Raw genomic sequence first — 63,557 nt, 5'->3', positions numbered from 1 at the left:
GTCAATATTTGCAGTGTTGACCCTTCTTTTTCAAGACCTCTGCAATCCACCCTGGCATGCTTTCAGTTAACTTCTGGGCCACATCCTCACTGATGGCAGCCCATTCTTGCATAATCAATGCTTGGAGTTTGTCAGAATTTGTGGGGTTTTGTTTGTCCACCCGTCTCTTGAGGATTGACCCCAAGTTCTCAGTGGGATTAAGGTCTGGGGAGTTTCCTGGCCATGGACCCAAAATATCGATGTTTTGTTCCCCAAGCCACTTAGTAATCACTTTTGCCTTATGGCAAGGTGCTCCATCATGCTGGAAAAGGCATTGTTTGGCACCAAACTGTTCCTGGATGGTTGGGAGAAGTTGCTCTCAGAGGATGTGTTGGTACCATTCCTTATTCATGGCTGTGTTCTTAGGCAAAATTGTGAGTGAGCCCACTCTTTTGGCTGAGAAGCAACCCCACACATGAATGGTCTCAGGATGCTTTACTGTTGGCATGACACAGGACTGATGGTAGCGCTTACCTTGTCTTCTCCGGACAAGATTTTTTCCGGATGCCCCAAACAATCGGAAAGGGGATTCATCATAGAAAATGACTTTACCCCAGTCCTCAGCAGTCCAATCCCTGTACCTTTTGCAGAATATCAGTCTGTTCCTGATGTTTTTCCTGGAGAGAAGTGGCTTCTTTGCTGCCCTTCTTGACATCAGGCCATCCTCCAAAAGTCTTCGCCTCACTGTGCGTCACACCTGCCTGCTGCCATTCCTGAGCAATCTTGGACTGGTGGTGCCCTGATCCAGCAGCTGACTCATCTTTAGGAGACGGTCCTGGCGCTTGCTGGACATTCTTGGGCGCACTGAAGCCTTCTTCACAACAACTGAACCGCTCTCCTTGAAGTTCTTGATGATCCGTATAAATGGTTGATTTAGATGCAATCCTACTGGCAGCAATATCCCTGCCTGTGAAGCCTTTTTTGTGCAAAGTAATGATGACGGCACATGTTTCCTTGCAGGTAACTGTGGTTGACAGAGGAAGAACAATGATTCCAAGCACCACCCTCCTTTTGAAGCTTCCAGTCTGTTATTTGAACTCAATCAGCATGACAGCGTGATCTCCAGCCTTGTCCTCGTCAACACTCACACCTGTGTTAACGAGAGAATCACTGACATGATGTCAGCTGGTCCTTTTGTGGCAGGGCTGAAATGCAGTGGAAATGTTTTTTGGGGATTCAGTTCATTTGCATGGCAAAGAGGGACTTTGCAATTAATTGCAATTAATCTGATCACTCTTTATAACATGCTGGAGTATATGCAAATTGCTATCATACAAACTGAGGCAGCAGACAATGTGAAAATTAATATGTATCATTCTCAAAACTTTTGGCCACGACTGTACAGTGTGTGCAAATGTAGTAAGATTAGGGAGGTAAGGCAATAAATAGGCCATAGAGGTGAAATAATTACAATTTAGCATTAACACTGGAATTATAGATGTGCAGATGATGATGTGCAAGTAGAGATACTGGGGTGCAAAAGAGCAAAAAATAATAAAATAAATAACAATATGGGACGAGGTAGTTGGGTGTGCTATTTACAGATGGGCTGTGTATTGGTACAGTGATCGGTAAACTGCTCTGACAGCTGATGCTTAAAGTTACAGAGGGAGATATAAATCTCCAGCTTCAGTGATTTTTGCAATTCGTTCTAGTCATTGGCAGCAGAGAACTGGAAGGAAAGGCGGCCAAAGGAAATGTTGGCTTTAGGGATGACCAGTGAAATATACCTGCTGGTGCACATGCTACAGATGGGTGTTGCTATGGTGACCAGTGAGCTGAGATAAGGCGGGGTTATACCTGGCAAAGACTTATAGATGACCTGGAGCCAGTGGGTTTGGTGACGAATATGTAGCGAGGGCCAGCCAATGAGAGCATACAGGTCGCAGTGGTGGGTAGTTTTTGGGGCTTTGGTGATAAAACAGATGGCATTGTGATAGACTACATCCAATTTGCTGAGTAAATTGTTGGAGGCTATTTTGTAAATGACATCGCCGAAGTCAAGAATCGGTAGGATAGTCAGTTTTACGGGGGTATGTTTGGCAGCATGAGTGAAGTGAGTCTGGAAGGAGAGTTTACAGTCTAACCAGACACCTAGGTATTTGTAGTTGTCCACATAATCTAAGTCAAAACCGTCCAGAGTAGTGATGCTAGTTGGGCAGGCGGGTGCGGGCAGCAATCGGTTGAAGAGCATTTATGTAGTTTTACTAGCATTTAAAAGCAGTTGGAGGCCACGGAAGGAGTGTTGTATGGCATTGAAGCTTGTTAGGTTTGTTAGCACAGTGTCCGAAGAAGGGCCAGATGTATACATAATGGTGTCATCTGCGTAGAGTTGGATCAGAGAGTCACCAGCCCGAGAATTAAACCCTGTGGCACCCCCATAGAGATTGCCAGAGGTCCGGACAACAGGCCCTCCGATTTGACACACTGAACTCTGTCTGAGAAGTAGTTGGTGAGGCAGTCATTTGAGAAAACAAGGCCATTGAGTCTGCCAATAAGAATGTGTGATTGACAGAGTCGAAAGCCTTGGCCAGGTCGATGAAGACGGCTGCACAGTACTGTCTTTTATCGATGGTGGTTATGATATCATTTAGGACCTTGAGTGTGGCTGAGGTGCACCGATGACCAGCTCCGAAACCAGATTGCATAGTGGAGAAGGTACGGTGGGATTCAACATATCGATGATATGTTTGTTAACTTGGCTTTTGAAGATTTTAGAAAGGCAGGGCAGGATGGATATAGGTCTATAACAGTTTGGGTCTAGAGTGTCTCCCCCTTTTGAAGAAAGGGATGACCGCGGCAGCTTTCCAATCTTTGGGGACCTCAGATGATACGAAAGAGAGGTTGAAGAGGCTAGTAATAGGGGATGCAACAATTTTGGTGGATAATTTCAGAAAGAGAGGGTCCAGATTGTCTAGCCCTGCTGATTTGTAGGGATCCAGATTTTGCAGCTCTTTCAGCTGTCTGGATTTGGGTGAAGGAGAAGCGGGGGAACTTGGGCAAGTTTCTGTGGGGGGTGCAGAGCTGTTGGCCGGGGTAGGGGTAGCCAGGTGGAAAGCATGGCCAGCCGTGGAAAAATGCTTGTAGAAATGATCGATTATCGTAGATTTATCGGTGGTGACAGTGTTTCCTAGCCTCAGTGCAATGGGCAGCTGGGAGGAGGTGCTCTTATTCTCCATGGACTTTACAGTGTCCCAAAACTTTGTGGAATTAGTGCTACAGGATGCACATTTCTGTTTGAAAAAGCTAGCCTCAGTCCTAACTGACTGTGTATATTGGTTCCTAACTTCACTGAAAAGTTGCATATTGCAGGGGTTATTCGATGATAATGCAGTACGCCATAGGATGTTTTTGTGCTGGTCAAGGGCAGTCAAGTCTGGAGTGAACTAAGGGCTTTATCTGTTCTTAGTTCAAATTTTTTTTGAATGGGGCATTCTTATTTAAGATGGTGAGGAAAGCACTTTTAAAGAGCAACCAGGCATCCTCTACTGACAGGATGCGGTCAATATCCTTCCAGGATACCCATGCCAGGTCGATTAGAAAGGCCTGCTCGCTGAAGTGTTTTAGGGAGAGTTTGACAGTGATGAGGGGTGGTCGTTTGACCACGGACCCATTACGGACGCAGGCAATGAGGCAGTGATCGCTGAGATCCTGGTTGAAGACAGCAGAGGTGTATTTAGAGGGCAAGTTTGTCAGGATGATATCTATGAGGGTGCCCATGGTTACGGTAGGTTCCTTGATAATTTGTGTGAGATTAAGGGGATCTAGTTTAGATTGTAGGACGGCCGGGGTGTTAAGCATGTCCCAGTTTAGGTCACCTAACAGTACGAACTCTGAAGATAGATGGGGGGCAATCAATTCACATATGGTGTCCAGGCAACAGCTGGGGGATGAGGGGGGTCTATAACAAGCGGAAACGGTGAGAGACTTGTTTCTGGAAAGGTGGATTTTTAGAAGTAGAAGCTCGAACTGCTTGGGCATGGACCTGGATAGTATGATAAACACTGCAGGCTATCTCTGCAGTGGATTGCAACTCCGCCCCCTTTGGCAGTTCTATCTTGTCGGAAAATGTAGTTGGGGATGGAAATTTATGCATTTTTGGTGACTTTCCTAAACCAGGATTCAGACATGGCTAGGACATCAGGGTTGGCGGAGTGTGCTAAAGCAGTAAATAAAACAAACTTAGGGAGGAGGCTTCTGATGTTAACATGCATGAAACCAAGGCTTTTATGGTTACAGAAGTCTACAAATGAGAGCGCCTGGGGAATAGGTGTGGTACTGGAGACTACAGGGGTTAACCTCTACATCACCAGAGGAACAGAGGAGGAGTAGGATAAGGGTGCGGCTAAAGGCTATAAGAACTGGTCGTCTAGTGCGTTGGGAACAGAGAATAAAAGGAGCAGATTTCTGGACGTGGTAGAATAGATTCAGGGCATAATGTACAGACAAGGGTATGGTAGGATGTGAGTACAGTGGAGGTAAACCTAGGCATTGAGTGACGATGAGAACGGTGTCTCTGGTGGCACCAGTTAAGCCAGGTGAGGTCTCCGCATGTGTGGGGGGGTGGGACAAAAGAGCTATCAAAGGCAAGTTGGGCGGGGCTGGGGGCTCTATAGTGAAATAAAACAATAATAACTAACCTAAACAGCAGTAGACAAGGCATATTGACATTAGTGAGAGGCATGTGTAGCCGAGTGATCATAGGGTCCAATGAGCAGCAATTAAATGAGTCAGGGAGCCGTTCGGTAGTCGCTACTACGCTAGGCAAGCTTGAGACACAACAATTCAGAAAGCTAGCGGGCCGGGGAAAGCAGATGGGTCTTTGGCATCGTTGCAACGGAAAAGCCTGTTGAAACCTCCTCGGACGATTATGTCGGCAGACCAGTCGTGATGGATCACAGGGGCTCCATGTCGGCAATAAAGGGTCCAGGCCAATTGGCAAAAGAGGAATTGTAGCCCAAGAATTAGCTGGTAGACCTCTTCGGCTAGCCGGGAGATGGGCCTAGCTCGAGGCTAACTTGCGTTTGCTTCGGGACAGAGGTGTTAGCCAGCAGTAGCCAATCAGGTGATGGACGACTGTGTGCCGTTGTGAACAGAGTGGCGGTGGGGTTATGGTATGGGCAAGCATAAGCTACGGGCAACGAACACAATTGCATTTCATCAACGGTAATTTCAATGCACAGATATACTGTGATGAGATCCTGAGGCCCATTGTCATTGATCTGTCGCCATCAGCTCATGTTTCAGCATGATCATGCACAGCTGTTGTCGCAAGGATCTGTACACAATTCCTGGAAGCTGGCAGTGGTGGAAAAGGTACTCAATTGTCTTACTTGAGTAAAAGTAAAGATGCTTTAATAGAAAATGACTCAAGTAAAAGTCACCCAGTAAAATACTACTTGAGTAAAAATCTAAAAGTATTTGGTTTTCAATATACTTAAGTATCAAAAGTAAATGGAATTGCTAAAATGTACTTAAGTATCAAAAGTAAAAGTATAATCCATTTCAAATTCCTTATATTAAGCAAACCAGACGGCATAATTGTATTTATTTTTTATTAATTAGCGGATAGCCAGGGGCAGACTTCAACACTAAAGACATAATTTACAAACATTTGTTTAGTGAGTCCGCCTGATCAGAGGCAGTAGGGATGACCAAGGATGTTCTCTTGATGTGTGTGAATTGGACCATTTTCCTGTCAAAATGTAACAAGTACTTTTGGGTGTCAGGGAAAATATATGGAGTAAAAAGTACATTATTTTCTTTAGGAATGTAGTGAAGTAAAACAAATTTTTTAAACATAAATAAAATTGTAAATACAGATACACCAAAAAAAACTACTTAAGTAGTACTTTAAAGTATTTTTTACTTAGGTACTTTACATCACTCGAGTCTGGAAATGTCCTAGTTCTTCCATGGCCTGCATACTACACAGACATGTCACCCATTTCCCATGTTTGGAATGCTATGGATCGATGTATACGACAGCGTGTTCTAGTTCCTGCCAATATCCAGCAACTTCGCACAGCCATTGAAGAGTGGGACAACATTACACAGGCCACAATCAACAGCCTGATCAACTCTATGCAAAAGAGACGTGTCACGTTGCATGAGGCAAATGGTGGTCACACCAGATACAAACTGCTTCTCTGATCTACTGGTTCTCTGATCTCTGGTCTACACCCTTTCCTTTAGTTTTTTTAAGGTATCTGCGACCAACAGATGCATATTTGTATTCCGAGTCGTGAAATACATAGATTAGGGCCCAAATAATTCCTTATATGATCTAAAAAAAAAAGAAATTGTTGCATGTTGCGTTTACATTTTGGTTCAGTGTAAGTATTTTTGTTGTAGTAGGGACAGTATCATTAGTAGGCTAAAACAATTATACTATTAGCTATTGGGAGAACGTTAAAAGATTTGTTTTAATGATTAGCTCACATAATCTAATTTTAAAGTACGCATTCATGTGTCTGTAATAGAATAAATGTGGCAAAAACAAATGTAGACATTAATAAATGCATTTCTATAGCTTCCACTAAAAATAAATGTACAATGCTAGGGAGAGTGCCAAGATGGAGGTGTTGTGGCTTCATCATTGGTTATAGCTGGCAGCTGCAAAAGATCACAACAATGAGAAGACCAAAACAAAATCAAATAACTTTGAATAATAGCAACATTGAGTAACATCAACAAACATTTTACAAGAGAGAGAAAAGCACCACAGAAGAACACAAAATACAAACAATAACTATATTGCATAATACAAGTCAATTTCTCAAATAACACACTGCAGTGAAATGTTCAACTATTCGATACAATTACAGCAATGTGAGAGGATAGCAACTAATATTGTGGCATTGAAATAATATAAAATGTGTTTGTCTGCAGCTTAGTTTGTTGTAATCATGTCTTTTAGTATGATCATTTAGCAGACTAATTTATCCAAAGCAACTTGCAGTTAACACAATCAGTGTAGTACGTGTCCCACGCAATTCAAACACACAACCCTCGGTATTGCCAGCACCCTGATCCAAGTCCAACCAACTGATCCATCTGAGCTACCAGGTCACCAGGCACAGGACATCTCGGAGGCAGCGTCGCTGTTGCGTCGTGTGCGGATAGGGGACCAGCCATACTCAGACTGGGCATCATCAGCCAGACTGTGGAGTCGACCCCAGCGTGGAGCATGCCTGGAGCCCTGCTTCCCTCCCCAGGTACGAGGCTTCGGGTTCATCTGCACACAAAAGCCATGCTATTATAGAAATCCATGCACCTCTTCTTAACACAGACAGAAGCAGTTGTCAGTTAAAACTGTCCCTTCACCATGTCTCCTGTCTCTCACCTGAACAAAGACGGATGTGTTCATCTGAAGGGTCTCCACTCGCTCTGACAGCTGACCCAGCCAGTCCAGATGGTCAGCAATAGATTGGTTCAGATCACCATTGATCTGCAATGGTGTAGAAACAGATAAATATATGTATATAAATGTATAAATCCCACTCTGAGCTCAATGGGGCTTCCATGGACAGGTACAGTGCATTCGGAAAGTATTCAGACCATTTGACTTTTTCCACATTTTGTTACCTTATTCTCAAATTGATTAAATTGTATTTTTCTTGTCAATCTACACACAATAACCCATAATGACAAAGCAAAAACAGGTTTAGAATTTTTTGCAAGTTTATTACAAATGAAAAAGTGAAATATCACATTTACATTAGTATTCAGACCCTTTACACAGTATTTTGTTGAAGCACTTTTGGCAGCGATTACAGCCTCGAGTCTTCTTGGGTATGACGCTACAAGCTTGGCACACCTGTATTTGGGGAGTTTCTCCCATTCTTCTCTGCATTCTTCTCATAGCAAAGGGTCTGAATTCTAATGTAAATAAGGTATGTTTTTTTTATTTTTTTATTTATCCATTTACAAAAATTTCTAAAAACCTGTTTTCGCTTTGACATTATGGGGTATTTTGTGTAGATTGATGAAAAAAAATATTGAATGCATTTTAGATTAAGGCTGTAACGTAACAAAATGTGGAAAATTCAAGGGGTCTGAATACTTCCTGAATGCACTGTATGTAGTGGATCAGTATTCAGATAAGAAAAGGGGGAAATAGGCCTATAGGCTATAGTAGTTGAGTGAGAGAATAAATAGTGCAAACAAACCCCAGAAAGGTTGTCTTTGAGCTCAGTAGCAGAGAGGCGGACGTGCTCTAGTTTATCAATCTGCTCCTTCAGACGGTCTTCAAGCTCCTGCATCATCATCAGACCCTCGTCTGGCCTGACTGCTCTACCTGACATCCTGAGACAAAGCACAACAAAATAGAATGAAGACAGGTATCAAATTCCATCATAATGAGTGTTGACTCGCTGGACCCTACAAATGTACTACTGCCTCTGCCAAGTGGTCTGGGGCCTCATTTATAAACCGTGCATACACGTACAGTGCCTTCAGAAAGATTCCTAGCCCTTGACTTATTCCACATTTTGTTGTGTTACAGCCGGAATTCAAAATGGATAAAAAATATATATATATACATACACAAACACACACAGACATTTATTGACAATTAAATACACATCTCTCATTTACATAAGTATTCACACCCTTGAGTCAATACTTTGTAAAAGCACATTTGGCAGCAATGACAGCCGTGAATCTTTCTGAGTAATATGTCTCTAAGAGCTTTCCACACCTAGATTATGAAACATTTGCCCATTTTTCAAGTTCTGTCAAATTGGTTGTTGATCATTGCTGGACAACCCTTTTCAGGTCATGCCTTAGATTTTCAAGCCGATTTAAGTCAAAATTGTAACTCGGCCTGGCCACTCAGGAACATTAACTATGCTCAAAATGGGCTCCCGAGTGGCGCAGCAGTCTAAGGCACTGCATCTCAGTGCTAGAGGCGTCAATACAGACACCCTGGTTTGATTCCAGGCTGTATCACAACCAGCCGTGATTGGGAGTCCCATAGGGCGGCGCACAATTGGCCCAGCGTCACCCGGGTCATTGTAAATAAGAATTTGTTCTTAACTGACTTGCCTGAGTAAGTAAAATGTATTGGTAAGTAACTACAGTGTAGATTTGGATTTTCTGTTTATTTTTGTATCCTGAAAAACTCCCCAGTGCTTAATGATTACAAGCATACCTATAACATGATGCAGCCACCACTATGCTTGAAAATATGGAGAGTGGCACTCAGTAATGTGTTGTATTGGATTTGCCCAAACAAAAAGTTTGCCAAATTTTTTTGCAGCATAACTTTAGTGCCCTGTTGAAAACAGGAGCCATTAAACTCTGTAACTGTTTAAAGTCACCATTGGCCTCATGGTGAAATCCCTGAGAGGTTTCCTTCCTCTCCGGCAACTGAGTTAGGAAAGACGCCTGTATCTTTGTAATGACTGGGTGTATTGATACACTGAGTGAGGAAGGATGCCTGTATCTTTGTAATGACTGGGTGTATTGATACACCATCCAAAGTGTAACTAATAACTTCACTATGCTCAAAGTGATATTCAATGTATGCTTTTTACATTTTTGTAGCCTAGTGGTTAGAGCGTTGGACTAGTAACCGAAAGGTTGCAAGTTCAAATCCCCGAGCTGACAAGGTACAAATCTGTCGTTCTGCCCCTGCCCCTCATTGAAAATAAGAATTTGTTCTTAACTGACTTGCCTAGTTAAATAAAGGTCAAATAAATCTGTGTTTGAAATTCATTGCTCGACTGTGGGACCTTACAGATAATTGTATGTGTGGGGTACAGTGATGAGGTAGTCATAAAAAATGATGTTAAACACTATTATTGCACACAGTGTGAGTCCATTCGACATATTATGTGACTTGTTAAGCAAATATCTACTCCTGAACTTATTTAGGCTTGCCATAACAAAGGAGTTGAATAGTTATTGACTCAAGACATTTTAGCTTTTCATTTTTAGTTAATTTGTAAAAACAATTGAAAACAGAATTCCACTTTGACATTATGGGGTATTGACAAAAAATTATCTAAATTTCATCCATTTTAAATTCAGGCTGTAACACAACAAAATGTGAAAAAGGTCAAAGGGTGTGAATACTTTCTGAAGGCACTGTATGTACAAAATATAACACAAAATGTGGGTGCGCCAGGCCATGCAAAAGTTGGCATTTATAAAAATGTAACTTGATGTGAGAATGTGCTTAGCTTCCCATAAACTGCAGAATAAGTTTCTCGCATTTTCTGACTGATGGTTTCATACTGTCCAAGTAGCCTACAGGCCTTCAACATCCCATTTAAATTTTTTGGGGAGGTATATATTTGTTGTTCTTCAAAAAATAAAAAAAAACACACATACACACAAACATCAACGACATCACAACTTCCCAGACCCACCTGCTCACAACCCCATCTCCGGCGCCCGCATCACTCTCCTCCACATGGCCTCAAACTGCACCTTTTTGTTTCTCTTCCTTGTCCACACACTTTCAACATTTAGATAATAAATCAACGTTGTTTACACGTCACTTCAATTAAATTATGTTGAAGCAACGTGAAATATGTGTTGAATTGACGTCTGTGCCCAGTGGCCAACATAAAAACATGATTTAATTGAAATAATTTAATTCAAACGATCCACAAATTATTTAATTCAAACGATTTCTTTCAGAAACTGTCAGATACAGCCAATGTCACTGTAAAAGATTAAAACGTACTGCCAACAACTCCTGAGACATTTGATCAAGTTTGCCATTTCCTTTAGAAACGTCCTTATTCCAATACTTCCAAAGTATAAAGCAAATAAGGGTGTTATTAAACAACCTTTTATTGGTCACATACATACATCACAATAAAAGGTGAATGATGGGTGTTTTCAGGCTGAGTTTTATTGCTTGTTCACACATGCACAGTTTCAGGACGGGTCGGTCTGATTTATAACGGGAAACATGGGTGTGTATGGCGTGTGCCAAGTATATAAATCTCAATATTTTTGTACGTGCGGAGTCTTTTCAGAAATGGCGTATGCAGATATTTAGTGTGAAATGTATGCAGCGGTTATAAATGAGGCCACTGAACCTTTATAGCAAAGGAATTATTGCATTTTGTCCTGTGACAGCAAGGTAGTTGGTTCTAGCCCTGCTCCGGCTTCTCAAGAGTAGGGCACCATATCTGCCAAGATGTCTGGACCTTTATGGCACAGGAATGCTTGCCCGGTGTGTAATCATTACTCCAACATAGGAAAAATGTTCGCAATGGAAATGAGCATTTATTATTGGAAGTTCAAGTTAGTCCCCCCGTTTGGTTCCTTGTGAAGACACTCGACTTGATTCTCCCTAGCCAAACCATTTCCCTAGCTCACAGCCAGCAGATGCCGATATTGAATCGTTTCATTTTACCATCCAAAGGGAATGCATGGAGCCCAGGCCAGAGAGAGGGAGGCGAAGCGAACACATCCTTAACTATTACACGGAACCCAAACCAGCTGCACGAGTGCGCCATTGTGCGCTATCGTGGATACATTTATTTTGTCCCCCTACACCAAATGCGATCACGACGTGTAGGTTAAAATATCAAAACAAACTCTGAACCAATTACATTAATTTGGAGACAGGTTGAAAAGCATTAAACATGTATGGCAATTTAGCTAGTTAGCTTCCACTTGCTAGCTAATTTGTCCTATTTAGCTACCTTGCTGTTGCTAGCTAATTGCCCTGGGATATTAACATTGAGTTGTTATATTACCTGAAATGCACAAGGTCCTCTAAATCCACACATAAAACGGCCAACCGAATCGTTTCTAGTCATCTCTCCTCCTTCCCGGCTTTTTCATCTTTGAACTTATGTGGTGATTGGCACACTTTCATAGTATTACCACAACAACCGGCAAAACATTGTCTTTCAATCACCCTGAGGAGATGGCACGTACCTGCTTCTACAAACCAATGACGAGATGGGAGAGGCAGGACTTGCCTCAGAAATAGAAAGGAGTTCTATTTTTGCCCTTAGCGCTAGACACTCGTTGGCGTGTGCGAGCAGTGTGGGTGCAATAATTGAATAACATAGATTTCTAAATTTATTTTGCAATGCTCGCATCGGTGCAGTCAGCCTATAAAGCAATTGACAAGGTTTTTGTATGGGGGCAATGAGACAGTGTCGAACTGAGTCAAGATGAACACAAACTGCTATTTTGATTTGTGATGCTTATTTAATACACGTTTTGTAATGCGTAGGTTTTTATGAGTGATATGTGTGATGCACCTGACTGAGAAAAAACACTTTATATCGCAGTTGTCCCTGTTGAAATTCGAGACAGTCTATGTATATGTATTAGGCTAGCATAGCATCTAACTCTCCATTGAATACAGGCGATTAACGCAACCCCTCATCGAATATTTAAAAAGTATTAAAATAATGAGACTTATCTACAAATCCAAAGACAAGACGGGAGCTGGACAGCCCACCATTTCAAATCCATTGTTAGGATGGAGACAATACAAGTAAGTATCTAATCATTATATCCATATCTTTGCCCTGGTTGAACGCTGGGCGTTAACATTAGAAATGAGCATTAGCCACTCTAGCGTGGTGGTGGAAAATTGTGTTTCATAAAGAAAGTATGCATATTTTCCCCGCCTTCTCGCCGTTACATCTAGTTAAGGAGGAAATCGACGCCTTTGCAGCTTGAATGTTTAATGTACGAACTCGTCCACGGGGAAAAGTGTGTATATATCCGGCTGCATGCATGCGTGCTCTTTGGACTGTAAAATTAAATGACTCAATATCGCCATCTGCCGGCCGTTTGGGGTACATTCTCCCTGGACGATACAGGGCCGACTGCCACGTCCAAAAGTGTTCGAAATTCGCGAGTGTTAGACACATTCGTGACATTCAACTTTATTCCCCATAAAATGTAAATATATTTACCCCATTTAAAATGCAGTTCATCAGTACACTTTGTACAAGCAACGTAAAGTGACCGAGATAGCTCACTTTGAGAGGTGCGTTGCACGACAAAAGTTTTCAAACGTAACTTACCGTCATCAGTTGACAACTTTCTAGACCACCTTATGTATCTACAACTTGACGTGCACAAAGTTTGAGTTCAAATGTTTACCTTCTACTTGATTTATTCCGTCAAGATGTCCTGATATGTCCTGTTTAGTGCAAGTGCTGAACAATTCTCTGCAGTGTAGAAAGCCCCCTTTGTCTTGACAAAAATTCGTGGAATTCGACACTTATGACGTCATGACATTCACTTGGCTTATTTTTCCGCAGGTAAAAACCACCACGTCGGTTATTTGATACGATAGGCACGATAACCCGTTTGTATTGCTGTTGCAGCCGCACAGGTTTGATACATTTTATTAGTAAAAAATATTCTAATACCTTTATCCAACTGACAGCCTTGAACACAAAACACATTCAAAAAGGACAACGGGTTTGAAAAAGCACAACGGCTTTATTTCTCTCTCAAGCTCTTAACAAGGAAAAGGCGAATATGATCACATATCAGGAAGGATACTGTTGGATCTGTGCCAGAGTGCACTGGTCCTCTGACAAATCAAATATGACTCTTAAAAGTAAAAATAAAATAAAAATAAGCGTCTTGGCGATATCTTGGTTTCGGTACAGTGATAGAAGTCGAGCACGGAAACCAAATGCAGTTTCTCAGGTGTGTATGAGGTTTCAGTGTCCACCTTTTCCCTGTCCAAAAACTGACAGGGTCCTGTCACTGCAAAAAGCCATCACAACGTCCAATAAGCCAATCCACAAGTTAAAGCAGTCCACCCTGTGAGAACATAAGTGACCTTTTAAACATTTATCATTTTATTAGTGATACAATATATAAATCAAACATGTTTGACTCCCACCCTCCCCGACTGACCACAACTCGGAATATAATGAACAGGTATGCATAATGTACAGACATCAGTGACAAAGATGAGTGAACATTTTGTAGTGTCATGGAGCATTATAATAAGCAGTAACATTTCTAAACCTTTATGACATTGGAATAGTAAATGACTTTCAAAATGTGACAAAAAAAAAAATGCAAACAGATCACATTTTTCAAACAAAAAATAAATGCTTTAATATTCCTTCTGAGAGCCCAAAGCAACTGCAACGTTCACAAAAAAAATGTTACACGAAGATAGTACATTAATTCATCAAGCATCTAATCCTCCTCCATTATCATCAAATTGTAACATAGAAATAGATATTTGGACCCTGATTGAGAGTTCTAGTTAGGTTGCTTTTATTACCCGGAGACTTTACATGGTGCTGAACGTTCACTAGGGAGGTATGCCTACTAATTTCTTCACTAACCTCCATCTTTCCATCGAGTTGTGTTAACTAAAAAAAACACAATACAGAGAAGTGTTTATAATAGCTCTAGGAGAAAAAGCAAAAATACTCCAGGAGAGGGATATAAAATCACTTGACATGTATCAGATGTGATTCAGATTTCAACTCATTACAACCAAATGGATAGCGATAGAAAGAATTTGAATCAGCTATTGGGATTGTACAGTAAGTCAATGAAGCCCACCCTCACTCCCCAATACTAAAGAATAACTCCACATTTTTTGCCAGCTTGGTTGATCAAAACCACACACACACACTGCAGCGGCACATGTCCACTGACTTCAGAGCCTTTTGAAATGTTGTGACGGAATCCTGGATCAGGCCCTGCAGTTAACCCATGTTCAGCACATCACATGCACACACTGCATCAAAGCCAGGGAAGCTTCAAATGAGGCAACATGATTTCTCTAAAATAGGAAATACATAAAGGCGAGTCACATAAAATTAAAAAAAAACTGCCTTTTAAAAATAAACGGAAACATTTTCTAACAATCTAAGCAGTTTTGTCACAGTTCACGAGCTGTGTGAAGTACCCTGGGAGGGTGACACACCCCAGGTCACGCCTTTCCACGTCTACACACAATGTCCTCAAACCTGGGATTGAAGGATTTTTATTGAATAAAAGGAGTCCTTGAATAGAGCAAATAGGAGATGACGACTAAAAAAAATAATATTAAAACTCCACAGTTATCAGCGAAAAATGACAAAGAGTTGGGAGGGGGAGAAAAAGGTGCCGCTCTGCAATTCATTTTTTTAAACACTTAAAGATTTGCTTTCTTGTGGTGACATGTCAAGTGTCTGCCTCATCTACAAGGCTACAGACCAAAAAGGTAAGTACAGTTTGGCAAAAAAGGGGTGAATTACGACAGTGAACTATCTGCAGGAGCTGGCCGTTTCCTTTTTCGGACTCTGATGGCGAGCAACACAGAAAACGTGAATTTCTATTCTCTTTTTTGTTACCATTATCCTTCTCTCCAAATGGACATTAACATTAATAAATAAAGAGGACCTTGAAGAGTCTGCTTAGAAGAGTGTCCAAAACTATTGTCTATGTATATATTTATATATATTTATATATCTCTATATGTGGTGTTTAATAATAATAATAATGTCCGGTTCTGAAAGTTGGTGTCAGGTTCTGGGAGTTGATACAGTATGTCTGCCCTTCAGTCTGGCGCCGACCTGGGGTTTTGTGAGAAAAGGCTGAGAGGTGGGCCGAGGGAGGAGGCAGGGGTTTGCGTCTTCCAGAAGCAGGTTTTGTGAAGGTTAAAAGGAGGTTTAAGGTCCGTTGCTATGCCTTGCCCTCTTCCACTTTGATGACTGGTGCATGGTGCTGGTTTGCCCTGCCAGCCGGAAGGGGCTCCTGGAGGTTGCTGGTCATCAGGCCCCCCGGCAGTGCCTTCCCCTCACCCACCAGCTGGCGCCTATCCCACAGGGCTTTACTCGAACACACACAAGAAATTCAAGGTTAACATTTCATATTGTTTTCAAATGGGCAACAAAACACTGTTACAAGTAGGGCAGTGGCGATATCAAATTCATTCAAATGAATGTTCACCAAAGGCCAGTACCACAAGTATTACGTTTTTTATTATTTAGTTTTGACGAGTTTGTTCTCGTGTCTTTTTGGTGTGGTCTACATCACTCCTTCTGTGGTATGTACCTTTCCCAGTTATCACACACACACACACACAGTCCCGTCCCCTGCCACTCAACAAGGATGAAAGACCACTTCTCCCTCTGACAGTTTCAACTCTATTTGCATTTGAGGTTTGGTCCAACAGAATCAGTCATATGGACACCGAAACAGACATTTGACTGGAAAATGTAAAATGTTTATGTCTGAATTCTCAAAATTGAGCGCAGAGCAGACCCTACTAAAACGGGAGTATCAATTAACATTCATTCTGGAAAATGAAATGCTCAGTTTGTCATGCACGGCCTTACAGTACTATATACCGCTAGCAGCATTTTAGCCAGAGTGTTGTGCTAGCAGTCTAGTCTGTGTTTTATACATTTGCAATGTGCATAAAGAGGCATTTATACAAGGAATTGTCAACTCGTTCTCATTCTGAGAAATAAGCACCGTATCCAGGTAGACCACTTGATTTCAACATCTAAACAAAGTGGACAGGCTAGCATGCTGTTCAAACAGGTGGAAACGGACAGAAGGCTGTGTTCATAACAGTTCAACTGTTCTACCTTGATACCTAGCAAATATATCCAAGTTTGCTAGACTTCAAATATAAAGATTAGCTGACTTCTCACGAACACGTGGGTTGATTTTCTATAATGCAATCACCTGCTACAAGAAGTTGGTCATTATTAGTGTTAGTGGAAGTGCACGGTTCTGTTAAAATTTCTAACAAAAATTGCATTTTCATAGACTGTCTTGACAGCCAGATGTGATTATTGCAAAAAGGCAGGTTAAACTATTTTTATAAAATAATGTAATTAGTCGTGGGTCTTATGGTTGTGGACTGTTTATATTTAGCCTAGGTATACTTTTACAAGCCCTGAAATCATTACACTATTTGAAATGAAGTGTATTGACCTTTAGTTGTACAACAAAGCTTAGAGGAAAAAGAAAAAAGATACATATCATGAATCGCCCATAAGTTTGCCTTTTATTTGATATGATTTTTAGGCCATATCAAGGGAAATAGTTAAAACATTGTTTTAAAAACAGTCTAATAGCAAAAATTGGACACCATAAAAAAAAAAAGCTATTATCAAGCATCAGGCATTGTTAGCAACAAGTATTACGCACTGAAACATATATATTTTGATGTCTTCTGACGACTATAAATCCAGAAAACCAAACAACGCATATGCCAGTAAATGCTATTATGTACCAGTAAGCATGTGCCTACATGATTAGGCTTTCTATGTCTATGAGCACCATTCAGTCAAATGCAGTTCCCTAGGTAAGCTCAATGACAAATTAATCTTGTAATGAGATAAATCATACTTCAGGCACCACATTACTGGTTATGACTCAATATAATATGGTCATTAATAACTACAATAGTTCATAGCAGTACATCCAGAGTTCATTCAAAGCCTTCTATAAAGAGAGTTCAGGCTAACTTGGAAAACTACTAGTCACTTGGCAATGAACATGGAGGAGAGTTGAGGTGCTGCCAGTAGCGATTGAAGTCACATGACACCCTTTTAACCAATCAAATTATGTTTAAGTAATAATCCACAGAAACCTACAATCTGACATAAACAGCAAGGACCAAACTCTCCACATATGGCTCTTATTACATACATTTGCACATTGGATTGGAGAAAAACAAAAAACAAATGGATTCAAATCAAATTACCTGTATTTACAGTGGATGGCTCACCTTCATGCCATCCTCCGGCCCCTTGACGGAGGGCTCGGGGGCCAAGGGGGGGGTGGAGTGGGGGGGCTCGCGCCCAGGGTTGGGATAAGGGGGGGAGCGGATGATGACGGTCTTGTTGACCTGCATGACAGGTCTCTGGATGGGGGTGGGGAAGGGGCCGGTGGTGGGGGGACGCATGTGCATAACCATGCTGCCCTGAGGAGGGACCTATAGGGTGGAGGCGGCAGGCAGGGAAATACACACACTGTTAGCATGGCAACATGGCTCAGTATATCTGCATGGTTATCTTTCTTTAGGCAAACCTTGGGGGTAGTGGAGACTTGTGAAATGCCGCAAATATTTTCCACAGAAAGAATACCAAAATTATATTTAATAATATTGCTTTATGCTCATGACTCAAAAGTACACCAAGGTCTTGAGTGGCCGTTTTACCATTGTGTGAGAGCAGTTCAAGGTAGCTGCATGACAACACTGATCAGTCATTTAAAATGGTGCAACAACATCAGTGATTTAAACAAGCAGAATGATTGAGTGTGAGGTTTCTATAACCTTGCCGTGGAGGGGGCACAGCGGGGCCTCAAACCAGCCGGTGGCCGGGTCTCTGTAGCAGCAACTACAGGTCAGGCCAGGGCCACTGCAGGCCCAGCCTCGTTGCTGAACAGCCTGCATGGAGGTCGTCTTCTGTTTCCAATGAAATGGGAGGGGGAGGCTATATGAGTGTGTGTGTATAAGCAGCTGGGATTGTTTGAGTCATGACCGTTTGTGTGTGTGTGTGTGTGTCATGCCTGCTAGTGTCAGAGCAGTGTGCAGTGCCTGTAAAATTGTGTTTGTTCATATGAAAGTGTGTGAAGTGCTCTGGAGGACCTTGATTGATTGTAGAGTGTGAGCAATAACTAGTGCGACCATTGTGTGTGCATGTACCTAATGTGTGTATGACTATGTGTTGGGTCATACCTGCTGGGTGTAATGTCCAGGCACGGGGCCAGACGGCTTCCCACTGGGGCTGGCAGACCCTGGTCTGAGGGGAGAGAGGGACAGAGATAGATTTACCATTACCTTTCAATAACATCCATTTAAAAGTCACTTGAATGCCATTATATGATCACTAAATGTTTCTTAAATTAACTTTTGAACTAACTAGAAGAAAACAAAAAGCATAGGCGGATATTATGTCCGTTTCTGGAAAAATGTTACTGGAATCGAACCATGTAGAATCCTTTGCCATGTTACAATAACATGAACACGTGTTTATAAAGATACAAACTAAAGAGTAGCCGTGTTGCAGTCTAACAGCTTTCCGGGTGACATTTAGCTGTTCCAGCTCACCTGTTGTATCCTCCGGGCATGCCCTGGGAGTGATTGGGCTTGTCAGAGAACTGGAAACCTTTCATTTCCATCTGGGAGGTCTAGAGGATAAACAAACAAACATCCATGTAAGAACTTCTCAATTCCATCTATTAAATGTTGTGGCATTAACGTCATAGTTCACCCAAATGACAAATTCACGCATACGTTTTTCCTTACCTTGTAAGTAGTATATGGACCAGTAGAGATTGGGAAATTCTGCGAAAACATTCAAGTAATTGTGATTTAGGTGAACTTTCCCCTCTATGTCAAAGGGATGGGTTTCACTTAATTCAATGTGCATTTTTTCTGTTTATACATGAAATGTTTCCAAATCCAACCTAAAGCTAACATTGACCAATCAAGGTAGTTGGGCTGTATCATTGTTGGAAGGGACACTTGGTGGGTCTCTGGCTCTCACCTCTCTGCTGCCGGTCATGACTGGGGGCTGGGAGCCAGGGGGGAGCATTCTGCGGGCAGCTCCCACGGAGAGGTTCTGGCCCTGCTGGAGCTGGATGGACTGGGGCAGGATGAGGTGCTGCTGGGCAGAGCCATAACGCAGCTGAGAGCCCGGCAAGGGCATGGTCACCTGGAGAGAGAAAGGGGTGATCAATGCATCAGACTTTGAAACATTGAATTATGAGAGTATGTTTCCATTAAAAGCCAAACTAACGGTTTTCCTTCAAACTAACACAAGTGTGCCACAGAGTGGCTCCCCTTACCTGGATGAGCTGGGAGTCCATGAGCTGGGAAGAGCCCATGCCAGGGCCCTGGTTCATCTGGCCGTCATAGACCATGGCCTGGCTGCCATTCATTGGCTGGTAGTGGGAGCCAGACTGGGGCTTGACCATATCCGACGGCTGCATGCCCGGGAAGGCCGAGTAGGGCCCCTTGAGGGGGCCACCACCTGACAGCACCATGGGGCTGGGCTGGGACAGATTGGGGTGCATGTATACCTGGGACCTGAAGGAGGGAATGGAGTTGAACATCTCCTGGGACTGTGAGACGGGCAGGCCCCCCCGGAGACCAAGCTGGGCCTGGGCCTGCAGAGAGGTGTGAAGGGAGATGGGGATCTGCTGGGCAGCTGCCTGCGTGCACACATGGGAAGGAGTGAATTATAATATTACAGTTGGTGTTCCGCTGCACAGTGTAGTTTTGGTGATTATTGCCAAAAAGAAAACCCCCAATAAATGTGTTCTTTATTAAAAAGAAAAATGGAATGAAATCCTATAAAGACCCTATACTTGTGAGTGAAGTACCTGTTGGTAGCTCTGCTGCTGGGTCATGGTTGGGGGCACCAGACGAGGCTGGCTGGGAAAAACATGGCCGTCCAGATACAGCGGGGGGATATGGTTACCTAGAGAGGGAAATGCAATTATGTTATTTCAAATTTTTTAATAATAACACACAGATGTAGATTTCATACAATGCATAGTCCTTGGCCAAATATACCAATAATGTCTGTTAATGTGTCTGAGTGTCCCTTTACCCTGCATGGACATGGAAGGCGCCACAGAGGCCACGGGCATGGGCACCCCTCCAAAGGAGCTGTAGCTGACCCCACTGGAGGAGCCTACGGTGCAGGGGGGCTGGGCACCGGTGGCAACCCCACCAGGAGAGCCCTGCTCAGGGAGAGACTGGGAGTTCTCCCACGCCTTACGGGCTGACTCCATCTGAGGAAGAGGGCCAAAGGGAGGCAACTGTTTAGTGAAAGTACACCAAAAAAAAAACATTGTGGAGTTTACTAACGTTTATCTGATCTGACATTTAGCCAGGTAGGTTATTGAGAATTAAATCTCTAACAGGACTGATTTGTGGAAAGTGAGAGGTAGTATGGTGGAGGTGGTGTACCTTGAGTGTGAGGTCAGCGCTGGGGAAAGAGATGGGGTTGAGGTTGATGCCAGGCTGCAGGTGGTCTCTACACAGCATGGGGATGGCCTGGGTCAGGGCCGGCTACACACAGACAGAAGTTAACACAACTAGTCAATGACATCTAATTTATATTTATTTAATCAAGCCACTTCATGGTGAAGCAATTTCAAGGATTCCTTTCAATACCCCACCCTATAAATATGAGGTGACAATGGAAATCTGGTAGTACTCAGTGTATTTGTACTCACGTTGCTGGCAAGGGTGACCTGTAGCTTGGTGACGGGGTTGGACACAGGCGCTGGGGTGGACCTGGGCGGTAGGCTGAAGTCAGAGTCCTTGGCGCTAACGCCAAACTCTATGGGCGGCACGGGCAGCACCGTGTCCGCGTGGAGGTTCACGCCATTGACAGGAGTAATGGACCTGCCCTCCAGACCCTCCGAGCCCTTGCGGTGCTTGAGCGAACGCTCGTTGCCGATGGGGCCGGGCTTGTGCTGCTCCTTGCTCTGCTCAGGCCCCGCGTCAGAGTCCTCAGAGTTGGGTTCACTGCCTGTATAAGACACCTGCTTGGTCCACGAGTCTCCTCCAGATGACTGGACTGACAAAGCTAAAGGGTATGAAAATAATGTAAGAACCACTGGAGTCAAAGATTTTCTTTAACACAGTTGAAAACACAATGTTCATCTGGATAGAAAAGCAGAGTATGGGCAACAGACTGAGTTACTCTCAGTTATCAGATGGGGTGGAAGATGAGTTGTGAGCACAGGGGTGTTGCTCCTACTCCTACCGGAGCTATTGGTCTCCCAGATTTCAGTGCCCAGGTTGTTGGCAGAGAGGCCCTCCTCTGGCGGATCCATGGTCATGCCACCCTGCTTCTTGGCAAACCGTGGGGGCATCTTGGAGGTGATCGGTCTGTTCTTCACCGGCACCTGCAGTGTGAGGTAGAGGAAGACATTTCTTCATAGATGAAGTACAACATAGCTGCTCAAGTGGCGGCAGGTAGCCAAGTGGTTAGAGCGTTGGACTAGTAACCGAAAGGTTGCAAGATCGAATCCCTGAGCTGACAAGGTAAAAATCTGTCGTTCTGCCCCTGAACAAGGCAGTTAAACCACTGTTCCTAGGCTGTCATTGAAAATAAGTGACTGAAAGTAACTGACTTGCCTAGTTAAATAAAGGTAAAATAAAAAATAAGTAATGTATTCAAGTCAATACAATACAAGTCAAGTCAATTGTAACTATACAATTGAGATATTTCTGAAAAAACATTTAGTTAAAGTATTGCTGCTTGCAATAATCCATTTGAAAGTTAGATTTGACTCAATACAGGGTCTATTCTCAAGACATCCATTATTTCAGATGCATGTTTGCATCATGCATGCATGTAAATGTTTTGGGATTATTTTAAGGTTCTGTCAATTTACCGGAGCTCCATGTTCCTTCCTCCTCCTGTCGTCTTCCTGTGGAAGACGACGCTGCTGTTTCTTGGACAGGTCCTGGAACCCATCTGGACTGGAACACCCAGCATCCCCCTCAACTGGAAGACATACACGTATGCCATTACAACACACTGTGATAGGAAATATGAAAATAACATTTACAAAAAGACAACTACGGAGCACATTAAATCAGTCTGTGGGTCGCATCTGGTCCATGGGCCACAAGTTTGAGAACCCTGGTTACATTTGAGCCATGCTTTACTATGAGATTGGTGCCTGACACTCACTGTGGTAGCTGTTGAGGTCGTACTGAGACAATGGTTCAGCCAGGTCTCCCTTCACAGACCGAGTCCTCAGCTCCTTGTCCAGCTTCTTCCCTGAGGGTTCGTTGGGCTTGTGGCCCTCCTCAGACTGCTCGACACAGTAGACTAGGCCTGAATCCTCTTTGTTCCTGCAGAAAGGGAGAGACATTCCATGAGTCAGGTGTTCCCATTAAAGGGTGTTGCTTTTAAAAGCTACAGTATCATGATGCCATGAGGATGTTTTGAAAAGATACATACACTGCTCAAAAAAATTAAGGGAACACTAAAACAACACATCCTAGATCTGAATGAATGAAATATTCTTATTAAATATATTTTTCTTTACATAGTTGAATGTGCTGACAACAAAATCACACAAAAATGATCAATGGAAATCAAATGTATCAACCCATGGAGGTCTGGATTTGGAGTGACACTCAAATTTAAAGTGGAAAACCACACTACAGCCTGATCCAACTTTGATGTAATGTCCTTAAAACAAGTCAAAATGAGGCTCAGTAGTGTGTGTGGCCTCCACGTGCCTGTATGACCTCCCTACAACGCCTGGGCATGCTCCTGATGAGGTGGCGGATGGTCTCCTGAGGGACTAAAGTATCCGCCAACTCCGGGTCAGTCTGTGGTGCAACGTGGCGTTGGTGGATGGAGCGAGACATGATGTCCCAAATGTGCTCAATTGGATTCAGGTCTGGGGAACGGGAGGGCCAGTCCATAGCATCAATGCCTTCCTCTTGCAGGAACTGCTGACACACTCCAGCCACATGAGGTCTAGCATTGTCTTGCATTAGGAGGAACCCAGGGCCAACCGCACCAGCATATGGTCTCACAAGGGGTCTGAGGATCTCATCTCGGTACCTAATGGCAGTCAGGCTACCTCTGGCGAGCACATGGAGGGCTGTGCGGCCCCCCAAAGAAATGCCACCCCACACCATGACTGACCCACCGCCAAACCGGTCATGCTGGAGGATGTTGCAGGCAGCAGAAAGTTCTCCACGGCGTCTCCAGACTGTCACGTCTGTCACGTGCTCAGTGTGAACCTGCTTTCATCTGTGAAGAGAACAGGGCACCAGTGGCGAATTTGCCAATATTGGTGTTCTCTGGCAAATGCCAAACGTCCTGCACGGTGTTAGGCTGTAAGCACAACCCCCACCTGTGGACGTCGGGCCCTCATACCACCCTCATGGAGTCTGTTTCTGACCGTTTGAGCAGACACATGCACATTTGTGGCCTGCTGGAGGTCTGGCAGTGTTCCTCCTGCTCCTCCTTGCACAAAGGCGGAGGTAGCGGTCCTGCTGCTGGGTTGTTGCCCTCCTACGGCCTCCTCCACGTCTCCTGATGTACTGGCCTGTCTCCTGGTAGCGCCTCCATGCTCTGGACACTACGCTGACAGACACAGCAAACCTTCTTGCCACAGCTCGCATTGATGTGCCATCCTGGATGAGCTGCACTACCTGAGCCACCTGTGTGGGTTGTAGACTCCGTCTCATGCTACCACTAGAGTGAAAGCACCGTCAGCATTCAAAAGTGACCAAAACATCAGCCAGGAAGCATAGGAACTGAGGTGGTCTGTGGTCACCCCTTGCAGAACCACTCCTTTATTGGGGGTGTCTTGCTAATTGCCTATAATTTCCATCTGTTGTCTATTCCATTTGCACAACAGCATGTGAAATTTATTGTCAATCAGTGTTGCTTCCTAAGTGGACAGTTTGATTTCACAGAAGTGTGATTGACTTGGAGTTACATTGTGTTGTTTAAGTGTTCCCTTTATTTTTTTGAGCAGTGTATATATATATCCACAGTTTTGTTGAACATTCTCGCACCAAGTTAGCGTAAGCCAAAGTTAGCACAGTACTCACCTCCTATGGTTGGAGGCCCCTCCGTTCTGCCAGCCGTCGTTCCTGTTGCAAGAGGGCAGTGCGCTGGGGTTCTCTGAGGAACGTGTCATCTTGTTCCCTTCCAGTAGGGCCGGCTCTCCCTTCCTGTTCTGCCGGTCCACCAGGGGGCGCTGGCTGGAGAAGCTTCTCTTGGCCAGCTCCCTCTTCTCCACAGAGCCAAGCTCCCCGTGGCCAGAGTCTGAGTGCACATCTCCACCGTGGGCTTGCTGCTGCTGCCCTCCACCTCGCTTCTCCCTCCAGTCGTTGAAGTCGCTGTTCTCCGAGCCAGTCTCCCAGTCATCAGCCTGGCCATGCTGACCACCGGACCTCCCTCCCCCTCCGGCGTAGTGGCCACTGGGCCAGCCGTCTTCTCTACCTCCCTCCTTGGAGCGGCCCGGCCAGGGGTTGGCGAATCCGTCCGATCCGTTGATATACTCGTCACTGGTCCACTGGCCGCTGCCGGGCTCCCTCTCTTGGCGTAGTCGGCGGAAGCGCGGGGGCTTGTCCTGGCGCGGCGGCCGCCGTCTTCTCAACTGCTGTTGTCCAGGGTTGTCGTTGTCTATGTAGTACTCTCCCTCCAAGCCACGGTCCTCTGTGCCATTCTCCATGAAGGAACCGGTAGAGCCGGTAAACTTGGGGGTGTATTTGAGGAGATCGCGCTCTGCAGGTGGTGTTCTTCTGGGGAAGGTTTCGGTGCCCGGGCCATAGCCGTTCTCCTGCATGGGCCCACCGCTGCTGCCGAACTGTGTCCCCCGGCCCCTCCAGGTGGAGGTGTCTCTGGAGCCGTTGTTGAACCCCCGGCCGGTGTTGTAGCCCCTGCCAGTGTCGAGTCTGGGAGGCAGAGAGCGGCCGCCGAAGCCCCTGCTGCTGGCCTTGGCTTTGTCGTCTCGGGCGTCGCTAGCCGCCTGGTCTTCAGTGTACACCTTGTTCGACCTCCACGAGTCTCGGTCAGCCTTCCTGGTCTCTCCCTGCTCTGGGTAGCAGACACCCTCTCCGTTTTCAGAGCCCTTCTGGCGCCGCCGCTTGGGCAGCTCCTCGTACTCGGAGGTCTCGCTCAGTGTCTCACTGACGTTGCGCCTCCTTGGCTTCCCCCTCTGCAGGTCTTCCACCTTGACAAAGTCCCTGGGCAGTCCTCTGCCTCTGCCTGGTCTCTGGGCTCCAATTGCGTCCCTGCTGTTATTGTTGTTGTTGTAGCTTCCTCTGAGGTTCTCTCCACCTCGGCCTCCCCGGCCACCTCGGTCTCCTCTGGAGCTGAACTCCCTGAAGCCGCCACGGCTTCGACCTCTACCCGTTCCCCTGGCTCCGGCAAAGGCCTGCTCCTCATCGACGAAGATCCAGTTGTTGCGTCGTGGTGCGGCAGGCTCCCTGTTCTCCTGGTCATCTCTAGAGGACTGGCTCTTCCCACTGTCCCAGCTGCTATCCTTGGGCAAATCCTCACTGTGGGGACTGGATGGCTGCTCTACTTTAGCAGGGGCTGGTGGTTGGTGTTGCTTCTCTTCTGGCTGCTTCTCGATAGCAGGTGAGGCGGAGCGTCTGTTACTTACTAGGGGCTGGTTGTCTTTCTTCAGGTCATATACATTGGTGAGCACTTCTTTCTCCAGACGGTAAGGGACTACCTTCTCCCCGGGCTCCACTTTGGGCTTCTCGTTCTCCTTGTCTTCCACTTTGAGGGCCTTGAGCACAGGCTTCTTAATGGGGCCGGTCCTGCGGGTCAGGGTCCTACCGCTGGTCTCAGATGGCTGGCTTACACTGCTGGCGGAGGTAGTGGTGCCAGGATTAAACCACTGGTTCTGAACACCAACACCACCTTCCTTCTTCTGGTCTCCATCTCGCCTCCAGAAGTCTGAGTCAAAGCCCTTTTCCTTGGCTGTGTCGAAGACATCGTCGCGGTGGTCAGTGCTGTCCTTCAGGTGCCCGTCTTTGGTCTCCTGTTTGGGGTAGCCGCCGTCTGCGTTTTGCTGCTGGGGCCGGCTCAGGGCTGTGGAGAGCAGGCCTTGGTTTTGCGAGTGGTGGTCCCTGTCGGGGCCTCTGCTCTGGTGGTAGGCCGGATGCAAGAGGTCGTGAGAGGGGTTGTCTAGGCACTCGTTTCCCCTCTCTTCATACAAGTCCTGCTGGGAGCAGGTCCTGTCAATCCGGTCGTCTGGCTGGCTCCTGTCTGAGCTCTCGTGCTGTCGCTGGTAGGGTGGGGTGAAACTGCGAGGGGGGTAGCCATCTTGGTTCCAAATGGGGTAGGGCTCGGTGGAGGGGGCCCTCCTCTCGTGATGCATGCTGGGGTTGCAGCCCTCATCAGAGGTGGACCCTGGGCTGTTCAGGTGGTCTGGCTGCATCAGCGGTTTCATCATTCCTACACAAAAACAATAGTTTTTTACAGTAAGAGATACAGGATTGTTTAGGAATCTATATCGGTCTATAAAGTTCGATAATGCTGTCACACAAGAACAAGATTCTTTTAAAGGGATCCCCTTACCATTCCCTCCTGTACAGGGTTTCCCAACCCTCTCCTCAGGACTCAACAAACTTTTCACATTTTTGTTTTAACCCTAAACTGGCACACTCGATTCAATTAGTCAAAGGTTTGACTATTAGTTGACTAATTGAATCAGATGTGACAGTTAAACGAAAATGTGAAATGTCTAGGGGGGGCTAAGGAGAGGGTTGGAAAACCCTGCTTTAGTACAACAAGACTATTTTCTCAGGTCTAACCTGAAGAATGGACAGCGTTAGGGTAGTAGTCCACAGGAGGGCGGCCCTGGGCCATGCGGGGGTCCATGAAGGGGGGCATCATCATCCAGCGGGGGTCAAAGCCCAGCACGTGTGGGGGGTAGTAGGCCCTCTGGGGGTGGCTGGAGCCGGAGGGGGCGGGGTGGCCAGACTGCTGCTGCCAGTGCTGCATCTTATACACTTGCTCCTGAGAGTGGGAGGGACACAGAGCAGAAACTCATTTAGTATAAACACTGGTACAATTATTCACCTCACATAAGTAAAATAAAAAGTGACTAGCTACAGTTAAAGACCTTTTGGAATTGTACTATAAGCAGTGAGTGGGTCTTTTATTCCTGTTTTGTTGTGTATCCTATTGCTACGTATCCACCACTGAACTAAATAGAAAATGACAAGCACACCCTTCATAATACCCTCCCCTTTCCAGTAAAGAAGGACAGTCGCTACGGAAAACACCTGCTCATGTGAACTCTGACGGGCCTTTCTAGTGCCGCTGGGCGCTAATTCTGGCAGGAATTAAGGAGGGGGATTAGGGGCACGAGGGAACGGGCTGTTGCGTCGGCCGGGCGGCTCACCTGCTGCTGCTGCTTTTGGAAGCGGGGCGGGAGGGGAGAGTTGGATTCGGCCCCGGCATCGTCCTCGCTGCGGTAGGAGGCAAAGCCCGAGGTGGCCTTGTCCCTGTAGTCCTGCTGTCTGGGGGAGTGCTCCAAGAGACACTCAGCGTCTGGGACAGGAGAGGGATATAATCCTACTTTTACATAACTACCTCTGTAAACCATTCAGTAAAATGCTCCATTTCAACAATAAGTGAACTCTATCTATCCATCTATATATAACCGAGTAGGTTATTGTTGCAATTGCAAATTTGTATTTTCTCAACTGACCAACCTGGATAAATGTTTATTAAATAGCAGATTGGCGTTACCTTTCGTGCCGTACTGACAGCTCTCTGGGTGGTTGTTGCTCTCTTTTCCAGGGGACAGTGCTGCCTCCTTGCTCTCCCCGTCCTTTGCTTCCTCCTCAGACCTCGACAACTGCCTCTCCATCTTCCCAAACTTCTCATCTAGCCTCTTGAGCTTCTCGGCGCATGCGGCCAGTCTTTCCTCGCGGGCACGTCTCTCCTCCTCCTGCCTGCGTCGGCGAGCTCTCTCCACAGCCTCTGAGAGCTCAGGGGAAACAAACTTGGCCCGGGCTGGGACCTGGCGCTCCTCCTGGTCTTCCAGGGGTTCACCCTGGTGGGCCATGCCCAGTCCAGAGCTCTTCTGCTGTGCCTGTAGACGGCACAGAGGTGTTACCATGGGAAGGACTCTCCATGATTTAGGTTCTGTGCTCAATGGACTCAAGAATAGTCTTCTCTGAGCTACAGGTGTACAGTATATACAGCGCATTTGGAAAATATTCAGACACTTCGACTTTCCACAATTTGCTACGTTAAAGCCTTCTAAATGTATTCAATTGTTCATCTGCACACAATACCCCATTTTTGCAAAGAAAAACAGGTTATAATTTTTTGCAAATGTATTATAAATTGCATTTACAAAAGTATTCAGACCCTTTAATCAATACTTTGTTGAGGCAACTTTGGGCACTCTGGAGCAGGTTTTCATCTCTGTACTTTGGGCCATTCAGCTTTCCCTCAATCATGACCAGTCTCCAAGTCCCTGCAGCTGAAAACATCCCCTACATGCTTCACAGTAAGGATGGTGTCAGGTTTCCTCCAGACGTGACGCTTGGCATTCAGGCCAAAGAGTTCAATCTTGGCTTCATCAGACCAGAATCTTGTTTCTCATGGTCAGAGTATTTAGGTACCTTTTGGCAAACTCCAAGCGGGCTGTCCTGTGCCTTTTTTACTGAGGAGGGGCTACCCTCTGGCCACTACCCTAAAGGCCTGATTGGTGGAGTGCTGAAGGGAGGGTTGTCCTTCTCAAAGGTTCTCCTATCTCCACAGAGGAACTCCAGAGCTCTACCAGAGTTGGTCACCTCCCTGACTAAGGCCGCTCTCCCACGATTGCACAGTTTGGCCGGGAGGCCAGCTCTACAAAGAGTCTTGGTGTTTCCAAACTTCTTCAATTTGAGAATGATGGAGGCCACTGTGTTCTTGGGGACCTTCAATGCGCCAGAAATGTTTTGGGACAATTCCCCAGATCTGTGCCTCGACACAATCCTGTCTCGGAGCTCTACGGACAATTCCTTCAACCTCATGACTTGGTTTTTGCTCTGACGTGCACTGTCAACTGTGGCACCTTATATAAACAGGTGTGTGCCTTTCAAAATAATGTACAATCAATTGAATTGACCAGAGGTGGACTCCAAGTTGTAGAAACATCTCAAGGATGATCAATGGAAACAGTATGCAACGGATCTCTATTTCGAGTCTCATAGCATAGGGTCAATACGGTATTTGTTTTTTACTTTAAATACATTTACAAAAAATGTCATTAGCATCAATCATCAATTTTTAAATAAGGCTGTAACGTAACAAAGTGAATCTCTCGTCCATTGTCTCAACTTTATATTGCCTCCCTTTCCCTGGTCTCCTCTATTTTATGAGCAGTGATAGGTGAAATGACTGAACGGGTTCCTGCCATATTGCTTTCAACTCAAAAAGTCAGAGATTAGTGGTATTGAAGAGGCTAGGGGGACAAGGCAAGGTAGCAGTCTGAGGCATAGTGAACCCCGGTATGATCTTACCTGTGCTTCTCCAGAGGGGAACCTGCCATTGGTGTTCCTGTGGGCCATCTGCTCCTGGTAGGCAAGGTAAGCCTCCTCCTCAGGGCCCTCCTGGGGGTATGGCCCCTCTCCTGAGCTCAGGGACAATTGGCGCTCACGACGTTGGTTCTCCCATTCAGCCCTGGATCAAAGATGGACCCAGACAAGCTCACCATCAGTCACTGCTACAAGGTCACTGCGCTTAAAATGACAGAAATTGCACCGACAATATTAAATTTAGTCACAAACACAAAGGGGGTGGGGGTAATCTCACCACATCTTGTTCTTTTCACCAGCGGCATGCTCCTCCTCATCATCACTGAACTTGAGTTTCTCGCCGTAATCGACTTCTTCATGGATACCTGGAACAGCAATGGAGCAACTTTTTTTGGTCAAACTAGTTCCGTTGGGGCACATGTACAGAAATGTTGCCTTTGATGTATGTTGTTTCAGTCTTTGTATGATGACGATAATAACAGGAACCCCCCTACCTGCCCAGCCATCTTCACAGTCGTTGTCTAGCTCATCCAGATCCTTCAGGTCATCTGGGTTGATGATTGCCGGACGAGGGGGTCTGTCGCCAGGTCGACGGATGGGTCGGGAGGAGGGGTTGCGCAGGGGCCCGCGGATGAAGCGGTTTTCTCCTCTCCCAACCTCGCAACTACATGTACATGGAGAATAGGAACATGGGGAGGTGAGAAGTCTGCATTTATTTTTTTGCTAAGTAAAATAAAATATTCCCAGCATTTGTATTATCCTTTTTAAATAATTCATGATAATTTTAACTGAGCATTGCTCACACTTCCAGACAGTGGGCATATGCAGGTGACTACTTACTTGACAGGCTCTTGGTTGTTATTGGGGTAGGGCTGCCTGAAGGTGGGCCTGTTGTCAAAGCGGACTGGGGCGACCACAGTGACAGGGCCAGTGTGTTCAGCAGTGCCGGGAGCATCACAAGTCTCTTTGGGGCACATCTGAAAACCAATGGCCAAAAAGCATACAGTCAGAAAAGAATCTTGCATTATGGTGTCATAAAGTGAAAATAAATGGAGAGTAGTACTGTGCTACATACAAAGGCAGGCAGCATGTCGTGGTAGGTGGTGGTGGTAGGGTGGTGATGGCTCATGGCAGGGGGGGCGGGCCTGCGGAGTGGCTGGGCGGGGCGCAGAGAAATCTCCTTGGGCTCCAGGGCTGGAGGGGTGCTGACAATGGTGGCAGTGGTGGGACTAACCATGGGGGCAGAGAGAATAGAGGAGGCAGAGGGGGGAAGAGGAGGGGGGGAGCTCCCAGTCTCAGCCACGCCGCTGGCCTTGCCCTCGGTCTCTGAAGGCAGGCCGGCCGGCAGGGATGAGGGCACAAGGTTCCTCCCACCACCCTCCCTCCAACTTGTCACATCTGGAGAGACAAGAGGAAAACAAATTTGAGAAAACAAGGCCGTGGTATAAGAGTTAAGTGGCGAAATTGCAGCGTATTCAGTTGTTTTAAAGTATGTGTACAATATTTTCCCATGGCACTTGTTAGATTATTAGCAACTTTGCTGGGAGACATTTGGGCCACTTTTGAACTTCAGTCAATTTTTGTGCCACCACAGCCATTGTTCACTGGACTCACTCTGGGGGCGGAGGCTTGGTCCGGGCCCATACGACGGATCGAAGGTGCTTCTTTCCTTGCCAGCCTTGTCCTGTTCCCCAGCAGCCTTCAGCGTTGGAAATTCCTCGTGAGAGAAGGGCTGCAGTCGGTTTGAGGCCCTTAAACCTGCCATTGCCATGAAAACAAGTGGCACAGCTGTCAGTCAGAGAAGTAAAAAATAAAACAGAGGCTGCTGGAGAATCATTATGAGGTGTGGTGGAGACATGCAGTAAATTGGCGTATGTCAGAGGTCTGATAGCAAATCCATCAGTTGACCACAGACACAGTGATTTTAAGCAGTTGGGTTTCCCATTCTAACTCACCATCTAGTTCTACGGCCTTTCCATTTAGATGGGCCCATTGCTTTGGTCCACTTGTGTTTGTGCTCTGTAGAAAGGAAGGAATTTTAATTAACTTGAAAAACACAATTCCAATAAAAACAATACAATAAGAAACCACAAGCTGTAGAAGATAAAAAGTAGAGAGGCCAAACCCACCTCCTGACTGGCTACCGGTGTGGTCTTCTGGAGATTGGAGACAGATTTCTGTAAAGCCAGCTGCGGCTGCAACTCCAGCAGCTGTTGTGTTGATGCAATGGAACTGAGGGAGGAGATAGAGGGAACCATCACTCCATCAGCTCATGACAGAACACAGAGGCAGACTAGATGCATACACATCTTGTGCCAAGACACATACTGTGCACAGTATCACTTCGGCACATTACAGAGCTTGAACACATAACCCAGCAAGAATCTCTTGTAGAATTTAAAAAATAAATAGTACACCCACTTCTGGCGTACCAGGCAGCATTACAAAAATACTCACTTTTCTGCTGTCTGGAATCAAATGACCAGCGCGAGAAATGTGAAGGATCTGTATGCAAATAACACTAAATAAAAAGTAGCACCCTAATGCTGGTTTTATAATTGCCATATGTTTGGTGTTCATGCAACATTGCAATATACTCATTGTACATTAGTCATCCCGCTCGCACTCCTCCAACCACCCACACACGCTAAACAATAGAGTGGTCACTTCCCACCACTCAACTCCCACACAGACAGCTCTACGGCCTGCATGTCAGCGAACCTTGAGGTAGCAAACAAACGCCTCTCAAGTCTGCGAGACAAAGACGCAACTGCACTTGGGACTAAGTGTTTGAACGCATCCATACAAAAGTGCACAGACACACTATGCAGGAAAGTGTACAGAAACAAACTCCAACAAATTGTGTACCAGGTGAATAAAAACCGATTTCTTTGCTCACCAATGCCACCATCCCCCTATTCTTGCATCATCCAGCTAATGTTACAGTGGGGCAAAAAATTATTTAGTCAGCCACCAATTGTGCAAGTTCTCCCAATTAAAAAGATGAGAGGCCTGTCATTTTCATCATAGGTACACTAGGTACACTATGACAGACAAAAATGAGAGAAAAAAAAAATCCTGAAAATCACACTGTAGGATTTTTTATGAATTTATTTGCAAATGATGGTGGAAAATAAGTATTTGGTCAATAACAAACATTTCTCAATACTTTGTTATATACCCTTTGTTGGCAATGGCAGAGGTCAAATGTTTTCTGTAAGTCTTCACAAGGTTTTCACACACTGTTGCTGGTATTTTGGCCCATTCCTCCATGCAGATCTCCTCTAGAGCAGTGATGTTTTGGGGCTGTTGCTGGGCAACACGGACTTTCAACTCCCTCCAAAGATTTTCTATGGGGTTGAGATCTGGAGACTGGCTAGGCAACTCCAGGACCTTGAAATGCTTCTTACGAAGCCACTCCTTCGTTGCCCGGGCGGTGTGTTTGCGATCATTGTCATGCTGAAAGACCCAGAAACGTTTCATCTTCAATGCCCTTGCTGATGGAAGGAGGTTTTCACTCAAAATCTCATGATACATGGCCCCATTCATTCTTTCCTTTACACGGATCAGTCGTCCTGGTCCCTTTGCAGAAAAAACAGCCCCAAAGCAGGATGTTTCCACCCCCATGCTTCACAGTAGGTATGGTGTTCTTTGGATGCAACTCAGCATTCTTTGCCCTCCAAACACAACGAGTTGAGTTTTTACCAAAAAGTTATATTTTGGTTTCATCTGACCATAGGACATTCTTCCAATCTTCTTCTGGATAATCCAAATGCTCTCTAGCAAACTTCAGACTGGACATGTACTGGCTTACGCAGGGGGACACGTCTGGCACTGCAGGATTTGAGTCCCTGGCGGCATAGTGTGTTACTGATGGTAGACTTTTTTACTTTGGTCCCAGCTCTCTGCAGGTCATTCACTAGGTCCCCCCGTGTGGTTCTGGGATTTTTAACCCCACGGGGTGAGATCTTGCGTGGAGCCCCAGATCGAGGGGTCTTGTACGTCTTCCATTTCCTAATAATTGCACCCACAGTTGACTTCTTCAAACCAAGCTGCTTACCTATTACAGATTCAGTCTTCCCAGCCTGGTGCAGGTCTACAATTTTGTTTCTGGTGTCCTTTGACAGCTCTTTGTTCTTGGCCATAGTGGAGTTTGGAGTATGACTGAGGTTGTGGACAGGTGTCTTTTATACTGATAAGTTCAAACAGGTGCCATTAATACAGATAACGAGTGGAGGACAGAGGAGCCTCTTAAAGAAGAAGTTATAGGTCTGTGAGAGCCAGAAATCTTGCTTGTTGGTAGGTGACCAAATACTTATTTTCCACCATAATTTGCAAATAAATTCATAAAAAATCCTACAAATGTGATTTTCTGGATTTTTTTTTTCTCATTTTGTCTGTCATAGTTGAAGTGTACCTATGATGAAAATCTTTTTAAGTGGGAGAACTTGCACAATTGGTGGCTGACTAAATACTTTTTTGCCCCACTGTACCTATTGGTTGGGCAAGAGATTACATGCTCTCAGAATACAAAACCCATTGATTTCCTGAAAGATGTTGGATCATGGGAATACATGAATCCAAGAGTGCATCTCAGTATATTATGGTTTCTTTTCCTCATCTCCACTAATTTATCTGCAAGGACCTGGAAAAACTGAATAGGTGACCGAAATTCAACACTTTTCAGATCACTAGCTAGGTTTCCATCCAACTGGTGACAGTTTCATGCAAATGTTCTATAATCTGCATAAAAACAATATGCACATATTCCCAACAGAGACGTACAGTTGAAAACATAAGTTTACATATACTTCGGTTGGAGTCATTAAAAATTGTTTTTCACCCACTCCACAAATTTCTTGTCAACAAACTATAGTTTTGGCAAGTCGGTTAGGACATCTACTTTGTGCATGACACAAGAAATGTTTCAAACAATTGTTTACAGACAGATTATTTCACTGTATCACAATTCCAGTGGGTCAGACGTTTACATACACTAACATGACTGTGCCTTTAAACAGCTTGGAAAATTCCAGAAAATGATGTCAGAAGCTTCTGATAGGCTAATTGACATCATTTGAGTCCATTGCAGGTGTACCTGTGGATGTATTTCAAGGCGTACCTTCAAAATCAGTGCCTCTAATTGACATCATGGGAAAATCAAAAGAAATCAGCCAAGACATCAGATAAAAAATACAATAAAAATTGTAGACCACCACAAGTCTGGTTCATGCTTGGGAGCAATTTCCAAAACGCCTGAAGGTACCATGTTCATCTGTACAAACAATAGTACGCAAGTATAAACACCATGGGACCACACAGCCGTCATACCGCTCAGGAAGGAGACGCGTTCTGTCTCCTAGAGATGAACGTACTTTGGTGCGAAAAGTGGAAATCAATCCCAGAATAACAACAGACATTGTGAAGATGCTGGAGGAAACAGGTACAACAGTACACTGCTCAAAAAAATAAAGGGAACACAAACAACACAATGTAACTCCAAGTCAATCACACTTCTGAGAAATCAAACTGTCCACTTAGGAAGCAACACTGATTGACAATAAATTTCACATGCTGTTGTGCAAATGGAATAGACAACAGTTGGAAATTATAGGCAATTAGCAAGACACCCCCAATAAAGGAGTGGTTCTGCAGGTGGCGACCACAGACCACCTCAGTTCCTATACTTCCTGGCTGATGTTTTGGTCACTTTTGAATGCTGGCGGTGCATTCACTCTAGTGGTAGCATGAGACGGAGTCTACAACCCACACAAGTGGCTCAGGTAGTGCAGCTCATCCAGGATGGCACATCAATGCGAGCTGTGGCAAGAAGGTTTGCTGTGTCGTCCACAGGAGAGGGTTGTGCTTACAGCCCAACATTTGGGACATCTCAACATCTCTGGCATTTGCCAGAGAACACCAAGATTTGCAAATTCGCCACTGTGCTCTTCACAGATGAAAGCAGGTTCACACTGAGCACATGTGACAGACGTGACAGAGTCTGGAGACGCCATGGAGAACGTTCTGCTTCCTGCAACATCCTCCAGCATGACCGGTTTGGCGGTGGGTCAGTCATGGTGTGGGGTGGCATTTCTTTGGGGGGCCACACAGCCCTCCATGTGCTCGCCAGAGGTAGCCTGACTGCCATTAGGTACCGAGATGAGATCCTCAGACCCCTTGTGAGACCATATGCTGGTGCGGTTGGCCCTGGGTTCCTCCTAATGCAAGACAATGTTAGACCTCATGTGGCTGGAGTGTGTCAGCAGTTCCTGCAAGAGGAAGGCATTGATGCTATGGACTGGCCCTCCCGTTCCCCAGACCTGAATCCAATTGAGCACATCTGGGACATCATGTCTCGCTCCATCTACCAACGCCACGTTGCACCACAGACTGTCCAGGAGTTGGCGGATGCTTTAGTCCAGATCTGGGAGGAGATCCCTCAGGAGACCATCCGCCACCTCATCAGAAGCATGCCCAGGCGTTGTAGGGAGGTCATACAGGCACGTGGAGGCCACACACACTACTGAGCCTCATTTTGACTTGTTTTAAGGACATTACATCAAAGTTGGACCAGCCTGTAGTGTGGTTTTCCACTTTAATTTTGAGTGTGACTCCAAATCCAGACCTCCATGAGTTGATAAATTTAATTTCCATTGTTCATTTTTGTGTGATTTTGTTGTCAGCACATTCAACTATGTAAAGAAAAATATATTTAATAAGAATATTTCATTCATTCAGATCTAGGATGTGTTATTTTAGTGTTCCCTTAATTTTTTTGAGCAGTGTATGTATATCCACAGTAAAACGAGTCCTATATCGACATAACTTGAAAGGCCGCTCAGCAAGGAAGAAGCCACTGCTCCAAAACTGCAATAAAAAAAGCCAGACTACGGTTTGCAACTGCACATGGGGACAAAGATCATACTTTTTGGAGAAATGTCCTCTGGTCCGAAAAATAGAACTGTTTGGCCATAGTGACCATCGTTATGTTTGGAGGAAAAAGGGAGAGGCTTGCAAGCCGAAGAACACCATCCCAACCGTGAAGCACGGGAGTGGCAGAATCATGTTGTGGGGGTGCTTTGCTGCAGGAGGTGCACTTCACAAAATAGATGGCTTCCTGAAGAAGGAAAATTATGTGGATATATTGAAGCAACATCTCAAGACATCAGTCATGAAGTTAAAGCTTGGTCGCAAATGGGTATTTTTTTGGCCCATTCTTCCTGTGGAAGACAACAGGAGGAGGAAGGAACATCGAGCTCCGGTAAGTTGACAGAACATTAAAATAATCCCGAAACATTTAAATACGCCTGAAATAATGGGCACAAGGGCTTTGGGTGTCACGAGAATAGACCCTGTATTGAGTAAAATCTAAATTTCAAATGGATTATTGCAAGCAACAATACTTTAAATGTTTTTTCAGAAATCTCAAATGACCGCAAGCATACTTCCAAAGTTGTGGCAAAATGGCTTAAGGACAACAAAGTCAAGGTATTGGAGGGGCCATCACAAAGCCCTGACCTCAATCCTATAGAAAATATGTGGGCAGAACTGAAAAAGCGTATGCGAGCAAGGAGGCCTACAAACCTGACTCAGTTACACCAGTTCTGTCAGGAGGAACAGGGCAAAATTCACCCAATTTATTATGGGAAGCTTGTGGAAGTCTACCCAAAACATTTAACCCAAGTTAAACCATTTAAAGGCAATGCTACCAAATACTAACTGAGTGTATGTAAACTTCTGACCCACTGGGAATGTGATGAAAGAAATAAAAGCTGAAATAAATCATTTTCGCAACTATTATTCTGACATTTTACATTCTTAAAATAACGTGCTGATCCTAACAGACCTAAGACAAGGAATTTTTACTCGGATTACATGTCAGGAATTGTGAAAATCTGAGTTTAAATGTATTTGGCTAAGGTGTATGTAAACTTCCGACTTCAAACTGTATTTCCATCAAATTGACTTGTGGATAAAAAGCTGTGTGTGAGATAGATGACATAGTACACAAAACATTTGCTGTTAAATTCCAATGTACTGAATTAAAATAAAGTTAAAATGCAATAGAAAATGATTTAAAACTGTACTGATGGTTTTGTCACACAAAAAGTGTTTTATAGTGAATGCGCCCACTGAGCTCTAGCCAACAGCTCGCAGATAGTGCGGCCACCAAAATTAAGGACAGAAAAAGCAAGATCTTTTTTTTTTAAACGGCAGCCAAGCACCGATCATGTCACCAGAATGTGGATGCGTCAAACTGTATGCGTTCCGAGCAGAAGACCATTCATTTCATCGGGAGGCAATCCGCACCACCGTGACTTATCTGTCCAGACTAGCTTGCGTTGCGTGGCACTGCATGAAATGTGTCGCATGCGTTGTATTTTTTGCCACGTGGTACCAGTAGTAAACCACACAAGTAGTTTCTCATTTGTAGAGCGATTATTTTTGTTGTGATACAGAGCATGGATTGTGAAGACTACAAATGTACAGTACAGCATTAACCTGTGCACACGGCATTAGACCCTCAATACTTATTGGAAAGGAGCATCAAGCTCATCCGAGTCGTAGCGGTAGGACCACAACATATCAAATGACTCAAAGTTCACTTCGATATGGTTATTATATACATTTGTGCATGAAGGCATTTTCACCTCCATTTATCACATAATACATTTTACAGACAAAAAGATCCCAACTTGCCTACTGTAAATTTATTTTGTCGACATGTGGGAAAATTACATTTGATGTTTCCATTAGGCCTGTTGTGACATTTTGTATCCAACATAAAAAAGGTTGGATGTAAACCTGGTTACTGAGTATGAAGGCGATGACACAAGATCAGCCACTTCACATTATTGTGATGGCGGCCAAAGGATTTAGGACACCGTTTGCCGACTTCCTCTTCTCCCTGGAACTTAATTGAATCAATAACACTGATTGACCAGTGTTCACTCAATACGATGTGCAAGTGACATCCTCCCATGTCATACTTCCGGGGTCATGGCCCAGGTATTTTGAATGGGCTTCAAGACTACAGCATCAAATATATGAAAATTCAAAAAGGTAATTTAAGATATACAGTACCAGTCAAACATTTGGACACCTACTCATTCAAGGATCTTTATTTTACACAATGTAGAATAATAGTGAAGACATCAAAACCATGAAATAACAAATGGAATTATTTAGTAAGCAAAAAAGTTAGACAAAATATATTTTATATTATTCATACTAGCCACCCTTTGCCTTGACAGCTTTGTACTCTTGGCATTCTCTCAACAAGCTCCAACAGTCTTGAAGGAGTTCCCACATATGCTGAACTGCTTTTCCTTCACACTGCAATCCAACTCATCCCAAACCATCTCAAATTGGGTTGAGGTCAGGTGATTGTGGAGGCCAGGTCATCTGATGCAGCACTCCATCCCTCTCCTTGGTCAAATAACCCTTACACAGCCTGGAGGTGTGTTGGGTCATTGTCCTGTTGAAAAACAAATGATAGTGGGACTAAGCCCAAACCAGATGGGATGGCGTATTGCTGCAGAATCCTGTGGTAGCTATGCTGGTTAAGAGTGCCTTGAATTCTAAATAAATCAGACTGTCACCAACAAAGCACCCACACATCCATGCTTCACGGGGAGAACCACACATGCGGAGATCATCCTACTCACACGGCGGTTGGAACAAAAAAGAAAAAAACTCATTTGGACTCACCAGACCAAAAGGACAGATTTCCACCGGTCTAACGTCCATTGCTCGTGTTTCTTGGCCCAAGCAAGTCTCTTCTTATTATTGATGTCCTTTAGCAGTGGTTTCTTTGCAGCAATTCCACCACAAAGGCCTGATTCACGCAGTCTTCTCTGAACAGTTGATGTTGAGATGTGTCTGTTACTTATACTTTGTGAAGCATTTATTTGGGCTGCTATTTCTGAGGCTGGTAACTCTAATGAACTGAATCCTCTGCAGTAGAGGTAATTCTGGATCTTTCTTTCCTGTGGCGGTCCTCATGAGAGCCAGTTATCATAGTGCCATCTTCTGTATATCAGCCCTACCTTGTCACAACACAACGGATTGGCTCAAACACATTATTGGAGGAAAGCAATTCCACAAATGTACTTTTAACAAAGCACACCTGTTAATTTAAATGCATTCCAGTCGACTACCTCATGAAGCTGGTTGAGATCATGCCAAGATTGTGCAAAGCTATCGTCAAGGCAAAGGATGGCTACTTTGAAGAATCTCAAATATATTTAGATTTAACACTTTTTTGCTTACATGTGTTATTTCATAGTTGATGCCTTTATTATTGTACAATATAGATTTTTTTTTTTTAAATCAATAAAAAACATTGAATGAGTAGGTGTGTCCAAAGTTGACTGGTACTGTATATAAAAATATTATTATATTGATTTACCCGATGCCTTTCATCTAAATATTTTATGCTCAAGAAGCAAGTCTAATTAGAAAAGCCTAATTTAAAAACATTTCCTGCAGCGTTGTTAGCATGCCTGCTCGAGCTGAGGACCTACAGGACGGTAAGAACCTGTTAGTTACAGGCCGTTTTGTGTGTTTTATAATAGATTACGTTTTTTTTATTTTTTTTAACTGAACGTTCACAGCCAGTACTTTTTGAAAATGTAAAATATATATTTGTAGACCTGCGTGGTTGAAAGATAGACATACAGCACATTCAGTAAGGAGTCAGACCCCTTCGCTTTCCACTTTGTTACATTACAGCCATACTCTAAATATTTGAAAGATATGTATATACATCCATATGCACATATACACATACAAACATTCATACCCCAGAATAACAATCTACACTGATTTAAAATATACACATACATAATACTAAAATGCTAAGGGAAAATAGTAATAAAGTACAAATAGTAATTATATGTATGCACACCTACACAGACACAAGCACTACAGAGGGCTGGTGGGTATCTAGTCGGGAGAGCGGCCCACGGCTAGACAAAGGCAGAACGGCACAAAACTTCAACTTGCTAACCAGGTGTCTGCGTCTGCCCCTTCCCAACTATCACCCCCAGTCCCCTGCAAGCAATAAATAAATGTTATGGTAATAAGAATAATGTAAGGATTGTAAAATAAATAACGAAACAAAACAAAAGTGGGGGAATATAAGTATATCCATCCGAAGGTGTCAGTGATCAAACCTGGAAGTAAAAATATGCATCGCTCTGAGCACAGCCGGGATGAAAGTTAATTTAACGTTAAATGAGAGCTCTGACCGGTCATCCATTGGTCGGCTCAGCGTCTTACATGTTCGGTAGCCCTTGTTGAGCCCGTTTAATACGGTTTCACCCATTATGGTATAGTATGGATTCGAGTCCATGAGCAGACCCTAACACACAATGACAAGGCACTCTAACCTGTACGGGAGATTGGCGTATATTCCTGGATAAACTTATTTGCGTCCAAAACCGAGGAGAGCCAAATCTTCTCACCGGAAGGCGGGGTAATTCTTAGTCTTGCAGGGAAGAGGAAGGCTGGGCGAAGATAGAGTTTGGTCATGACATCTCTGTAATCGGCGCGATGCTTTGCCACATCGGGAGCATAATCCTCATAGACACGGAATGGATGCCCTTTATGCAACAGGTTGCCCCTCATTCGAGCTTCATGCAGGATAAGATCCTTGGTCTTGAAACTGTGACAACAGATGATTACTGGGTGAGGACGTTGGCTTGGTCCAGGCACTGGGACAAGGGAGCGATGTGTGCGGTTCAGCTGAGGATCCGAAGCCAAAACATCCGATCGCATTGCATGCTTCAATAGCTTGGCGAAGAAGTTGGTGGGGCAAGAGCCCGCCTCCACCCCCTCTGCCAGAGCAACAACGCGAAGGCGAAGGTTATTACGTCTGGATCGGCCCTCCAGGTCCACCACTTTCACAGAAAGCCTCTGCACACTATCCTGCAATGACATGCATAGCTTCTCTAACTCGTCGATCCTACCAGCGTTGAATTCAGAAGCTTTCTCAAGGTCCACAATACTTTGGCCATGCGAAGCGACCGTCCGAATGATGCTCTCGATTTTGGTGTCCAGTTCAGCAATAGTGGCCTTAAGATCCTCAGCTATAGCAACACGTAGCTCCCCCAAAGCCCGGGCAAGTTCTGTAAGTGTCACATTGTTGTTGCATGTGCCTTCCGCCATGTCCGTCTCGTTGTTTAGTGGGGAGTAGGCCTCCACTGTGGATTTATTGTCCTTTGGTCGCTTATTACTCGGCATTTTCATATAAAAATTACAATCTTGTATTGAAAAGAAACGTTTGTTGTAAAAAGTGCCATAAAGTAGGTTAAATTAGATTATTTCGCAAAAAAGTTGCAGGAGCCTCTCACACACAGCCGTTCACTCCAACATGCTAGCTCCGCCGCCAAACGGTTGTAACTTCTTGTCTTGTGCTTCTTCTTGGCCGTCAACTATGTTGAAAACCGACATATGGTAAGTAACTTCACTTAAAGCTAGATCTTAATTGACCGCGTTATGACGCCACATTTTTTTAGGCTCATTCTTAGCCTACAAAACGAGAAATTGGTTAGTAAAATAGACCATGGTGGGAAATGGAACACCCGCCAAATTTGGGTAGATTTTTGGCATTGCTGGGTAAGAATGTCTTTCACCAGCCACGTTCGCAGGTAGTCACAGCATATGGGAACAGTTTAAATTACAAAGCACAAGACCTGAAATACTACTACAGTGAGACTTTGTCCTCGTGTATCTTGGCTAGTTACATCGCTTTTTTCACATGCTAGGTCGTTTTTCAATATTAGTTTGAGCTACCAGCAGACATTTTCTGCAGACATTTCCGAGGAGTGCCGTTACCACGGTAATGGCCCACCCCTTAAAGGGGAAGCTGAACATTGTCTCACCTAATGACTCAAATATTTGGGGATAAATTATGCATCGAACAGTCCAAAAAAAAATCAATTTCATTGTGCTCCTAAATATCAAATATGCAAAAAAAATGCAGCATTTGAGCCCTCCTGAACTAATAATAATAATAATAATAATAATAAATTAGCCTCATCACTCAGCATTTTGTGACAGGGCAGTCAATTTGTTAATTCTTGATGTTCAGTGGCAGAACTTTAACTTTTTACTATTGTAACTAAATTGATTTTAACATTGGTTAAAAAGACTAGTCACAAAAAATGAAATTGAGCAATATACACCCCATTACTTCTTACTATTAATACATTTGTTTTAGAAACAAAGCGTACTCATACGATCGGGATTTTTGGTGTAATAATGGGAGAACATTTGAGTGGCTGTTAGATTTTTATTTATTTATTCTACCTGCAACAGTAGCCGGTGTACCAAAAATGTAATTTCCCACCTTGAAAGAGATGTATCACTTTCATATTGTTTTGGTTTCTTCAATCTATACTGAACAAAAATATAAAAACGCAACATGAATAGTGTTGGTCCAATGTTTCATGATCTGACATCCCACAAATTATCCATACGCACAAAAACATTGTGCTGAAAGTTTGTGCACAACTTTAGTGAGCATTTCTCCTTTGGCAAGATAATCCATCCACCTGACTGGTGTAGCATATCAAGAAGCTGATTAAACAGCATGATCATTACATAGGTGCACTGTGTGCTGGGAATAATAAAAGGTCACTCTAAAAATATGCATGTCACATGTCTCAAGTTGAGGGAGCATGCAATTGTGGCATGCTGACTGTAGCAATGTCCACCAGAGATTTGACCAGATAATTGATATTCATTTCTATACCATAAACCGCCGACAATGTTATTTTAGAGAATTTGGCAGTACATCAACCGGTGTCACAACCGCACACCACGTGTAACCATGCCAACACAATACCTCCACATCCGGCTTCTTCACCTGCGGGATCATCTGAGACCAGCCACTCGGACAGCTGATGAAACTCTGGTCTTGCACAACCAAAGATTTTCTGTCAGAAACAGTCTCAGGGAAGCTCATCTGAGTACTCGTCATCCTCACTAGGGTCTTGACCTGATTGCAGTTCGGCGTCGTAACTGACTTCAGTGGGCAAAAGCTCATCTTCAACAGCCAATTCCTGGAAGCTGAAAAAGTCCTAGTTCTTCCATAGCCTGCATACTCACCAGACATGTCACCCAATGAGCATGTTTTGGATGCTCTGGATCGATGGTGTACAACGTTTTCCACTTCCTGCTAATATCCAGCAACTTCGTACAGCCATTGAAGAGTCGGACAACATTCCACGGGCCACAGTCAACAGCCTGATCAAATTGAGGCAAATTGTCATCAAACCAGATACTGATTGGTTTCCTGATCCACGCCACTACTTTTTTTATAAAAAGGTATCGGTGACCATCTGTATTCCCAGCCATGTAAAATCTATAGATTAGGGCCTATTGAATTTATTTCAATTGACTGGTTTGCTTATTTAAATTGTAACTGAGTAAAATGTTAGAAATTGTTATGTTTATATATTTTTGTTCAGTGTACATCAGTTGCTGATTGAAATGGCAAAAGTGCTGTGTCTACAGATGTTCAATCTCCAAGAAACAGTTGGATGTAACTGCATTAAATCGGTTATTCAGACCTTTCCCAGGGTCCATCCCGGGCTCTCACCCACCTCTTTTGATCGGGTTGTTCCTGCTTGTTTGCCCATCCTGTTCCGTCTTTGGGCACGATAATCACGTTGGGGTCGTTTCCTTTGTTCTCGGACTTCAGGCTCGGCAGGTGAGCGGGTGGGGGCATGCGCCGGGCTGCGGCCACTTTGCCAAGACTCTGTAAGCCATGTCGCGGAACTGCTGGGAGGAAGAGGGGAGGAGAAAGAGGCAAGAGAAAGATAGAGAGTGGGAGTAAGAGTGGAGACAGACAGAGGGAAGGATAGAGGTGGTAATAAAGCTCTTTGCAAATTATTTGTATTGGTCAACCTTCATGAGCCAAGTCAAATCAAATCCTTGCATATTTGAGTTTAAAACACAGAAGCAGACCTGGGTTCAAATATCTTAATTACTTGAACATACATTTCGAAGTATTGAAACATATTTCATTTAAAAAGACAAGTAGTTGAATATTGGAATGCATTTGGAAATACACTCACATGTTAGTAGTTGATTTGGGACATATTTGAAAGTACTCAAATACACATTTCCCTCTCTCGGTGAAAGACTATGCCTATAGCTTACAAAACAATTTAAGTCAATAAGTCATAATTTTAGTCAAAGTATGATATATTTGGGGTTGAATTGGAAAATCCAAAGTGGTAACTTCAGATTTTTCCGTGCCAATGCAGCGTTTCTCACCTATGATATCACGTGCTAATACTTTTCAGTCTGCGTTTCTTTTGAAATTGAACGTTACCACCCACCAGCATGGCATCGTTTATTAAAATCAGAAACACCTGCAAAGTTAGTCTTTGTGAGTTACAACTGAGCAATATAATAGATAATTTTTGGCTGAGCCAAACAGCATTTCGCAGTAGCATCCACTTGGCCACCCAAGCCATGGAGCTAATTAAAATGGGGGGCAAACTTGTGTTTTTGCACCTCCACTTTCTTGTTTATAGCAGAAAGCTATACATTTCATTTTATGAACATATACAAAACTAGACATAACATACAAAGTGATGCAAGTCATTTCCTATGTTCAATGACCTGGTGCAGACAGTATCAGTGATGGTATTTTGCAGGCTCAGTCAGTCCTGATACAGGATCGCGTCGTCGTAGTGTGAGAACTGCCAAGCCACTCAGTTAAGGCTAATACAAAACAATTTGCATTACATTTAGGGGCATGTCATTAATACAAAAGAAACTAAATAACGAACATAAACTAATCTCTCTTGACCTACTGTCTTTAGCCCACAAGAATAGTGGACAATGAGAACACTCCACAACCCTACTGTATACAGTGCCTTGCGAAGTATTCGGCCCCCTTAAACTTTGCGACCTTTTGCCACATTTCAGGCTTCAAACATAAAGATATAAAACTGTATTTTTTTGTGAAGAATCAACAACAAGTGGGACACAATCATGAAGTGGAACGACATTTATTGGATATTTCAAACTTCTTTAACAAATCAAAAACTGAAAAATTGGGCGTGCAAAATTATTCAGCCCCTTTACTTTCATTGCAGCAAACTCTCTCCAGAAATTCAGTGAAGATCTCTGAATGATCCAATGTTGACCTAAATGACTAATTATGATAAATACAATCCACCTGTGTGTAATCAAGTCTCCGTATAAATGCACCTGCACTGTGATAGTCTCAGAGGTCCGTTAAAAGCGCAGAGAGCATCATGAAGAACAAGGAACACACCAGGCAGGTCCAAGATACTGTTGTGAAGAAGTTTAAAGCCGGATTTGGATACAAAAATATTTCCCAAGCTTTAAACATCCCAAGGAGCACTGTGCAAGCGATAATATTGAAATGGAAGGAGTATCAGACCACTGCAAATCTACCAAGACCTGGCCGTCCCTCTAAACTTTCAGCTCATACAAGGAGAAGACTGATCAGAGATGCAGCCAAGAGGCCCATGATCACTCTGGATGAACTGCAGAGATCTACAGCTGAGGTGGGAGACTCTGTCCATAGGACAACAATCAGTCATATATTGCACAAATCTGGCCTTTATGGAAGAGTGGCAAGAAGAAAGCCATTTCTTAAAGATATCCATAAAAAGTGTCGTTTAAAGTTTGCCACAAGACACCTGGGAGACACACCAAACATGTGGAAGAAGGTGCTCTGGTCAGATGAAACCAAAATTGAACTTTTTGGCAACAATGCAAAACGTTATGTTTGGCGTAAAAGCAACACAGCTGAACACACCATCCCCACTGTCAAACATGGTGGTGGCAGCATCATGGTTTGGGCCTGCTTTTCTTCAGCAGGGACAGGGAAGATGGTTAAAATTGATGGGAAGATGGATGGAGCCAAATACAGGACCATTCTGGAAGAAAACCTGATGGAGTCTGCAAAAGACCTGAGACTGGGACGGAGATTTGTCTTCCAACAAGACAATGATCCAAAACATAAAGCAAAATCTAAAATGGAATGGTTCAAAAATAAACATATCCAGGTGTTAAAATGGCCAAGTCAAAGTCCAGACCTGAATCCAATCGAGAATCTGTGGAAAGAACTGAAAACTGCTGTTCACAAATGCTCTCCATCCAACCTCACTGAGCTCGAGCTGTTTTGCAAGGAGGAATGGGAAAAAATGTCAGTCTCTCGATGTGCAAAACTGATAGAGACATACCCCAAGCGACTTACAGCTGTAATCGCAGCAAAGGTGGCGCTACAAAGTATTAACTTAAGGGGCTGAATAATTTTGCACGCCCAATTTTTCAGTTTTTGATTTGTTAAAAAAGTTTGAAATATCCAATAAATGTCGTTCCACTTCATGATTGTGTCCCACTTGTTGTTGATTCTTCACAAAAAAATACAGTTTTATATCTTTATGTTTGAAGCCTGAAATGTGGCAAAAGGTCGCAAAGTTCAAGGGGGCCGAATACTTTCGCAAGGCACTGTATATACTGCAAAATATGAATGAAGTATTTAGGATATAACACAATTAGGCTTCAGTGGTAGGATTTTAAATACGCATTTTTTTGTGGGGGGCGCACATGCCTATGCCACTGCTTAGAAGTAAACATTTTGGCACTCAATTTGCCAACTTGCTAGCTAAGTGGCAAGATCAAGTTTCTTGGTTACAGCAGAGACTGCCCTTTGGCCTCAGTTGTCCACAGTGAAATTAACAAGTCACATGTGCGAATCAGATTAAATGAAGAAAAAAAATAATTCCAGCTAATGAATGAATGAAATAACAGCGTGAAAAAGACTTCAGTTGTTAGTTAAAGTGGTCCCGACCTCTCCCACAGAGGAAACCAGGGGACTCCCCAGCCAGCATCACTGCTACACTTCTCCGTCCCCACTTCTGAAAACTGACATCTGCACAAACATTGGTCCCAGCCCACGAAATAAGCCAGCAACCCACTAGGAGAAAGCGCAGTACAGCCGTTAGACCATACAGGAAGACCACACTACATAACGTCTTTTCTTGGCTCCAAAGCTCTGACATGTCAACAATTGTGTATTTTAATCTGTAACATATATTGGTGTAAAGCTGCCAGTCATTTGCGGAGATACATCATCATCCAACATGCGAAAGTCCCATACACAGCCAGGCAGGGTTGGTCGTCTCATGCAGACAAATAGTTGAAAGGTGAATGGTCCAGGATGAACTCTCCGATGCCAATAAAATACATAACCAGGACATTGCTGAAAAGAGGAGCGAAGACCAGCACCCTGCAGCCTGTTCCCTTCAGGAAGGCAGAAGGGACCCTCCTTACGTATGATCTTACTGACAGTCAACCACACTATTGTAACTCTCCTCTTCGCCCCTTTGCTCAGAGATTGCAATCTCGTTTTCACAACATCACAAGGATTGACTGTCACAGCTGCAGTAGAGCCAGCCAGACAAAGAGCAAGGCCCAGTAAAAGGGTGCCGATTCATCTCAAGAGGGCTGGCCCAGCCAGTGGAGGTGGGTGAACAGCGGGAAGTTGACCAAGGAGACAGGAACATCTCTCATGAGGATGGCCCCGAGCCCTGCTCCCAGGCGATATGGGTAGCGGACACCGCCCTGACAGTAGGGTTAGGATTCACGTTGTAGGACCTGCTCAGAAGGTAGATCGTAGCGGTCAGTAGATCAAGTGCAGATGAGCTAAATAAATGTCAAATTAAATATTTTGTTCTTGTATGTAAAAGTATCATCGGTCTCATAGCAGTGAAACTTGCTGAACCTCCACCTTTAACCATCAAATTATCATAAGGCATTGGATAATTAGTCAAGCTTCACTTATTTTTAAGCTAGTCTGTATGAAAAAAAAAATATATAACCATTTTAACATTGTAAAATTGCATGTGAAGGCGGCGCAGTGGCGCAGTGATCTAAGGCACTGCATCGCAGTGCTAGCTGTGCCACCAGAGACTCTGGGTTCGAGACCAGGCTCTGTCACAGCCGGCTGCGACCTGGAGGTCCATGGGGCGACGCACAATTGGCCTAGCGTCATCCGGGTCAGGGAGGGTTTGGCCGGTAGGGATATCCTTGTCTCATCGCGCACTAGCGACTCCTGTTGCGGGCCGGGCGCAGTGCACGCTGACAGGTCGCTAGGTGTACGGTGTTTCCTCCGACACATTGGTGCGGCTGGCTTCCGGGTTGGATGCACGCTGTGTTAAGAAGCAGTGCGGCTTGGTTGGGTTGTGTGTCGGAGGACGCATGGCTCTCGACCTTCATCTCTCCCGAGCCCATATGGGAGTTGTAGCGTTGAGACAAGACTAACAATTGGATACCACGAAATTGGGAAGAAAAAGGGGGTACATTTAAAAAATAAAAAATAAATTATAAAAAAATTGCATGTGCAATGATTGCATTTTGGAACCCCACTCCGCCTAAATGAATGGTTTTGACCACAGTCCACTGGATTGGTGCAGCTAGAAAACACAAGTGTCTATCTCATAACGAAAATTCCACAAATGTGTTTATATTTTGTGCTGTTGTTACATTTGTATTGGTGTCATTTTCGCATCTGATGTGCTCAGGGTGTTGTTACATATCATTTGCAACGTTCATCATGAGCAAAGCCATTGTAGCCCATCATTTCACTTTCCCCTAACTTGGCAATGCTGTAGCGCAGCCAGATAGCCTGCCAGCAGCCAAGGTTGCATTGTGACCATTACAATGTAGAAAAACATGTAGTCCAAACCATTCAACAGTTCGGCTATCCCCATTACCAGAGCTTCATCTTATTCTTTCTATTTCCATAGCAGTTTCCCGTCCACAATTTATGGAAGATGCCAAAACTTAGATTGCAAAGTCAAAGATACTGGTTTCCCCTAGCCATCTGTGGCTAAGTTTTCCCTAAATGCTTATGACAAATTCAGCTCCAGAATCAGCCAGAGCCTAGACAGCTAATTCTTTGAATAGGGTGTAGCAACAAAATATACTTGCTTGCTAGATAAGGTTAGCATGCTAGCTAGCTACACTGACAGAAGTTAGTGCTCTGTTGTTATTTTTCCACGCCATGTGGAAATCACCACAGCGTTCCCACCCCCAATTTGTGAATATATGTTTTAGCAGACTGCATCTTTCTTGGGAAGTGGAACTTAAACGAGAATTTCTGCTATAGGACAGAAATTAAGTTGAAATAGAGGAGGTATTTCCCTATGATGGGGGCCTTTAAGTAACAAATACAGATGTATTTGAACCCAGGTCTGCACAGAAGTACTTGAAAAAGAATGGACAATGACTTACCTGCGGTTTTATGAGTTTCTATAGACTTTCCCTTGTACTTATCAAATAGGCTGAGTGAGGAATACTTGCTTTTCCCATCCTTGGACTTGGTTATTTGCCCCAAACGATCGGACATTGCGATGTAATGTCATCGAGTATGGAAATGTTTCTATGCGCCTCTTGCTGTGCCTTCTTTTACTGAAGAGAAAAAAGAGGAAACTGTTAGCACACAAGCCACACCAGCTTAGAATTGGAAAGAACGTAATATTACTATTCAATCTATTCTAAAGTGTGACAAAAAAAAGTCAACATACCAATCTTAATTCAATTACCCATATGCAATGTTTAGGTTAATCGAGGTCATTTGTAAAGTATCTATGCATAGATAAACAGTGAGTAGCAGTTGTATACAAACAAAGGGGGGGTCCAATGCAAATAGTAAGGTGGAAATTTAATCAGTTTAGTTGTTAAGCAGTCTCCTGACTTTTTATTTCCCGAAAGAAGCTAAATCCCCTTTGTTGTTTCCTTGACACGATACGAACGAGTATCGCTGCCCTAACTGTGATGAGGCCTATTGTAAATTGTGATCTGGAAACAGTGTTACCCGATGTGAAAGAACATGAATCTTCAAATACTGGTAGGCCTGCTGAGTGGTCTGACTGACGAACCAGACATTGATGCTACTACCGCTTATAAAAGTAACTTAGTAGGCTTAACATTACATGAAACCCACTTCAGGATTCAGCATTGCTACTTTGGTCATATTTTTTTGCAGCTGCTAAATGAATATAGGGAAAACACTGACGTCGCATCATCTCAATACAGTGCTCAACGAGTGCACTGCATTTACGGTGATATTTTTGCAATGAGCGGACACAGCTAACATTTTCTGAACATTTGAGAAATGTGCCTGATCTACCCCATTCCTTCCTATTAGGGCTGACCTATTAGTCGACTGGTCGATTGTTTGGTCGACCAAGATTTCTTTTGCCCGAGGAGTAGCAAAACATTATTTTTTTTTTTTTATTAAATAGAAAAAAGTATCATGATGTACAAGACACCAGTCTGATAGGCTTTGGTCGGAGTTGACTGATCCATTTCGGAGGCACAGTCTAAGACAGATGCTACTGAAATTGTATATGGTGATATTACATAAGAACAATGGAGCAACACTAATAAAGAAATATATTTTAAAGCAAGTGTGTTTCTCCCGTGTTGGATAGTAGTCACTGTGTGCTGTTCAGAAACAAAGTTAACCTTGTGTTGAGAACAATGCGCCAAGGCAGCAGCAGATTGAAGAGATGAGAAAACAGCCCTTGCCCTATTGTCTAAGAAAAGCAAGGAGGGAAGAAACCAACCTAATTAGGCCTATAATCAATAGCCGAACTGTAAAATGTGCCTGGCTTTATAAATCAAAGTATTCAGACCACTTTGACTTTCTCCACATTTTGTTAGGTTGAAGCCTTGTTCTAAAAATGATTACCCCATAAAGACAAAGCAAAAGCAGGTTTAGACATTTTTGCAAATGTATAAAAAAAAAATACACTGGAACATCACATTTACATAACTATTCAGACCCTTTACTCAGTACTTTGTTGAAGCACCTTTGAGAGCGATTAAAGCCTCAAGTCTCCTTGGGTATGACGCTACAAGCTTGGCACACCTGTATTTGGGGAGTATCTCCCAAGCTTCTCTACAGATCCTCTCAAGCCATCAGGTTGGATGGAGAGTATTGCTGCACAGCTATTTTCAGGTCTCCCCAGAGATGTTTGATCAGGTTTAAGTCCGGGCCACTCAAGGACATTCAGAGACTTGTCCCAAAGCCACGCCTGTGTTGTCTTGGCTGTGTGCTTAGGGTTGTTGTCCTGTTGGAAGGTGAATCTTTGCCCCAGTCTGAGTTCCTGAGAGCTCTAGAGCAGGTTTTCATCAAGGATCTCTGTACTCTGCGCCGTGCATCTTTGCCTCGATCCTGACTAGTCTCCCAGTCCCTGCCACTGAAAAACATTGCCACAGCATGATTCTGCCACCACCATGCTTCACCGTAGGGATGGTGCCAGGTTTCCTCAAGACGTGATACTTGGCATCCAGGTCAAAGGGTTCAATATTGGTTTCATCAGACAATATAATCTTGTTTCTCATAGTCTGCGAGTTTTTGGGTGACTTTTGGCAAACTCCAAGAGGGGTTTCTTGTGCCTTTTACTGAGGAGTGGCTTCTGCCTGGCCACTACTATAAAAGCCTGAATGGTGGAAAAATGCAGAGAAGGTTATCCTTCTGGAAGGTTCTATCTCCACAGAGCAACTCCAGAGCTCTACCAGAGTGACCATCGGGTTCTTGGTCACCTCCCTGACCAAGGCCCTTCTCCCCGCGATTGCTCAGTTTGGCCAGGCAACCAGCTCTAGGAAGAGTCTTGGTAGTTCCAAACTTCTTCCATTTAAAAATGATGGAGGCCACTGTGTTCTTGGGGACCTTCAATGCTTCGTAAATGTTAAAATGTGCAACCAGGGGGAAAAGAACTCTGGACCACCTATACTCCACACAGAGACGCATTCAAACCTCTCCCTCGCCCTCCATTTGGCAAATCTGACCATAATTCCATCCTCCTGAATCCTGCTTACAAGCAAAAATTAAAGCAGGAAGCACCAGTAACCAGATCAATAAAAAAAATGGTCAGATGAAGCAGATGCTAAGCTACAGGATTGTTTTGCTAGCACAGACGGGAATATGTTCCGGGATTCCTCCAATGGCATTGAGGAGTACACCACATCTGTCATTGGCTTCAACAATATGTGCATCGATGACACCCCCCCAGTGACCGTACATACATACCCCAACCAGAAGACATGGATTACAGGCAGCATCTGCAATAAGCTAAAACCTAGAGCTGACACTTTCAAGGAGAAGGACTCTAACCAGGAAGTTTATAAGTTTATAAGAAATCCTGCTATGCCCTCTGAAGATCCATCAAACAGGCAAAACATCAATACAGGACTAAGAGTCGTACTACACCGGCTTCGGAGCTTGTCGGATGTGGCAGAGCCTGCAAACCATTACAGACTAAAGGGAAGCTCAGCCGAGAGCTGCCCAGTGACACGAGCCTACCAGACAAGCTAAACTATGCTCGCTTCGAGGCAAATAACACTAAAAACATGCATGAGAGCACCAGCTGTACCGGAAGACTATGTGATCACGTCCTCCGCAGCCGCTGTGAATAAGATCTTTAGACAGGTCAACATTCACAAGGCCATAGGGTCAGACGGATTACCAGAACGTGTACTGCAAGCATGCACTGACCAACTGTCAAGTGTCTTCACTGACATTTTCAACCTCTCCCTGTCCGAGTCTGTAATACCAACATGTTTTAAACAGACCACCATTGTGCCTGTGCACAAGAACACTAAGGTAACCTGCCTAAATGACTACCGACCCGTAGCACTCACGTCTCTAGCCATGAAGTGCTTTGAAAGGCAGGTCATGGTTCACATCAACAGCATCATCCCAGAAACCCTAGACCCACTCCAATTTGCATACTGCCCCAACAGAGCCACAGATGATGCAATCTCTATTGCACTCCACACTGCCCTTTCACAGGCTATTCATTGACTACAGCTCAGTGTTGAACACCATAGTGCCCTCAAAGCTCATCAATAAGCTAAGGACCCTGAGACTAAACACCTCCCTCTGCAACTGGATTCTAACGGGCCACCCCCAGGTGGTAAGGGTAGGTAACAACACATCTGCCACGCTGATCCTCAACACGGGGGCCTCTCAGGGGTGCGTGCTCCGCCGCCTCCTGTACTCCCTGTTCACTCATGACTGCATGGCCAGGCATGACTCCAACACCACCATTAAATTAGCCGATGACAACAGTGGTAGGCCTGATCACCGACAACAACGAGACAGCCTATAGGGAGGCGGTCAGAGACCTGGCCGTGTGGTGCCAGGACAACAACCTCTCCCTAACCCTGATCAAGACAAAGGTGATGATTGTGGACTACAGGAAAAAAAGGACTGAGCACGCCACCAATCTCATCGACGGGGCTGCAGTGGAGCAGGTTGAGAGCTTCAAGTTCCTTGGTGTCCACATCACCAACAAACTAACATGATCCAAGCACACCATGACAGTCATGAAGCGGGCACGACAAAACCTATTCCCCCTCAGCAGACTGAAAAGATTTGGCATGGGTCCTCAGATCCTCAAAAGGTTCTACAACTGCACCATCAAGAGCATGGTTGCATCACTGCCTGGTATGGCAACTGCTCAGCCTGACCGCAAGGCACTACAGAGAGTAGTGTGAACGCCCCAGTACATCACTGGGGCCAAGCTTCCTGCCATCCAGGACCTCTATACCAGGCGGTGTCAGAGGAAGGCCCTAAAAACTGTCAAAGACTCCAGCCACCCTAGTCATAGACCGTTCTCTTTGCTACCACACGGCAAGCGGTACTGGGGCGCTACGTCTATGTCCAAAATACTTCTAAACAGCTTCTATCCCCAAGCCATAAGACTCCTGAACATCGAGTCAAATGGCTACCCAGACTACTCGCATTGCCTGCCCCCACCACACTACTGCCACTCTCTGTTGTCATCTATGCATAGTCACTTTAATTAAGGCTACCTACATGTACATACTACCTCAAGTAACGGGTGCCCCCGCACATTGACTCTGTACCGGCAGCCCCCTGTGTATATATAGTTATTTTTTACTGCTGCTCTTTAACTTTTTTGGGATAGGGGGCAGCATTTTCACTTTTGGATGAATAGCGTGCCCAGAGTGAACTGCCTCCTACTCAGTCCCAGATGCTAATATATGCATATTATTATTAGTATTGGACAGAAAACACTCTGAAGTTTCTAAAACTGTTTGAATGTCTGTGAGTATAACAGAACTCATATGGCAGGCAAAAACCTGAGAAAAAAATCCAAAGAGGAAGTGGGAAATCTGAGGTTTGTAGTTTTTGAACTCCCCCCTATCGAATACACAGTGGGATATGGGTTATTTTGCACTTCCTAAGACTTCTTTAGAACGTTGTTTCAGGCTTCTCCTGTGAAGGGGGGGTCGGATGGGAGCTGTTTGACTAAGGGGTCTGCCAGCAGCCTCGTTTTCAGTCACGCGCATCTCACATGAGAGGTATCTCTCCTTCCATTGCTTTTCTACAGACAATGGAATTCTCCAGTTGGAACATTACTGAACATTTATGATAAAAACATCCTAAAGATTGATTCTATACTTAGTTTGACTCTATACTTAGTTTGACACGTTTCTTCGACCTGTAATATAACTTTTTGAACTTTTTGTCCAACTGGAGCTGAACGCACTTTTGGATTTGTTTACCTAACGCCCTAACAAAAGAAGCTATTTGGACATAAATGATGGACATTATCGAACAAAACAAACATTTATTGTGGAACTGCGATTCCTGGGAGTGCATTCTGATGAAGATCATCAAAGGTAAGTGAATATTTATAATGCTATTTATGACTAAATGTTGACTGCGCAACATGGCGGATATTTCTGTTGGCTGGTTTGGGCTCTGAGCGCTGTTCTCAGATTATGCTTTTCCCGTAAAGTTAGTTTGAAATCTGACACAGCGGTTGCATTAAGGAGAGGTGTATCTAAAGTTCCATGCATAACACTCAACATTTATAATGAGTATTTCTGTGAATTCATGTGGCTCTCTGCAATAACACTGCATGTTTTGGAACTACTGAACATAACACGCAAATGTAAAATACAATTTTTGGATATAAATATGAACTTTACCCAACAAAACATACATGCATTGTGTAACATGAAGTCCTATGAGTGTCATCTGATGAAGATCATCAAAGGTTCGTGATTAATTTTATCTCTATTTGTGCTTTTTGTGACTCCCCTCTTTGGCTGGAATAATGGCTGGGTTTTTCTGTGAGTTGGTGGTGACCTAACAATCGTTTGTGGAGCTTACGCTGTAAAGCATTTTTGAAATCAGACAATGTGACTGGATTAACGAGGATTTTATCTTTAAAAATTGTGCCTAATACTTGTATGTTTGAGAAATTTGATTGAGATTTTTGTTGATTTGTATTTGGCGCCCTGTAATTTCATTGGCTGTTGGCGAGGGGTTACGCCAGTCCTAGACAGGTTAATTACTTGTTACTTTTCTCTCTTATTCTTATCTGTATTTTTTTAAACTGCACTGTCGGTTAGGGGCTCATAAGTAAGCATTTCACTGTAAGGTGTATTCGTTGTATTTGGCGCATGTGACTAAGAACATTTTATTTGTAATGTTTTGGTGCCCTTCCCCAGATCTGTGCCTCGACACAACCCTGTCTCAAACCACTACGGACAATTCCTTCGACCTGATGGCTTGGATTTTGCTCTGACATGGACTGTCAACTGTGGGACCTTATATAGACAGGCGTGTGCCTTTCAAAATAATATCCAATCAATTGAATTTACCACAAGTGGACTCCAATCACGTTGTAGAAACATCTCAAGGATGATCAATGGAAACAGGATGCACCTGAACTCAATTTCAAGTCTCATAGCAAAGGGTCTGAATATTTATTATTATTATTATACTTACTATTACGTTTTTCATTTTTAATAACTTTGCAAAAACTTCTAAAAACCCGTTTTTCATTTTGTCATTATGGGGTAGTGCGTAGACTGCTGTCAAATTGTTTTTATTTAATGCATTTTAGAATTCGGCTGTAACGTTAAAAAAACATATTTTTTTTTATCTGAAAAAGTTAAGGGGTCTGAATACTTTCCGAAGGCACTGTATTTACAGAAATAAGACAGATCCTGTTTCTGTTGCCTGTTTTGAGTTTTGTTTAATGGCCTACTGATTCCGTGAGCACCAAGCCTGACGCAACATACCAAGTAAACAATTTCACAGCTTTGCTGTAAAAAAGGCTTTACACTTTTTTTAATTAGAACTGCCTCTGCTATCATACATTTTTTGTGTGCTATTTTCACTTCCACATTTTCAGAAAACTATTTTTAATAATGCTCCTTTTTCTTGATCCCCTTATCGTTATTTTACTGTTATGATCATAAGTAATGTCATTATCATTAGTAGGCTTATTATAGCAGCCTTGCATAACCACCATTGAGCTGTAGGCACAAGAGCGCATACAAGCTTTTTAGTGTTAATACCGCAACTTAAATCAGGCCTATATTTCAATACTTATATAGGCTACTGTATCAATCATTCATTAATTCGTTCATGTCATCACACAGCATACGAGTCACTCATTATTTGAAATGCAATCAAGCATTTTAGTTTTTAAATAAAAGTTAAGCGAGCCTTGAATAACTAGCTGAAACAAATAAACCATTCCATTAGAGAAATTGTATTCCCGAATGAAAGCGACTGTTCTTGCTGTAACAAAGGCTTAGCAAAAAAACTTCAAGACTCTCTGGTACGCTCATAATTCATGTTTTTTTAATTTTATTTTACCAGTCAGAAAAATGCTATTGTAATCTTTTCAGCACACATAATATGCACGCAGCGCATGCCCCTTACATTCCTTTTCTTGATCCCTAGTATTTCCCACAACTAGTCACATTTTATCCACCCATCTGAATTTCCCTTTACCTCCTGAGCAGCCAGTAAAACAGTCCCCAGTTTCAGGTTTATTTGTCACATCCTCTGCATCCATCTTGCTGTCACGGTGTTCAGAGTTTGTCGATGTGATTATGATATGCTATAGGTCAGGCCCTATTCAGACAGGATTAGTTTCACTGGAGGTCGAGTAATGTAATTCTGTGCACAAGCACAAAATCTGTCATTTTTACATGGCAGGAGAGTAACAATTCCAGCCAGAATAACCTATTGGAGGCCACTGTGTTCTTGGGGACCTTCAATGTTCTTGGGGTCCTCTGATAAAACTAGTCCTTTGCTAAATCGACATCCCTGTGTTTTGAGAGATTATTTATACATTTGACAGGTAGGTGTTGCTTGTGGTTTCTGCAAGAATAACTGATTCGATAAATTGAACTAAATGCTGCACATAAGCTATATGTATGGCCTACATGTAGCTTATCGACTTTCAGTGAATGCTTTTGCTTACATGTTTTGTGCGTATGAATTGAATATTGCAAAATACATCAGTAAAAAAATAGAGCCTATTTAATGCAAACCTTGCTGTTAATAGATCACAAAGCAGCATACAACTGACCTAAACATTTGGCAATTATAAGTTAACTTTCTTAGCCATAGCTTTAATTACAATACCCTTAAAACACATCTCAAGCGCAATTGCACCGTTTAGGTGACATTTGAAGGCTGGGGGGCATTTAGGACGTACTGCGGATCACACTACCTCAAAATATAATGGCGACGAAACCAAGCTCGTGTTACCAGTGGCCCTATCACCTGGACATGTTGAAATACTGTATCTTCACGCCTAGAATAAAAACCTCCAGGCTTATGTCATAACTGTCAATTTATTGAACAAAAATAAGAATTACAGTGGGCAGTTTGGAAAAACCTAATCCCATCCGAAACGTCTTCTGGAATAACGGACATTTTAGTAATAATTACATAGCCAGCGTTCTCTAGTCCCGTGCAAATAGGTCTTTGGTCACGTGCATGCGATGAGAGCAAGTGTTGAGGGAATAGGGGAAGTTTTTCAGAAACAAATTAGGGATTTTGGTAGCAAGACTTTTCAGTCAGAAATGGCTGTAATTATGTTGCAGCTTTAGCAACACGGTCAGGACGACAAACACTGATGTTCTGTGGTGGTCGCTGCAGCAGGGAGGAGAGACAACGGGTACTAGATTGCTCAAAAGAACAGACGACTCTTGGTGGACGAAGATTTTAGGCGGGACACCCGAACTTTGTTTTAAAAAAAAAATTAAATGCGGAGGAAAAATTAGCAGGTCGAGCATAAGTCAACCCTGTTAACCATAGACAGACTAGAAATGTTTTAATTTCACTTTTTTTGTGTAGCTCCCATTCAATTGCCACCACTCCCTGTTGCACAAAAAGGTTTGCAAAAACTTCCATTCCCCCTGTCACAAGAGGATCTATGGCTGATTTAAGAAATCAACCCTGTTATTTTATTTGGCACTTACTATATTGTTTTTTTATTTGAATTAACCTCCAGGTAGGAACACGTTTATTAAGTTGAACATTCTCTTCATGAAATAATGTTAAAAGTTGTTTTATTTTTTTTATAGCAAGTCACACTTCTGAAAAGGGCACAGAATTGGTGAAACGACCCTAATATTAATCTCCAATTTCTTAACCCTGGACAACATGGGCTTGGTAGGATTACAGGGATATTGGTATCTACAGTACTCCACCAATTATCAGTTTTTCAACGCAATACCCTCCCCCCCTTCACATAAATGCAGTGTAATTTAAGTTTAAAGTTCTCTACCTAGTAGCAAAATGTGTAATATTGCAGGATATTAGCGTAAAAGCTGCAACAACAAATAATCTCTCTGCCCCATGACAAAATGTGTAGAATTGCCGGATATTAATTTAGAAACGGCAACAATAACAACTTGCCCCATGATTATTTTTTTTAAATTGCAGGAACTTCTCTTGAAAACAGCAACATTCTCTGATGCCAAGACTCAAGTGGCTGGCCTTAAAAATGTTGCTTATTGTATGCTATTTTTCTATCAACTTGATTATGAAGGGGTATTTGATTAATTTCTTATCACAAAAGGGGTCCCCGATGCCAGAAAGTTGGAGAACCCCTGAGTTAGCCTACAAACAGAAGGACATTTCTATAGCCTAGCTACTATCTAGCTGTTGTTTGTGCACTAAAGTGGTTATGCAAGAAAAGCTAGCAGTCACAAATATTTTCAAAGGGAATACAAATAAATCAGAAACAAAACGGGTTAATAGCAACAGAATTTAAGAATAAAAACGTAGGAACACAGCTACCTAACCACAAAGGCCTGTTTGCTGTGTTAAGTGGCTAAACCATTATTCGTTTGCTAGCTAACCATTTTCTGCGTATTCTAACTAGCTATTGTAAAACATTGTTGATACTCGTTACCTATGCAATATTAGTTCAGAGGGGTTTAAACCACTGACAAGTCAAATTTGACAGTAGCCATCTCTGCTGAATTAGCTAGCTAGTAGTACGCGCTTGGTAGTCTGCCTAGTATCACTGAGTATGTAAACATTGATTGCGTATTTTGTCTGCGAGTTCGTGGGGAAACAAATTGAAATGGCCATTAGTTCTTAATCAAAACCACCATGATTAAGTATTGATATAATAACTAACCATTTAGTCAAAATAATAACATTGACACCAAACTGGTTTAGCTAGATGTCAAGTTAGCTAGCTACGATTTCAAGACGGCCAATCAACTGAAGTTCCTGTCTGGAATTCCAAAAACAAATCCCAGAAAATTCAGAAATTTGGCGTTTTAGAGAACACATGAAACCCTTCACTTTCAGGTAACAGTAGTGCACAAACGAACCATTATTTGAGCAGTTTGCCAAATTTCAGGACCACGGAAGGCGGCGATGACTATAGGACAAGGCGATTAAAAATGGCTGCTGCACAGAACAAAGCAACAATAAAACTGAGCAGTTGGTGAAGTCCCTGCAAAACAGTGCACACATACATTCATAACTCACCGATTTTACTTGTTATTATTTATTGTGATCAATAATGACGATTTATTTCCGAAAGATTACGTTGCTTCAAAGGATGGCTGGCGATTGTGCTGCCTATTCTTATTCTATTTTCCCGTTCACTTATGTTGTTGGTGGGCAACCTACCCGGCCTGAAAATGAAATTCCTTGCCACAGACAGAAGGGGTAACCCAGACACGCCACAGTGGCTATAAAGCTGAAGCATCCGTTTAGAACGTTTTCTCACCACCAAATATGGTAGTGAGAGGAAGTGCAGTCGCGAGTAGTGGGAGAGGACGGAACTAGTTGAAACTGGACCGAGATTCTGCTAATTTTCTCATCGATTAAACATTTGCTCTCAATAGATTTACTGTTCTCAAAACTATAATGTGTTATGAATACAGGGCACTAGGTATAGACTCCACACGTAAAAAAAATGCGTTGTTCAGAAGGAGTGCAAGGTTGAATTGAGTTTGTGCACACGCGCACTTCACAGAGTAGGCATTCCCTAAACGAAATATGCAAATATATTCTACAACGCGCCAATAGGATCTAACTAGCTTGTGCATGGCTTTGGCCACCTCCTTGCTTGTTCAATCCCCTGTGCTTCATTTTCTCCCGCTATAAACGACACAGATTTACTATCTTGGGTTAATTATAAATATCTTTGTCCTTGCTCTCGTCGACTCTGGTGTGGCTGTACACGGATATGACGTGCCGAATGTAACAGCGACACCTGGTGTCCAGAGCCATATATTTAACAGCTTTAGACCGAGCATTTCATAAGTGTCAAAGGCTTTTATTGACAATTACATGAAGTTGATGCAAAGAGTCAATATTTGCAGTGTTGACCCTTCTTTTTCAAGACCTCTGCAATCCGCTCTGGCATGCTGTCAATTAACTTCTGGGCCACATCCTGACTGATGGCAGCCCATTCTTGCATAATCAATGCTTAGAGTTTGTCCGAATGTGTGGGTTTTTGTTTGTCCACCTGCCTCTTGAGGATTGACCACAAGTTCTCAATGGGATTAAAGTCTGGAGAGTTTCCTGGCCATGGACCCAAAATGTAGATGTTTTGTTCCCCGAGCCACTTAGTTATCACTTTTGTCTTATGGCAAAGTGCTCCAGTGCTGGCACTTTGCCATTTTGTCTTATGGCAAAGTGCTGGAAAATGCCTTGTTCGTCACCAAACTGATCCTGGATGGTTGGGAGAAGTTGCTCTCGGAGGATGTGTTGGTACCATTCCTTATTCATGGCTGTGTTCTTAGGCAAAATTGTGAGTGAACCCACTCCTTTGGCTGAGAAGCAACCCCACACATGAATCGTCTCAGGATGCTTTACTGTTAGCATGACACAGGACTGATGGTAGTGCTCACCTTGTCTTCTCCGGACAAGATTTTTTCCGGGTGCTCCAAACAATCGGAAAGGGGATTCATCAGAGAAAATGTCTTTACCCCAGTCCTCAGCAGTCCAATCCCTGTACCTTTTGCAGAATATCAGTCTGTCCCTGATGTTTTTCCTGGAGAGAAGTGGCTTCTTTGCTGCCCTTCTTGACACCAGGCCATCCTCCAAAAGTCTTCGCCTCACTGTGCGTGCAGATGCACTCACACCAGCCTGCTGCCATTCCTGAGCAAGCTCTGTACTGGTGGTGCCCCGATCCCGCAGCTGAATCAACTTTAGGAGACGGTCCTGGCGCTTGCTGGACTTTCTTGGGCGCCCTGAAGCCCTCTTCACAACAATTTAACCTCTCTCCTTGAAGCTCTTGATGATCCGATAAATGGTTGATTTAGGTGCAATCTTACTGGCAGCAATATCCTTGCCTGTGAAGCCCTCTTTGTGCAAAGCAATGACGACAGCACATGTTTCCTTCCAGGTAACCGTGGTTAACAGAGGAAGAACAATGATTCTGAGCACCACCGGCCTTTTGAAGCTTCCAGTCTGTTATTGAAACTCAATCAGCATGACAGAGTGATCTCCAGCCGTGTCCTCGTCAACACTCACACCTGTGTTAACGAGAGAATCACTGGCATGATGTCAGCTGGTCCTTTGTGGCAGGGCTGAAATGTAGTGGAAATGTTTTTTGGGGATTCAGTTCATTTGCATGGCAAAGAGGGACTTTGCAATTAATTGCAATTCATCTGATCTCTCTTCATAACATTCTGGAGTATATGCAAATTGCCATCATACAAACTGAGGCAGCAGACTTTGTGAAAATTAATATTTGTGTCATTCTCAAAACTTTTGGCCACGACTGTACATACAGTAACATTGTTTAAATATTCCCCATGTAATATTTATAGGGAGCTATCATGGCTGCCATATAATGTTGGAGTGTCATGTAAATGCATCATAATGCAGTAACCACATTGGCCCAACTCTCTAAATACCAGTGGTGTAAAGTATTTAAGTAAAAATACTAGAAAGTACTACTTACTTAAGTCATTTTGGGAGGGGTATCTCTGCTTTACTTTACTATTTATATTTTTGACAACTTTTACTTTTACTCCACTACATTCCTAAACAAAATAATGTACTTTATACTCCTTACATTTTCCCTGACTCTCAAATGTACAAGTTACATTTTGAATGCTTAGTAGGAAAGGAAAATTGTCTAATTCACGCACTTATCAAGGGAACATCCCCGGTCATCCCTACTGCATCGTATCTGGCTGACTTAGGAAACACAAA

General features: G+C 43.7%; 1 protein-coding gene across 7 annotated transcripts; it reads right to left on the bottom strand.

Moving 5' to 3' along the window:
• Window positions 1-13,454: 13,454 nt before the first annotated feature.
• Window positions 13,455-61,069, bottom strand: LOC110509829 (protein PRRC2B). 7 transcript variants are annotated; one of them, XM_021590959.2, is made up of 30 exons: window positions 60,873-61,069; window positions 50,303-50,479; window positions 44,623-44,800; window positions 32,140-32,242; window positions 31,966-32,029; window positions 31,625-31,771; window positions 31,086-31,408; window positions 30,851-30,987; window positions 30,505-30,674; window positions 30,288-30,375; window positions 29,996-30,155; window positions 28,230-28,575; window positions 27,880-28,028; window positions 27,287-27,491; window positions 24,566-26,927; window positions 22,677-22,840; window positions 22,375-22,520; window positions 21,741-21,882; window positions 21,205-21,560; window positions 20,936-21,037; window positions 20,574-20,757; window positions 20,344-20,441; window positions 19,807-20,172; window positions 19,506-19,673; window positions 19,265-19,303; window positions 19,067-19,146; window positions 18,695-18,758; window positions 18,290-18,421; window positions 17,717-17,947; window positions 13,455-15,824 (listed from the first exon to the last, which is right to left on the bottom strand). In XM_021590959.2, the coding sequence occupies exons 2-29, from the start codon at window positions 50,415-50,417 to the stop codon at window positions 17,723-17,725; spliced, it is 6,813 nt and encodes a 2,270-aa protein (XP_021446634.1). In that variant the 5' UTR covers window positions 50,418-50,479; window positions 60,873-61,069; the 3' UTR covers window positions 13,455-15,824; window positions 17,717-17,722. The 7 variants fall into 7 exon arrangements, with proteins under 7 accessions (XP_021446634.1, XP_036824226.1, XP_036824230.1 ...); XM_036968331.1 differs by having other exon boundaries at window positions 17,741-17,947; XM_036968335.1 differs by having other exon boundaries at window positions 17,741-17,947; window positions 22,375-22,487.
• Window positions 61,070-63,557: the final 2,488 nt, after the last annotated feature.

Source organism: Oncorhynchus mykiss, chromosome Y (assembly GCF_013265735.2).
Source record: "Oncorhynchus mykiss isolate Arlee chromosome Y, USDA_OmykA_1.1, whole genome shotgun sequence".
NCBI lineage: Eukaryota > Metazoa > Chordata > Actinopteri > Salmoniformes > Salmonidae > Oncorhynchus > Oncorhynchus mykiss.
The sequence above is the reverse complement of the archived record's forward strand: the minus strand, read 5'-3'. Positions and strand labels throughout refer to the sequence as shown.

Excerpts from the sequence above, each read along its gene's own strand:
- LOC110509829 (XM_036968331.1), bottom strand. The coding sequence starts at position 50,417 with ATGTCCGATCGTTTGGGGCAAATAACCAAGTCCAAGGATGGGAAAAGC. Across the intron at positions 30,988-31,085 it reads ACGACATGCTGCCTGCCTTT|ATGTGCCCCAAAGAGACTTG; the intron begins GTATGTAGCACA and ends ATTGGTTTTCAG. Across the intron at positions 21,038-21,204 it reads AGGTCACCCTTGCCAGCAAC|CCGGCCCTGACCCAGGCCAT; the intron begins GTGAGTACAAAT and ends GTCTGTGTGTAG.